Below are 72,089 nucleotides of genomic sequence, written 5' to 3'. Positions count from 1 at the left end.
TGTCAATGCTGGTTTTTAAATCTTATTATTTCTGATATTATCACTTTAAATATTTTTTCTTCACATTATATTTTAATTATTTAGTCTCAATGTATGTATTTATAAACACATTTTTAGTGATATTTAGAATTTTTTAAGTGTTTAATTTTCTTTAAATTATAATCGAATGTTTGTAATGTTCCACTTAATGTAATACTAGCAGCCCGTCCCGACGTTGTCCGGGTATGAATTGCTGCCGGCCAGTAGTATATTGTTTCGTAGGATTTCATTTTGATAGCATTTCTTATCTGTGACAGGCCTGTGAAACACTCTGATTCACAGTGCACTGCTGATGCACTTAAGAGTGCATGTTCAGTAGTGTGTGAACTCGAGTTTCCCTACTTTATTTTACATGCAATATTATATAGCGCGAACTCGACAACATAGCATGAGCACAATTTACATTACAGAAGAACACATTCATTTGTGGAAGGCACGGGGAGACAAAGTGATTTGCCTGGAATCACAGGATGTTGAGCTGATGCCGAGATTCGAGTAGCTCCCCATCTCTAAAGATCGCAATTCTAGAACTTGTGGTGGGAGGTGTGTCTAAAAGTGTATGTCGGTGCTGGGCATCAATGAGAGAGACCTGTGCATTTTTCCAATCGGTGGTGAAAAAATATGAGTATGTTGCTGGAGATGTGGGCCGCCGTGCCACCAATGTACTTACGGGGGAGGGTAAACACCCATTATTCCGCAACTTTCTTTCCGCATACCATCACTCCGCATACTTTTATTACGAAAGTACCATGACTCCGCAATGCCATTATAACGCATGACATTACATTTTATATGCTTTTACCACGCATACATTTACAACGAAATTCGTTGTAAATGCTGAATGGTAAAAGTATGTTTTTTTTAAATGTTTGGATAAGGCAAGTATGGGTATAGGGGTATATGTTTTGGGGTACTGAGGGATATGTTTTGGGGTGTTTGGGTATTTTAATGGTTCAGATATAGTTTTGGGTTATGGGTACAGGGGTATTTTTAGGGTTCAGGGCTAGGTTTGAGTTTTGGGGTATAGGGGTATTTTTAGGGTTCAGGGGTAGGTTTGGGTTTTAGGGTACAGGGGTATTTTAAGGGTTCAGGGCTAGGTTTGGGTTTTGGGGTACAGTGGTATTTTTAGGGTTTAGAGCTAGGTTTGGGTTTTGGGATACAGGGGTATTTTCGGGTTCTGGGCTAGGTTTGGGTTTTTGGGTACAGGGGTATTTTTAGGGTTCAGGGGTAGGTTTGGGTTTTGGGGTAAGGGGGTATTTTAAGGGTTATGGGCTAGGTTTGGGTGTTGGGGTACAGGGGTATTTTAGGGTTCAGGGGTAGGTTTGGGTTTTGGGGTACAGGGGTATTTTTAGGGTTCAGGGGTAGGTTTGGGGTTTGAGGTACAGGGGTATTTATAGGGTTCAGGGCTAGGTTTTGGTTTTGGGGCACAGGGGTATTTTTAGGGTTTAGGGATAGGTTTGTGTTTTGGGGTACAGGGTATATTTATAGGGTTAAGATGGGTTAGTGGTTAAGGGTGTTGGGGTATTTTATAGAGTAAGGTTGGGTTATGATTATGGGGTGCAGGTGTATTTAAAGTAGGGGTGCACGGAATTGGCGCGAACTTAGTACAATAAATCCGCAATATTTCATTCCGTCAGATTTCCAATTATTAAAACAAAAACCTCATATATTCAAGGTAAAATAACAAGTATTTCTACATGCTAAAATGCATATAGTCATTTCACAAAAGTGAAATTAGCTTCCAGCAAGCAGTGAGAGAGGTGATGATTTTGAGATCAAGCCTCTGTAAAGCATTATGGGACGAGATTAGCAGTGGGAAGTGAATATTATAGTATCCAAATAATTCTACAAACAGCGGCAGTTCACCTCATCGACCCCAGTTGTCCCCGATGAGGCAGATGCAATAGCATTTAAAATATTATACATCAAACTGCAGTTCCCCTCGTGGTCCCTAGATGTCCCTGATGAGGCAAATGCAACAGCATTTAAAATATTACACATCAACCTGCAGTTCACCTCGTCGTCCCTAGATGTCCCTGATGAGGCAAATGCAATAGCATTTAAAATATTATACATCAAGCTGCAGTTCACCTCGCCGTCCCTAGATGTCCCTGATGAGGCAAATGCAATAGCATTTAAAATATTATACATCAAGCTGCAGTTCACCTCGTCGTCCCAAGATGTCCCTGATGAGTAAAATTCAAAAACATTGAAACACTTTCATGAATGCTAAACATGATGCTAATCTTATCCCATAATGCTTTGCAGGGCCTTTTAGTTGTATTTTTGCCCATAACTGTGCTTGGGGTGGTTCTAAGAGAATGGGACCTCCACTGAATTACTATTTAAAGGGAGCAGGAATGTATAGAACCTGGGAAGAAAAAACAACACTTGTGACGGAATGCCCTCAGCGATTGTCACGCCCCCATCACACAGCCACAGCACAATGCAGACACGCCCACAAGGGACTACTTTGCTGGCACGGTTCTTTTACCTTTTAAATGTATATGGTGGGTGTCTGCATAGCCTATGTCCTTCTGCTGCAACTGCCCTTTCCAACGCTGTATAGGGTGTTGTGATTGGTGCTGTGGTTCCCGAGTTTACCTGGCCAAAAGCTGCAAGTTCTCTCTTTATAATAGTAGTATAGATTAAGCAATAAACGTTAACCTTATGCAAAACAATTATTTCACTGTTCTTGCACTTATTACTGTTGCAACACTACATTTTCCCTCTACATCAAATAACACTTTTTATAATGTTTACACTGCTTGGCATTGGAAAACTTAATTTCACCCATCCACAATCCTACTTTCCCACTAGCATACTATTGTCTGTATGGTTTATCCTACAATTTACATGTTTCAGTTTTCAAATTTTGCTCTCAATAATATTGTATTTATCCCGATTATACCATGTAAAATTAAAAATGTTTATACTATATAATCGAAATCCTTTTAGGTATATGATTATGTTTCTTATTACAGACAACTTGCAAATATAGACGTTTTTAAATATTTTTTTTGTAAAAAAAATGTCTTAGCATGTTTTGTAGGATTTAATAAAAAAAATTAATAACAAAAATCACATCTTTCATTTTTATAATTTTTAGAATATTGGAGATGTATGTGGGACAGTCGAAGCATATCAATGGATACCATTTACCCCATTGTATTTACCTTAATAACTATATTTCTGCTTTGCTTTCTCTAACTAAATAACAAAATATATGTATATAAATATATATATATAGACATACATGTATATCTATATATATATATATATATATATATATATATATATATATATATTCATATACCTATATAGGTACATTTATATGAAGCCAAATTTGCTTTATTCGAGGTAAAAACTCATAAAAGCATAATACATTTAAAAACCATTTTGGTCCATAATAAAATGGATTCACAGAAAAAAGAAAAAGTCATTTACACAAAAAAGTTTTAAAAGAATAAAGCGTCATGGCTTCACAAATATTAAAATCAGTAATAAAAACATACAGAGTTATAATTATAAAACCAGTAAATACCCAGAGTAGGTAGTCAAAGCATTCCACTTGGCTAGGGGGGACGATGCCCAGCTTGATCTCAACAGACCTACATTTACAATAAGAATTTCTTTCTGATGGACCATGACCACCCCAAGAATTTGGCAACCGCCACAGAAATAACAGGCAAAATGCTGGTGCAGATTATTCTTAAAGCCACCTTGCTCTCTCTCGTACCAAGCTGTTTGCACATCGCCCTTAGACAAACGCATCAAGGGATTGAATAGGCCCCACAAACAAAAAGAAGATGGGCAATAGACTCGATTTCACTATTACAAGCTGAGCAAACATTGGAATTAGCTTCTGCCCATCCCATCAGCGATCTAATTGGGAGCGACCCCACTCTAAGCTGGAAATAAAGTTTCCTGTCCTCAGGCTTAGTTATTATGTCCCAATAGGGCTGCAGGGACGGGGAAACTTTTACTTCCAAGAAACGGCCTTCCATGGAGGAGGGGTCGCATCATTCCGGTGGGCTACCATTTTCCAGTACTTTGCTTTTAGAATGTCTTTTGACGGGAACTGGGCTAGCTCTGGGTTCTCCCACAACCCCTTCATGTCCATTTTCTCCAGTGTTCTGCACAATTCCTTTAGCCAGCCTATCATATTGAATTTATCAGTTTTAACTACATCCAAAAAACTCCGCGCATAATGAGCAAGTTCAGGAGTGACCCAAATACAACGCCAATATAAAATGGGTCGTAGTCTAGCCAGGTCTGATATGGCTTTCCTACCTAGTTCATAGCGCAATGGCTTCATGGGTGTGCTTTTAGGGAGGCCAGTAAGATTACGCAGGAATTTGTTTTCAGCAAGTGTTAACGGGGCTAAATTGTCATAACCCCAAAGCTCGGCACCGTATAGTGACGATCTGAGTGCTTTACCCTCGTACACTTGAAGTGCTGGCAGAATCGGTTTAGTCAAAGATTTTTTATGCTCAGCACTTATAGCACCTGCATTTTGAAGGAGTTTGAGGACCGCCATTTCTGTGTGCTTCCCCCACTTACCCCCTTTGCTATGTGGATACCCAGGTAGACGAAGTCTGAGACCGTTTCCACCTTTTGGCCATCCATATAAAAATTCCCTTTGGAGCTGGCATGTGGGTTAAATACCAAAAGCTTTGTTTTGGTTACGTTGACTTCTAGCCCACGATCAACACAAAAGCCCTTAAAAATCCTCAGGGCATGCTGTAGTCCACTAGGGGTTTTGGACATAATGAGCGTGTCGTCTGCAAATAATAGAATTGGCGTTTTCGCTCCATCCAAAGTGGGAGCATCTACGGCTCCAGACAACATACGCTCCACTACACCGTTAATATATAATGAGAAGAGCGTGGGGGCCATGGCACAGCCTTGGCGTACCACCCGCTGTACCGGAAACTCAGTGGTGACTTGCCCATGCCTCCCCCACTGAATTTTTGCATAGTTTGACTCATGCAGTCTCATCGCTAATGACAGAATTTCCAGCGGCATACCCATCTCGGCTAACACTTTCCACAGCTGTGATCGAGGAACTATGTCGAAGGCTGCTCGAAGGTCGGTAAAAGCAGCATAGAGGCTACTCTGTCCTAGCTGCACTGTCTTCCAGTGGAGTAGCGTGAACCTGAATATTTGTTATATGGTGCTAGTAAGCTTACGAAAGCTTGCTTGGTAGGATGACAAAACATTGTTTTCTTCTGCCCAAACCATAATTTTTGCTAGGGTCATTTTACCTATCACCTTTTGCACCGTATCTATTAGGCTAATGGGCCTGTAATTCCCAGGGAGTGTTTTGTCTCCTTTCTTATACACAGGGATTATTACAGCCCCTTGCCAAGACTTTGGTACTGGTGCCCCAAGCACCACCGCATTGGCCAGCTCCAATATGTACCTGCCCCATCGCAAACATCAGCAGGAAGCCCATCAGGTCCGGGAGCCTTCCCCCTTGGGACTGAATCCAGAGCTACTGCTACATCCGTGTCATTGAAAGGAGGGACTAAAAATATAGCAGTGTCTACAATTTCCCTAGTCTTAACCTCAGGGCGGCATGAATATTGGGGTCCAAAGTATTCTAACCAACTGCTCTGCGAAACATGATTAGTCGGTGGTTCGGGGAGACCTCCTTTCCCCCATTTAACGATACTCCAAAATAATCTGGAGTCCTTGGCAATGCTGGCAGCTTTGAGGTCTTGCCAGCGCTGGCCGTCCCATTGCTTCTTGGCCATATGTATGCTGGCCTTGTACTTCTGTCTTGCTTCCCTAATGACCATTGGGTCTCTATTTTTAATTGCTGTTCCCAGAGAAGATCTTGCCATCCTACAAGCCTCGTTATACCACCCCGTTATTTTTGGGCGATTATTCTTGCCTTAAGAATGGGGGACTACTTATAAAAATGTCCCTTTATAGATTCAAAAAAAGTCACAGTGCAGATCAATATTTTTTTCAAGTTCATTTCCACTCTCAGTTCCTATCCTCAATATGGTTTCCATAGCAGAAGTAGTTTTATCCAGGTCTTCACTAATGCTCTCTAGCACCTCGCTCTTCGTCATAATTTGGGGCCACTTAACCCGCCTCATGTCATTCGTTGGAACGATCTCTGCTAGAACCTCTTTGACGATTCCTTGTCCCTCCAGGTAACCCCCCCATATGAGGTGAGTAATACACAAGGGGTTGTGATCACTCTCCTGTCTACTAACCACCTTCATGTCGCTCATCAGGTACCAAATTGCCAGGTTGCAGATATCATAATCAATCCTGCTTTGCGAGCGGCCGTTGTCGAAGGTGTTCTTACCCTGGCCGTCACTCGATGTTCTTCCATTCAGTGCTCTGGGCCCCCCTATCGCTACATAAAGCGTTCATTTATTATGCTTTATGTCCATCTGCCTACCGGTTTTAAATCCAGTTTGGGGATCCCCCACTCAGAATCCACATCTTCCCCAGAGTACCTGTCACCTACTGAGAGGGGTTCAAAGGTCATATTCAAGTCCCCTGCAATTAGTATGTTGCTCTCACTTGGTTGAGAGCCAACCAGATGGTCTAGGGCTGCCAAAACCTGGTATTTCCCACCACCCGACCCTCTTACGTACAAATTGTAGATGTTTAATGTATACCCCAAAGCCATGTTTAGCCTGATCAACTGGATGTCATTATTGCCAGTAGGGAGCTCTATTACTCTATCAAAGAGTGCCTGTCGGGCCCAGATGGTTAAACCCCTTTCGGCCAGCCCTTGGGGCCCTTTAGCGCTGGCACGAAAAAGTAAAAATAAATGAAAACAAAAGGAGCAAGGGTTCGCAGGCCCACGTTTCTTGAAGAATGCAAACATCGAAACCATTTATAAAAGATACCCATTCGGGTGAATGCATTCTAGAGCCCAATCCCGCTATATTCCAGGATACTATTTTGCCCCCAGCCCTACTAGATTCGCACCACAGCGCTGGGGGGGCTAGAGTCTGGACACTTGGGCCATGTACACTTAGGGAATTCTGACCTCCGGCTGCCCCTGGGTTAGAGAAACCATGTCCCATCCCTCCAACATCACTGGGTACTTCAACCTTTGCTGCAGTAGATCCTGAAAAACCCACATAATCAGTCTCTTTTACTATAACGCAATTTGCTTGGTGCTCCCTATCTCTGTGCCCCTGGTGTTCTTTGGTCATTTCGTCCATCCCCCTTTTGGGTAGTCAATGAATGGAATTGAGCTTAGATCTATTAGACCCATGCCTATTATCCTTGACTAAGGGAGGCGAGAATGGAAAAGGGAGCATCTTTCTCAGCTGTATACTCGAATGTATAGGGGGGGCTTGATCTGAATTCTAGCATGCACAGATTCCCAGCTAGGTTATCGGAAGAAAAAGTTAGTTCAACAACATCATGAGTGGCCCCAGGATGGCTGAATCTCCTAGTTTTGACTATGTCGTCCCTAATAACCGATCGACACCCTGACATTCCGCAGCCAGTGAATGGCCTTGTTAGTCAGGGAGTCTACCCCTTCCCTTGGGCAATCAGGTCTCTCTTTGCACTTGGGCATATTTGTCATGAATATTGTATTTGTGGCATAATTACCCTTTACATGTGTTTGGACCCTAGTGGGCTCTGAGCTGTAATTTGGCGGCCCTTTGTTTACATTTATTGGGAAACCATGACGCTGTGGTCTGCCCTATTGTTGGTAGGAATAGGGGTATTACATATACTTGTCACTTCCCCCTCTGCATAATCAGCCCTATGCATTTTGCTACTTGTGGGAACGCTTTTCCCTACTAATGGGAGGTAACCTTGAGAAAGTTTAGTTGGATAGGTAGTAGCTGTCTTATGAGAAACCCTGGTTGAAACTTAGGGGCACCTAGATTGTTTTTTGTAGTTACAGCTAAATTAATTATTAATTTTTTCATGCCCTCAATCTCGTCCCTAAGTAGTGAGACTAGATTAACTAAATCACTAATAGTTCCTAGGCTGTCTCTTGGGGTTATGTGGCCACAAGCATAATTTATGACTACTATAGGGGAGGTGTTCTTTCCACTACTAGGGCTATCTTTTTCTATCTCCTGTTGAATCTCTGCCAGTACCGTGAACCTGTTTGAGCATTGAGTTGGAATAATATTGATCACAGGTAAAACCTGGAAATTTTCCTCGCTTTCACCAGTAGGGAGAACCTTTACCCTTTCCCCCTTTGTGTAACCTTTTTACCCTTGTTGTTTCAGAGCAGTCATACTCGATTTAGCACTGGCTCTGAACATTTCAGGGATAGTAATAGTAGGGCCTTCAACCTCTGATGGATTAGGCTTTGGACACCATGAATCCTTAGCCGGCTCTACGACCTCTAGGAATCCTAAATCAGAAGATAGGATTTCCTGGCAATCATCAAGAATATTGTTAATATTGTCCATAATGCAGTTCATAGCAGCATGCTTAGGTGTTCCCATTACTTTCTTCTTTTTGCTTCGTTTCTGACGTTTGGCTGCCTCAATAGCCCCCCTTCCATGGATTTCCGCTTAGCCATCCTCAGTCACAGTGGAGTATAAAGCCCACACACCTGGACAGATATAGGTTACAGTACGCTCTATACCTTTTGCGTACCTATGACTTGCCCAGTTACCTTGAGGAAGAGGGATCGTAGAGGGCGTTAGAGGTGTGGCCCGGCCCGTCCTCCGTCGTCCCCGGATGGCCACAGACGGCCCGCCCTTTGTCCGGGCTTCGTTCCGCGCTGCGGAAAACGGATACTGATGTAAATGACGGTGGGCAGGTGGGCGTGCCTCCGCACAGGTGGGATCACGCACGGGCTCCTGGACAATGGAGTCCCGTGCGGCGTGCAGGATGAGCCCTTCTCAGCAGTTTGGCAGGCACTGGAAGCAGAGCCCCTCCGGGGGCGGCGGCAGTTTAAGTGCTGGTGATACTTTCCACACGAAGCTACTAGATATTTAGAAGGATTTGTCTGTGTGTTTTAATTTTTGGAAGAAATGATAATTTTTTGAAATCTGAAAAAAACATTTTGCAATTGGCTGTGTTACTACAATTGTGTTATCATTTGACTTATTTAAATTTTACTGTTGATAATTTTCATTTTACAAAATTTTTGAATAAATACTTTTGGTAAAAACATAAAATTTGACTTCAAACATTCCTTAATGTATATCACTAGTATATCATTATTAAGTTTAACATATTCTTTCTTAATATTGCAAGATGACGATTTTTTGCTGTTTAACATTTCTTATGTAAACTCTACCTTACCAAGCTGTCTCACTGACACCCAAAAGTAGTCAATGTGGAAATGTGTGCCATGGATCCATAAGGTCAAAGTGTACTCTTTGATCCCCATTAGGATGCCGGGCGGCTTTGCCCGCCCAACACCCTTACGGAAGACGGGACAGCCCGCCTTAAGGGTGGGTGTCCCGTAGTCTGCATTAGGATGCGCCCACCACAGTGGCGGGCGCATCCCCCATTTTTAACATTGTGGTGGGCAGTGCTCACTTCCTTGCCCGCCACAATGTTAAAAATGAGTGCACGCATTTGCATAAACAAAGTGGCATGCACCGCGCGGTGCCTGTTGCTTTGTTTAGGCAAATGCGTTTGCACACCCCACCCCTCCCTCACTCACTCTGGGGGCCTGCAGGGGCCCCCCCCCCCGAGTGAACACCACATGCCTTTCCGTGCCGGCAACGCCGCCACGGAAAGGCATCGATTTTTGCTCATTGTAATATGGCAAGGCGACCGGGGCAGAAAAGCGGCGGACGGTTTTTCCGTCCGCCGCAGTCCCCCCCCCGCCATACTAATATGGCGTGGGTGGATTTGGGAATGGCTGTTGAAAGGATTACCTCCACCAGACCGGCGGCGGCTACCGCCAGCTTGGCGGAGGCAATACACCCGACATCGTAATGGGCCCCCAAGTTTTTCGTATGCGATCCATACAGATCTGCAGATACATTTTACAACTCATCCATTCAGATTTTGTATTCTAACATCCTTACTTACTTGGTATGTCCACCACCTAAAAATGTTTTTTGACACTTCATGGGCTCTGGTAAGTCCACTCTACATGTTGTCATTTTGTCAAAAGTGAGATTTACCCACTATATGCATTTGTGTTGTTGTTGCAAACACAGGCTTCCATCATACTGAATGGCATTCCTCCTGAACATTTTTTGGAAGCATAGTATTCAGGCAGATTCAACTGTCGAACTCTAGTTTGTAAAATACCAAATAAAAAATGTTTTGGGCCGCAATATTGCTGGCTGATATTTTAATGATCTCATTGTTGTTTAGGCTAATAGGTCTTTCGAAAAAAAAAATTAAAATACATTTTGATTTAAAGATGTCAAAATACTTTGGGTGGCGGGCGGACAAAGTCTGCCCGCCATCTTAATGAGGCCCTATCGGTACGCTGGACTGCCCGCCGTAAGGGCGGGTGTTCCGTTAGGGGAATTAGGATATGCCCGCCACAGTTGCGGGCACATCCTTCATTGTTAGCATTGTGGCGGGCGGTGCACTCTGCACCGCCCGCCACAATGCTAAAAATGCTTTCTCGATTTTTTATATAGAAAGCGGCAGGCACCGCGCGGTGCCTGCTGCTTTGTACATGCATATAAAGGGGGGTACCTAGGCACCCCACTTCGGCCTTCACCAGGGGGGCCTGCAGGGGCCCCCCAAAGCAAAGACCGCCTGCCTTTCCGTGGCGGCATCGCCGCCGCGGAAAGGCACCTATTCACACAAATCCAAATATGGCTGGCGGTGTCTGATAGAATGCCACCATATGAACACTTTTCCGCCCCGGACGCAAGGCGACTGGGGCGGAAAAGTGGCAGGCGGTGTTTGCCTCCGCTGTGGTCCCCCCCCACCATCGTAACGTGTCGGGGGGAAAAGGGTGGCGGGCGGGCATTTATGTCGGGCTGATCGCCACCGCCACCATGGCGTTGGCGATCCGCCCGACATCGTAATGGACCCCTTAGTGTCCATTTTGTAAAATTTCTTTTATTATTTATGGAACATAGATATAAATAATACATTTTTGATATTCTAATTTAGACATTGCAAACAACTTAAATTGAACAATTAGTGTTTTTTTCAAATGTTTAAAAAAACATGTTTTAAAAAAACTCGCTTTCCATCAGGCTTACCATGTCAGAAAGACTGTGGGAAACCAAGCATCCTAATCCTAAAGGTGGAAACACCTTCCTATGGGACTACAGGCCGGACTCTGAATGGCTTATGGGCTCCTGGAGCCAGTCGCAATCCAGCTGTAATGACAGGACAGTTCAATTCTGACCGGCTGTATGGTAATCAGCTGGTCAGAAATGAAATGGGCTACCTCGGTTGTAAAGCCTCTGACCTAAGGTCGGAGGGTTAACAATAGAGATTGTCATAGGCCCCTTGGTCTCTAAATACATTTTATTTTAGCATTACATTTCAATAATGTTTAATAGCACTTCTAGATTCACCTTTAGTGACAGGATATAGGGGTAATGGGCGGGGTATTTGTGAGAAGGTGGCCTGATATGCAGTGCTCACTATTCTAGTGAACACTATGTATCAGTCCAGCAACCCTTATTGATGATTGGTTGTATGTCAACCTTATAGACCAGCTATCCTAGTAGCGTGGATACGAGCAGTCTAAGGCTAAAGACTCGAGAGGGCGTGTTAAGCCAGCTGTTTACCACACATATACCCCTTGAACACCGAGTGAAAGGACACCACACAAGTGTTATGAAAATAAACAGTTATTTATTAAGTATCACAACAGCCCTGTACTCTTTATGAGGACAGGGTACTAAGCACAAACCAAAACTCTTACAAAAATACTTAAGTTAGCACAGTATACACAAATGCCCGAGGGGCACGGAAAACCATATACTCTGAAAGTGGAATGCGAAATTACTAGCAGGTAAGTACAGTACTAATAGCTTTTGGAATCGCTAGGACTTGACTAGGGAATCGTTAGATTACTTCTAGGAGGCCTAGGGGACTCGGGTGCAGTGTGTGCACTCTCACGCGAGATGCGGACAAAAGTCTATGATAGCTAGAAATTGTAAAGTTAGTGTTCTCGGGCGAACCCGACCTGGTAGGGAGAAAACGAAAGTGGATCCTGACCCTTGGATAGTGAGGCTATGCTGGGGCACCGAAATGCCGAAGTTACCTAGCCCAGGGGCTGCAGCTGCATAGGTCTGAAAAGACGTCGGGAATCCTCGTAGACGGACCAGGAGCCGGAAGAAAAGATGCTGGCCGGTGACCAGTGAAGAAAGTTCAGTTGGATCCAAGCCTGGATCTTGAAGATAGATGACACCTGAAAGCAGAGGGGACCAAGTTCGAGACTACTAGCCAGTAGTCAGTGGGCACCAGGAGGGCACCGGATGGTAGCCACCTCGACTAGGTGAGTGGGTGACGCTGTACTCGAAGATCTCACGGACCAGGAGGCGTTGTCGGCGACCAGGATGGAGGATCGAGCTGTCCCACGAAGATAGAAGCTGTCGGCGTCGCTGGACCCAGGATTGGGCAACAAAGCCTTGGCAAATTCAAGCCCACGCGGTGGACCTAAAATGGCGTCTGGAGTGGACCAGGAGGGTCCGGGGTGCCTCTCTTTAAGAAGGAAGCAAGGGCCAGCCTGGAGCAACCAGACCAGCAGCAGTGATGTCGTCGGGCGTCGTTCAGAAGGCCACAAGCCAGCCGGCTAGTAGCCAAACAACGCGGTGCACAGAAAACAGCAGAAGGGCCCCACGCAGATCGCGGAGATGCCGGGAGGCTGACCTTGGGTGCTGGAGCTGCGCAGGGTCGGGGCTTCTCGCACCCCAAAGCACTCACCAGTGGTGGACACGGTGGGCTTGCAGTAAAGATGTCGTGCAGTCTTGGCGATCGTCGGTCCCTCGAGGTCTCGTCGCACTCACGGTTCTCAGCTGTGCTGTAGAGGTGAGTAGAGGTCAGAGGTGCCAGGGAAGCCGGGTCTCGTCGAGCTGGGTCGTCGGATTCGTGAAGAAGGACTTGCAGCAGACCGCAGTGTTCTTTAGGATGGTGCCCGCTTGATGCAGGGTGACTACTCCTTAGCCACAAGGGAGAATCTTGAAGAAGAAATCTTGATGTCCTTTCGAAGAAAGTCGTGTCTTGATTCCAAAGATGATCTAATTTGAACAGGGGGCCCGCTCCCATCTTTATACTAAAAAAGGGGGCTGACCCGGTGACTAGGTCCTGCCTATGGGTGGGACTAGGAGGGGGGTGGTTACACCCCTCTGCCATGCCGGACTTCCCCAGGCCAGGGGCTGGTGTGCCCCTGGAACTGGTTCAGACCGGCCTATGCGTAGTGAGCACCGGGGTGCCACTCAGCAGTCACCTTCCTGTAAAGCCCTGCCTACCCAGGATACACAAAACCATGTCTGGGACGGTGCTAGCACCGCCCCTGACAGGAAACCCTTTGTCCAGGCTCCCCTCGCTGGAAGGACTCCCAGCTGCAGGGGGTCAGACTCATGTCTGTGGTGGCAGCATCCATTTTGTGGAGCTGAGGCTTCAGTTAACTTTAACCGGGGTTCACAGTTACATACATGTCGTGTCCCTCTAGAAGGGTGGAATGCTAACCCCGTCGCCAGAATTGGCGAGGGGTTAGTATTCCAATTCGTATGACACCTTACTCGACATGTTTTGATAAAGCAATACCAAAGTTAGCATTTAACCGCGAGGATTATAATGCACTTAGGAGTATATGGTATGCAATATCATGGAACAGCTATTAGGACTTGGTTCCGCAAGCTGCAGACAGGCTCAGCTCATGCCAGAGCACCATCTCACACGATTCCAAGCACTCTGCCTTCAGGATTGTCAAGGCCTGCCATAGGAGTGACTGATAGGAATCTGTGTGTCCATTTTTAGGGTTAGGTATAGGTATACTACACCTACAGCAAAGGGTGATTACACGACTTTGCCCCAGCTGTCATGCAGCCAGTTGTGTCAAATTTAGGAGGCCAGCCAGGGGTGGCATAATACATGCTGCAGCCCCTGGCAGCCCTGGGTACACCTATGCCCTGAGTTACAGGGTCTGATAAGGTGGCCCAGTACCAATTGGTAGATGCACCTAGGGTACATGTTGTAATTTAGAAAGAGAACAGCCAGGCTGTGGGTCTGATTGGCAGGCCCACAGCCAGAGAAAGTCGTAAACCAGTGAAACAAAAGCAAAAAATCTGGGTGATCATAGGATTGCAGATCCTACTCTCCTACATGACCCCCCCCCAACTTTGGGACAATAAGCTAACCTTGACCAGGTGAGTCTTCTTGTTCTAAGTGGAAATATCTGGAGAGCCCATCGGCATTGCCATGATCAGTACCAGGTCTATGTTCCACTGTAAAGTCCATCCCCTGTAGGGAAATGGACCACCTAAGCAGTTTGGGGTTTTCACCCTTCATCTGATTTAGCCACAAGAGGGGTTTATGGTCGGTCTGAATCTTGAAGTGAGTACCAAACAAGTATGGCCTCAGCTTCTTCAGGGCCCAAACCACAGCAAAGGCCTCCCTCTCAATAGCTGACCAATTCTTCTCTCTGGGGGTCAGCCTTCTGCTTATAAAAGCAATGGGCTGGTCTTGACCATCAAAATTCAGTTGAGAAAGAACAGCTCCCACACCCAACTCAGAAGCATCTGTTTGCACAATGAATGGTTTGGAGTAGTCTGGACTCTTAAGGATAGGTGCTGTGCACATGGCCTGCTTTAGGTCATCGAATGCTTTTTGACAGCCTGCTGTCCACTGAACCTTTTTTGGCATTTTCTTACTTGTCAGTTCATTTAATGGTGTCACAATGGAACCATAGTTCCTGACAAACTTTCTGTAGTATCCAGTCAGGCCCAAGAAAGCTCGAACCTGAGTCTGGGTGGTTGGAGGAGCCCAGTCCCTGATTGACTGTATTTTGCTCTCCAGTGGCTGAACCTGGCCTCCACCTACAAGGTTGCCCAGGTATACAACCTGTGTCTGCCCTATCTGGCACTTGGTGGCCTTGATAGTGAGGCCTGCTGCTTGCAGAGCCTCTAACACTTTCCTCAGGTGGACCAGGTGATCCTCCCAGGTGGAGCTAAAGACAGCAATATCATCTAGATATGCTGCACAGAAGTCATCCAGCCCAGTAAGGACTTGATTCACCAACCTTTGGAAGGTGGCAGGTGCATTTTTCAGACCAAAGGGCATTACCACAAATTGATAATGCCCACTAGGGGTTGAAAATGCTGTCTTGGGCTTGGCATCCTCAGCTAACCTGATTTGCCAATACCCAGCTGTTAAGTCAAATGTTCTTAAGTAGTTGGCAGAAGCCAATCTATCTATAAGTTCATCTGCCCTTGGTATTGGGTGGGCATCAGTCTTAGTGACTGCATTGAGACCCCTGTAGTCTACGCAAAACCTCATCTCTCTCTTACCATCTTGGGTGTGAGGCTTTGGCACTAGAACTACTGGACTAGCCCAAGGGCTATCTGAGGGTTCAATGACTCCCAACTCCAACATTTTCTGCACTTCAGTTTTTATGCAGTCTCTAACATGATCAGGCTGCCTGTAGATTTTACTCTTTACTGGCAGGCTGTCACCAGTGTCAACCTCATGGGTGCACCAATTGGTCTGACTGGGTGTCAGAGAGAACATATGTCTGAAAGACTGAAGAACCTGTTTACAGTCTTTCTGTTGATGCTCAGAGAGGCTGCCACAAAAGACAACACCATCTACTGACCCATCATCAGGATTCTGAGTGAGCAGGTCTGGGAGAGGGTCACTCTCTTCCTCCTGTCCCTCATCTATGGCCATGAGCAAGCTCATGTCCTTCCTGTCGACATAGGCTTTGAGCCTGTTGACATGGAGTACCCTGTGGGGACTCCTGGGAGTTCCAAGGTCCACCAGGTAGGTGACCTCTCCCTTCTGCTCAAGAATTGTGTGGGGCCCAGACCATTTGTCTTTGAGTGCTGCTGGGGCCACTGGCTCCAACACCCACACCTTCTGTCCAGGCTGATAAACAGTCAGGACAGCCTTTTGGTCATGCCAAGCTTTTTGAAGTTCTTGACTGGCCTTAAGGTTTTCAGATGCCTTCTCCATATACTCAGCCATCCTGGAGCGGAGACCAAGTACATAGTCCACTATGTTGGTTGCAGGCTTTTTGAGAGGTCTCTCCCATCCTTCCTTCACCAAACACAGGGGGCCTCTCACAGGATGCCCATACAAAAGTTCAAAAGGCCTGTAGCCAACCCCCTTTTGTGGGACCTCTCTGTAAGCAAACAGAAGGCAGGGAATCAGGACATCCCATCTACGCCTGAGCTTTTCAGGTAGTCCATGAATCATCCCTTTTAGGGTCCTGTTGAACCTTTCAACAAGCCCATTGCATTGTGGATGATAGGGTGTAGTGAATTTGTAATTGACACCACATTCCTTCCACATAGCAGTTAAGTAGCTTGACATGAAGTTTGCACCTCTGTCAGAGACAACCTCCTTAGGGAAGCCCACTCTGGAGAACACTCCAACTAGGGCCCTTCCCACCACAGGTGCTGTGGTGGTCCTAAGTGGAATAGCTTCAGGATACCTGGTGGCATGATCCACTACCACCAGTATAAACTTGTGCCCTGATGCTGTCTGGGGTTCCATTGGACCAACAATGTCAATCCCCACTCTTTCAAAGGGCACCCCCACCACAGGCATTGGTATAAGGGGGGCCTTTGTTGTGCCACCTGACTTACCACTGGCTTGGCAAGTGACACAGGAGCGACAAAACTCCTTGGTATCCTCATTCATGTGAGGCCAGTGAAAGTGTGAGACAAGCCTGTCCCAAGTCTTTGTCTGGCCTAAGTGACCTGCTAAGGGAATCTCATGGGCCAAGGTAAGTAGGAAACCTCTCTGAGACAAGGGTACAACCAGCCTCCTGGTCATGCCAGGCTTGGGGTCTCTTGACTCAGTGTACAGGAGTCCATCTTCCCAGTATACCTTGTGGGTACCTGTGGCGTTCCCAGCAGCCTCAGCAGCAGCCTGCTGTCTGAGGGGTTCAAGAGAAGGGCAGTCTAACTGGTCCTTCCCCAGGTCCTCCCTTGAGGGTCCCCCTGAACCCAAGAATTCAACTTGATCAAGTTCAAACTCTCTAGGCTCAGTTTCCCTCAATTCCTGTAGGTCAGCCTCCTCTGAGACTTGATCCACAACCTGGGGCAAGGGGGAAGGCACAGCCTTAACCCTACTGCTCTTTTTCTTGGAAGGTGTCTGGTCCATTGTTCCAGGATCCAGCACCTGTTCAGTGGGGCATTTCCTGACCTGTGACCTGGTCACAGCAAACACATGTGCTGGCAAGCCTAACATTTCCATGTGAGTCCTCTGCTCCACTTCTGACCATTGTGATGACTCCAAATCATTGCCCAACAAACAATCCACTGGGAGGTCTGAACTAACTACAACCTTCTTTTGGCCAGTTACCCCTCCCCAGGAGAAAGCTACAATTGCCATACTGTGATTGGTAGTGACATTGCTTGCATTGGTCACCAGGAATTCTGTACCTGGCATGATCTGTCCAGGGTCCACAAAGTTAGGTGTCACCATTGTGACACTGGCACAAGTGTCCCTATAGGCCTGAGCCATTTTTCCATTAATGAAAGGTGTCTGTCTGTATTTGCCCAAAGTATTGGGACTTATGTCAGGGGACATATCCATATCCCCTGTACTGACAAGGACAGCCTGAGTGAGTGTACCAACTAAGTTGTCACACCCCTCAGAACCCAGGGTTAACCCTACTAAACCCTTGGGAGGTGCACTACCACTGCTGACTGTACTAGGGGGCACAGGTGCCTTAGGGGCTGCAGTGGCAGGAGTCTGCCCTCCTCCTTTCTTGGTGCACTCACTAAACCAGTGAGTTTTACTTTTGCAGTATTGGCACCACCTTTTAGATTGGCCTTCTTTCTTCTTTTGGGGAGCCTGACCCCCACCCTCTTTGGGTTGTTGGGGACCTGTCGAAGACTTCTGGTCATTTTGTTCCCCCTTAGAATCTTTACCCTTCTGGTCTGCTTTCTTCTGACCACCTTGATTCTGGCCCTGGTTCTGTTTAACTCTTGTTCTAACCCATCTGTCTGCCTTCTTTCCCAATTCTTGGGGAGAGGTCAGATCTGAGTCAACAAGATGCTGATGCAACAACTGGTTCTGACAATTGTTTAAAATTTGTTCTCTCATCATCAAATTGTACAATCCTTTATAATCAGTAACCTTACTGCCCAGCAACCAGCCCTCAAAAGCCTTAGTGGCACAATCTACAAAGTCAGACCAGTCTTGAGACTGAGTTTTCTGGGTATCCCTGAACAGCACCCTGTACTGCTCAGTGGTTAGGCCAAACCCATCAACCAGTGTATTTTTCAAGATTTGGTAATTATTAGCATCCTCTACCCTTGTGGTGAGGAGCTTGTCTCTACCTTTACCTTCAAAGGAGAGCCACAAGATAGCTGCCCACTGACTCTGGGGAACACCTTGCACAGTGCAGGCCCTCTCCAAAGCAGTAATCCATTTGTGGATGTCATCCCCTTGTTTAAAGGGGGGCACTATCTTACCAAGGTGTTTTGTATCAAAACTCCTTTCCCTATTGCTAGGTACAATGCTGCCACCAGTGGGGACTGCCCCACTCAATTGTTGCTCTCTAGCAAAGGCAAGCCTTTCTTTGGCCAGGGCAAGTTCTTCCCTTTCAATCCTCAGATTGGCTGCCCTTTCTTTAGCTTCATACACTCTCCTCTGAGGGGAAGTCATCCCTCTTTGAGAAGAGTTGTGAGAGCCATTGGTTTGAAGGGATCTGCCAGAGTCTCTTGACAGAGATCTGGCTCGTCCATTCCCAATGTTAAGCTGACCTGATAGTGGCCCTAGGGGTCCCCCATTACCACTGTCATGTTTGCTTAAGTTGGACCTGGTCAGTCTATTGACTTCTACCTGTCCCTTGTCTGCCTCATCCCCAGTGGGATCCTCATCCTCATCCTCCTCTACATCTTCATTCTCAGTTGAGAGGTGGATTAGGTCAGGGTCTCCTCTGGTTCCCTCAAGGGGAGGCATGCCTCCTTCTGGATTAGAAGGGCTAAGAAGTCTCTCAGCCTTTCTGGCATCATAAGTCTCCAGGAGACCAATCAGAAAGGAGGTGGTGGGGTTAGCCCCTTGCTTAATCTTCCTAGAGGTACATACTTGTCGTAACTCATGGAAGCTAAGCACAGTATATCTTGAAGGGATGACCTGTGGAGGGTCAACTGACACAAGGGGAGACTCAGTGTTTCCCCCATTGTCCGACATACTGTTTCTAGTGTGGTGTAAGTGATGCACCTACCTACACTATGTGTTCACCTACTGATCCCTTGCTAAGAGTTGCAGCCAAGGTGTGCTAAGCCTTGAGGAGCTGCAACAGCTGGTTCAGTAGAACTAAGAGTATTCTAAGCTTAGTTATATGTACTAACAGTACTTATGTGATCTTTCAACAAGATATTCTTAGGATACGTGTGGTAAAACAACAGCAAGCTCAAATCCCAACCGCTGCTCACCAATGTGAGAAAGTGGCCTGATATGCAGTGCTCACTATTCTAGTTAACACTATGTATCAGTCCAGCAACCCTTATTGATGATTGGTTGTAAGTCAACCTTATAGACCAGCTATCCTAGTAGCGTGGATACGAGCAGTCTAAGGCTAAAGACTCGAGAGGGCGTGTTAAGCCAGCTGTTTACCACACATATACCCCTTGAACACCGAGTGAAAGGACACCACACAAGTGTTATGAAAATAAACAGTTATTTATTAAGTATCACAACAGCCCTGTACTCTTTATGAGGACAGGGTACTAAGCACAAACCAAAACTCTTACAAAAATACTTAAGTTAGCACAGTATACACAAATGCCCGAGGGGCACGGAAAACCATATACTCTGAAAGTGGAATGCGAAATTACTAGCAGGTAAGTACAGTACTAATAGCTTTTGGAATCGCTAGGACTTGACTAGGGAATCGTTAGATTACTTCTAGGAGGCCTAGGGGACTCGGGTGCAGTGTGTGCACTCTCAAGCGAGATGCGGACAAAAGTCTATGATAGCTAGAAATTGTAAAGTTAGTGTTCTCGGGCGAACCCGACCTGGTAGGGAGAAAACGAAAGTGGATCCTGACCCTTGGATAGTGAGGCTATGCTGGGGCACCGAAATGCCGAAGTTACCTAGCCCAGGGGCTGCAGCTGCATAGGTCTGAAAAGACGTCGGGAATCCTCGTAGACGGACCAGGAGCCGGAAGAAAAGATGCTGGCCGGTGACCAGTGAAGAAAGTTCAGTTGGATCCAAGCCTGGATCTTGAAGATAGATGACACCTGAAAGCAGAGGGGACCAAGTTCGAGACTACTAGCCAGTAGTCAGTGGGCACCAGGAGGGCACCGGATGGTAGCCACCTCGACTAGGTGAGTGGGTGACGCTGTACTCGAAGATCTCACGGACCAGGAGGCGTTGTCGGCGACCAGGATGGAGGATCGAGCTGTCCCACGAAGATAGAAGCTGTCGGCGTCGCTGGACCCAGGATTGGGCAACAAAGCCTTGGCAAATTCAAGCCCACGCGGTGGACCTAAAATGGCGTCTGGAGTGGACCAGGAGGGTCCGGGGTGCCTCTCTTTAAGAAGGAAGCAAGGGCCAGCCTGGAGCAACCAGACCAGCAGCAGTGATGTCGTCGGGCGTTGTTCAGAAGGCCACAAGCCAGCCGGCTAGTAGCCAAACAACGCGGTGCACAGAAAACAGCAGAAGGGCCCCACGCAGATCATGGAGATGCAGGGAGGCTGACCTTGGGTGCTGGAGCTGCGCAGGGTCGGGGCTTCTCGGACCCCAAAGCACTCACCAGTGGTGGACACGGTGGGCTTGCAGTAAAGATGTCGTGCAGTCTTGGCGATCGTCGGTCCCTCGAGGTCTCGTCGCACTCACGGTTCTCAGCTGTGCTGTAGAGGTGAGTAGAGGTCAGAGGTGCCAGGGAAGCCGGGTCTCGTCGAGCTGGGTCGTCGGATTCGTGAAGAAGGACTTGCAGCAGACCGCAGTGTTCTTTAGGATGGTGCCCGCTTGATGTAGGGTGACTACTCCTTAGCCACAAGGGAGAATCTTGAAGAAGAAATCTTGATGCCCTTTCGAAGAAAGTCGTGTCTTGATTCCAAAGATGATCTAATTTGAACAGGGGGCCCGCTCCCATCTTTATACTAAAAAAGGGGGCTGACCCGGTGACTAGGTCCTGCCTATGGGTGGGACTAGGAGGGGGGTGGTTACACCCCTCTGCCATGCCGGACTTCCCCAGGCCAGGGGCTGGTGTGCCCCTGGAACTGGTTCAGACCGGCCTATGCGTAGTGAGCACCGGGGTGCCACTCAGCAGTCACCTTCCTGTAAAGCCCTGCCTACCCAGGATACACAAAACCATGTCTGGGACGGTGCTAGCACCGCCCCTGACAGGAAACCCTTTGTCCAGGCTCCCCTCACTGGAAGGACTCCCAGCTGCAGGGGGTCAGACTCGTGTCTGTGGTGGCAGCATCCATTTTGTGGAGCTGAGGCTTCAGTTAACTTTAACCGGGGTTCACAGTTACATACATGTCGTGTCCCTCTAGAAGGGTGGAATGCTAACCCCGTCGCCAGAATTGGCGAGGGGTTAGTATTCCAATTCGTATGACACCTTACTCGACATGTTTTGATAAAGCAATACCAAAGTTAGCATTTAACCGCGAGGATTATAATGCACTTAAGAGTATATGGTATGCGATATCATGGAACAGCTATTAGGACTTGGTTCCGCAAGCTGCAGACAGGCTCAGCTCATGCCAGAGCACCATCTCACACGATTCCAAGCACTCTGCCTTCAGGATTGTCAAGGCCTGCCATAGGAGTGACTGATAGGAATCTGTGTGTCCATTTTTAGGGTTAGGTATAGGTATACTACACCTACAGCAAAGGGTGATTACACGACTTTGCCCCAGCTGTCATGCAGCCAGTTGTGTCAAATTTAGGAGGCCAGCCAGGGGTGGCATACTACATGCTGCAGCCCCTGGCAGCCCTGGGTACACCTATGCCCTGAGTTACAGGGTCTGATAAGGTGGCCCAGTACCAATTGGTAGATGCACCTAGGGTACATGTTGTAATTTAGAAAGAGAACAGCCAGGCTGTGGGTCTGATTGGCAGGCCCACAGCCAGAGAAAGTCGTAAACCAGTGAAACAAAAGCAAAAAATCTGGGTGATCATAGGATTGCAGACCCTACTCTCCTACAGTATTATATTAATACCCAGTTAATACTTAATTTTTACCTACTAACTGAAATGTATTTTAGAGGGAAAAATGAATACAAGAGTGAGATTTCAAGAGACATTTAATTTTTAAAACCACAATAATGATGAATAAATAATAATTACAGCGATACACTTTATTTTAGAGTGAGTAACAGGAAACAAAAAAAACACTTTTTAATTTTTTTATTTGCAATTACTTGATAAATTGGCAGTTTGCTAAAATAGATATTTGTACAAGCCTTTATTACAATAAATATATATATATTTTTTAAATGGTAGTAGTTTCCCATGCGTTTAAATGGTGATAATGGTCCTTTTTTCAGTTGGTACGCAAAATCAGACTCTCGCTCAGTGACGACTGGGAAACTGACCTTGTTGTTGCATATACAGATTGATACACCCAAGACAGTATAACGGAAAACCACAAATCACTTTTCAAATGTTTACTGTAAACTTTCCACTTATGGAAACAAAGGGGGCTACAATTGGTAGATAAATATGAAATAAAACTTTTACTTATGAAACCAGAACAATGAGCAACGCAGATATTTATATTATTGTAAACACATTAAGATTCTACCTCCTACATATCACGATTTTCGTATTCGGTACTCTGAGAGCATAATGGGGTTATACCTCTGCATTTAATACTCAAAAGATTATCAATAACTACATTGGAACCCTTACAGCTTTAGTAAGGTTGCCTCTTCTGTTTGACAGCATTGTCAATGTATCCATCTGAAGAATTAAACACATAGTACCTATTGGAAAAAGAAACACATCAAACAAAAAATTAATAAGTTAGTCAGTTTGCATATTATTCAGACCAAAACTTTTAACTTTGCTAACTTAAGGGTATAATTACGAGTATGGAGGTGGGACTGGAGGGGTGAGGAGGTTCCACTGTACTGCAGATTACAACTAACAAAGTTTTATCTGTGCCAGTGGAACACCAGCTGCACAAGGGAACAGTGGTACGCTGTCAGTGGTGCAGGAGCGCCACAACACAATATACTGAGCAGGGACTGGCAAAGTCCCGAGCAGCATACTTGGAGTTCTTCCACCACCAGCAATTTAATGGCAGAGCCCCACCATGAATAAGCTGGCGCTGCAAGAACTACAGGGCCCCATGCCCTGGGAATACATTTAAGGTGGCACAACATGTCCCCCCCATGAATATATTTCCCCCAGTTAAAGCACAGCATGGAAGTCACAGTCCATGCCATGCTGGAACTTTTTGCCAGTTCCCACTGCAGTGCACCACCATGGGAACGGCCAAAGAACTGCCAACCATATTACAAGCTGCACATTTCCAACTCGTAACACAGTCGGCTGCATTGTGCCGTTGTTGCAGCGCTAAAGTCGTAATCGGGCCCTTAGTCATGTTTAGGAGGTTTTTATAAAGTGCCTGTATGAAAGTGCCCCTTTTGTACATAGTTAGCCCCATGATTTGCCTGATAGCTGATGCAACTTTGAAGGGCACTGGGTTCCTGCTAACCAGGTTGCCAGTGCCAGTATTATTTCACAAAAATTATGTAAATGCCTAATTGTTCCACAATTGGCAAGGCCCTTTGCACCGCTGTAAGTCCCTAGTAAGGGGTACCTTTTGGTATGCAGGGCATGGGTCCTGAGGAGGCCCCCTTAGAGATGCAGCATGTACTGTCCTGCTATAAGGTTACTAGGTCTCTGAATGTACGCATTAAATTACTTGCTAAACTCACGCATGTGCACAGCACAGCAGTCAGCATTCCAGTCCACTGTACAGAACGGCTCTCCATAGCGGCTGCTGGTACTGCGTACTGAATTACATGCCTAGATGCGCTTGTGTACCGGATAGTAGTTAGCATTCTAGTCACCGGCTGATTTCTAGGGTTTCTGGACTAGACTGTCAATACAAACCACTTCCAGGTTACTTGACCAGCACGTCACACTCGAACTAAAGAGAAACTCTGGTGGGAACTTATGCCCGACTGAGTTTCTCATCAAGTACGCTTTTACTCCCTTCTCCGCCCCTGTCCCCGCAAAGCCCAGACATGTATTGCATGGATACCTTTTTTTCAACATTTTTATTGCCATTTATTTTAATATACATCCATAATAATATAGTTCAGCAATTAGTGATATATCACAATACAGCGCTTCTTTGGCATATAGAAAATTGTCCTGTACTAACTTTAGTTACAATTCGAAGAAGCCATAGAGAAGGTTATCCATAAAGGTACTTACACATAAAATCAGTCTCATACGTTCAAGTCTTATTTCACCTGTAAGTTTTAGGAAAAGGTTATTTTGGTAAATGTGTACAGTCACATATTATTTGTAAGTCTGTAAATATCCGACATTTAATAAAAGAAAGCAATACAACTGGTGAATCATACTATGTAATTATCTAACTGCAGTGGAGCTAAGGGTTTTGAATTTGCTAATACGTTAAGCAGGCTGTGTGGGGTGTGTGTATGAGATACGTGGGGCCGGGTGGGCGCTAGACCACCGGTGGGTCATTATACACACATCTGGCCGTAGGTTCGCAGTGTCCCCAAGTTTTATGTGTGACCTGGGCAGTTTGTGCATTCCCTATCTGGCCACTGTCATGTGGTATATCAGGGTCTGTTTGCAGTAGCGTTTTTATGAAGGTCAACTCAGTGTTTTTATTTAGGTGTCATATCTTTTGTCATCTTCGCCGCTTGTTTTTGTTCCCCCTTCGCTCGCCCCCTCGGTCGCTCCTGTCTCGGTCTGTGTTTTCACATGCCTCCAGCATATGTTACTGGAGGTCAGCAAGGGTGCATTGCCTCAATCCAAGCGCCTCTTCCCTCGTCAGTACTCTGACTTCTGCACCCTATGCCCAATGGGTTGCATTCCGTTTCCCGGCTTCCATTGCTGGTCCGTGTACGAATTTCCAGGCCAGTGCTATTCTTCTCCAGGCTAAGACCAGGGCTACATCTAGGAATCTGTTTACTAATTTCCTTTTAGAAGAACAGGGAAAGAGCCCAAACAGGCACGCTCCCATTGTTGGTTCTAGTATGCACCCCACAGCTGCACACATGAGTTGTATCGTTTCCTCCCAGAACTTACGTAGTTGGGCACAATCCCAAGTTATGTGTATGAACTCTGAGTCTACACGGTCGCATATTTGGCCTTTGTATCCAGTGTCTCCAAAGTCAAGCTGAAGTTCATGAGGTGTCATGTGCATGTAATTAAACTGTGTGTACTTCAATCTAGTATTGCGTGAGACTTTTAGGGTATGCCAACATTTTGGCCCATTCTGGGTCTGTGATGGGTCTACCCAGAGCACTCTTAACAGGTGCGCAGTTTTGTTTGGGCTTGTGCAGACCATCTCCAGTTGCGATGTATAGAACCATTTTAGCTGGTGTCTTGCAGTGCCTAATGTAAGGACAGAGTGTAAAATAGAGTGTGAATTAGGATCCTGTTGTCTCACCCACCCCAATAGCCCTCCAAAGGTGCGCAGTATTATCTGATAGGTTAAGAATTGGCCTTGTTGTATGTCGTAGCTCTCAAGTAGGTCTTCAAATTGAGCCAGGGTTGCTTGCTGGTAGCAATCCTCAACATTTTCCAGTCTGGCCTCGGTCCAGGTCTTCAAGAATGTTGGGGTTAATATCTTCCTGGGGTTCCCGGGGGGGAGGCCCACCAGGGGCAGGGCCGGGGAATATGGGAGAGATTTCCCTTCTTTAAAGAGACAGCATTTCCAACAGTGTAGAGCAGTAGTCTGCAGCAGGGATAGAGGAGATGGCAATGTTCTAGCATCTTTGCCAGCATCAGATCGGTACGGATCCCTGGGTCAGTGCCTATTGGGCCACTATCTGCCAACCACTGCACCAGCCACTGGTATAGCTCGAAGTTAGGCACTACAAGTCCTCCTTCCGCGGATGGGCGTTGTTGGATCAGCAGGGCTACTTGCCTCCTCCCTTTTTACCATATCTAATCTCGCAGTAGAGCATCTAGTTGTCAAAACCAGAAGCGGGAATGGCGCGACCAGCAGGGCCCCCTTCATCCTGAGGCCTCCAGTTGGGGGCAGAGAGGGTATCTAAGGGACCACCCTGTAAAATGTTGCTCTGTGTCACAGGCACAATGGGGTGTCAGCTACAGAGTGCAGAGATTTTCACACACCTCCATTTTCCCCAAATGAGCCTGTGTTGTCAGGCGGAACACCGGCTCCCCTAGGAGTCAATGGAAATCCGACCGAACAGGGTCCCGATTCCGAGATGGTCCCACCAGACATCGGATTGAGGCCTTGGTGCACTCCGTGAACACACCCTGGCTTTTCATCAACTTACACCCCTCAAATTAATATCACACCTCCGGATTCATCCACTTTCAACGGAAGAGATAACAAGACACCAGCTCACTCGCTGCATGGTTCTCGAGTAAGTTCAGTGCAATTATATTTTTTTGAAATATAAGTTCTAACCAACCTATGATGTTTTGATTCACTGGGACCAAAAAACAAAGAAATACAAATTATAGTGGCGGATTAGGATGGTGGGCAGGCATTATCCTTCAACAGGACCTCCCAAAAGGCTGTCAGTGGTGCCAACAGGCATTTTGATGTGACTGTTGTAAATATTTAATTTACCATCTTAATTTCTATGCAGGTAAGTACTTATTCAATAATAACTCAATCGGAAAAAAAAGAATCAGAGTCCGTGGTGTTAGAGTTCTTGGGGTTTTTATTCCTCAAAAAGGAATTGTTCCGGAACAGGATATCATGTTCCTGCAACCACAGGGGTTCAGGAAGGGATAGAGCCATAATTTATTAACAATACATAGCTTATATACTTATTTTACATCATAGAAAGCAGTATAGTAGGCGTAACAGCTGAGAGAAGACAAGATAACAACATCCACGTGTTACTAGTGCGTAATCAGAAGGCGTGGACTAGGCGTAACTGGAGGTGTGTTCTAGAAACGTCACAAGTAGGTGTCACATGTGGGTGGCACTAAACTGGAATGTTGCAATGTCAGCAGAAATTGGAGACTTGGATGCGCGCGCAGCTACATGACGTATGATTGGCGTGAAACTGAAGGGTGCGGGGGACTTGACATTTCAACTAGCGGACAGAGACAGAAGTCTGGCAGGTCAGATCAACTCGTACTTCTATCATATCTGATATCTGATGTTTAGGAACTGGACTATCTGGACGGAAAGGTCTCTGGGGCAGCATCCATTTTGTGGAGCTGAGGCTTCAGTTAACTTTAACCGGGGTTCACAGTTACATACATGTCGTGTCCCTCTAGAAGGGTGGAATGCTAACCCCGTCGCCAGAATTGGCGAGGGGTTAGTATTCCAATTCGTATGACACCTTACTCGACATGTTTTGATAAAGCAATACCAAAGTTAGCATTTAACCGCGAGGATTATAATGCACTTAAGAGTATATGGTATGCGATATCATGGAACAGCTATTAGGACTTGGTTCCGCAAGCTGCAGACAGGCTCAGCTCATGCCAGAGCACCATCTCACACGATTCCAAGCACTCTGCCTTCAGGATTGTCAAGGCCTGCCATAGGAGTGACTGATAGGAATCTGTGTGTCCATTTTTAGGGTTAGGTATAGGTATACTACACCTACAGCAAAGGGTGATTACACGACTTTGCCCCAGCTGTCATGCAGCCAGTTGTGTCAAATTTAGGAGGCCAGCCAGGGGTGGCATAATACATGCTGCAGCCCCTGGCAGCCCTGGGTACACCTATGCCCTGAGTTACAGGGTCTGATAAGGTGGCCCAGTACCAATTGGTAGATGCACCTAGGGTACATGTTGTAATTTAGAAAGAGAACAGCCAGGGTGTGGGTCTGATTGGCAGGCCCACAGCCAGAGAAAGTCGTAAACCAGTGAAACAAAAGCAAAAAATCTGGGTGATCATAGGATTGCAGACCCTACTCTCCTACAGTATTATATTAATACCCAGTTAATACTTAATTTTTACCTACTAACTGAAATGTATTTTAGAGGGAAAAATGAATACAAGAGTGAGATTTCAAGAGACATTTAATTTTTAAAATCACAATAATTATGAATAAATAATAATTACAGCGATACACTTTATTTTAGAGTGAGTAACAGGAAACAAAAAAAACACTTTTTAATTTTTTTATTTGCAATTACTTGATAAATTGGCAGTTTGCTAAAATAGATATTTGTACAAGCCTTTATTACAATAAATATATATATATTTTTTAAATGGTAGTAGTTTCCCATGCGTTTAAATGGTGATAATGGTCCTTTTTTCAGTTGGTACGCAAAATCAGACTCTCGCTCAGTGACGACTGGGAAACTGACCTTGTTGTTGCATATACAGATTGATACACCCAAGACAGTATAACGGAAAACCACAAATCACTTTTCAAATGTTTACTGTAAACTTTCCACTTATGGAAACAAAGGGGGCTACAATTGGTAGATAAATATGAAATAAAACTTTTACTTATGAAACCAGAACAATGAGCAACGCAGATATTTATATTATTGTAAACACATTAAGATTCTACCTCCTACATATCACGATTTTCGTATTCGGTACTCTGAGAGCATAATGGGGTTATACCTCTGCATTTAATACTCAAAAGATTATCAATAACTACATTGGAACCCTTACAGCTTTAGTAAGGTTGCCTCTTCTGTTTGACAGCATTGTCAATGTATCCATCTGAAGAATTAAACACATAGTACCTATTGGAAAAAGAAACACATCAAACAAAAAATTAATAAGTTAGTCAGTTTGCATATTATTCAGACCAAAACTTTTAACTTTGCTAACTTAAGGGTATAATTACGAGTATGGAGGTGGGACTGGAGGGGTGAGGAGGTTCCACTGTACTGCAGATTACAACTAACAAAGTTTTATCTGTGCCAGTGGAACACCAGCTGCACAAGGGAACAGTGGTACGCTGTCAGTGGTGCAGGAGCGCCACAACACAATATACTGAGCAGGGACTGGCAAAGTCCCGAGCAGCATACTTGGAGTTCTTCCACCACCAGCAATTTAATGGCAGAGCCCCACCATGAATAAGCTGGCGCTGCAAGAACTACAGGGCCCCATGCCCTGGGAATACATTTAAGGTGGCACAACATGTCCCCCCCATGAATATATTTCCCCCAGTTAAAGCACAGCATGGAAGTCACAGTCCATGCCATGCTGGAACTTTTTGCCAGTTCCCACTGCAGTGCACCACCATGGGAACGGCCAAAGAACTGCCAACCATATTACAAGCTGCACATTTCCAACTCGTAACACAGTCGGCTGCATTGTGCCGTTGTTGCAGCGCTAAAGTCGTAATCGGGCCCTTAGTCATGTTTAGGAGGTTTTTATAAAGTGCCTGTATGAAAGTGCCCCTTTTGTACATAGTTAGCCCCATGATTTGCCTGATAGCTGATGCAACTTTGAAGGGCACTGGGTTCCTGCTAACCAGGTTGCCAGTGCCAGTATTATTTCACAAAAATTATGTAAATGCCTAATTGTTCCACAATTGGCAAGGCCCTTTGCACCGCTGTAAGTCCCTAGTAAGGGGTACCTTTTGGTATGCAGGGCATGGGTCCTGAGGAGGCCCCCTTAGAGATGCAGCATGTACTGTCCTGCTATAAGGTTACTAGGTCTCTGAATGTACGCATTAAATTACTTGCTAAACTCACGCATGTGCACAGCACAGCAGTCAGCATTCCAGTCCACTGTACAGAACGGCTCTCCATAGCGGCTGCTGGTACTGCGTACTGAATTACATGCCTAGATGCGCTTGTGTACCGGATAGTAGTTAGCATTCTAGTCACCGGCTGATTTCTAGGGTTTCTGGACTAGACTGTCAATACAAACCACTTCCAGGTTACTTGACCAGCACGTCACACTCGAACTAAAGAGAAACTCTGGTGGGAACTTATGCCCGACTGAGTTTCTCATCAAGTACGCTTTTACTCCCTTCTCCGCCCCTGTCCCCGCAAAGCCCAGACATGTATTGCATGGATACCTTTTTTTCAACATTTTTATTGCCATTTATTTTAATATACATCCATAATAATATAGTTCAGCAATTAGTGATATATCACAATACAGCGCTTCTTTGGCATATAGAAAATTGTCCTGTACTAACTTTAGTTACAATTCGAAGAAGCCATAGAGAAGGTTATCCATAAAGGTACTTACACATAAAATCAGTCTCATACGTTCAAGTCTTATTTCACCTGTAAGTTTTAGGAAAAGGTTATTTTGGTAAATGTGTACAGTCACATATTATTTGTAAGTCTGTAAATATCCGACATTTAATAAAAGAAAGCAATACAACTGGTGAATCATACTATGTAATTATCTAACTGCAGTGGAGCTAAGGGTTTTGAATTTGCTAATACGTTAAGCAGGCTGTGTGGGGTGTGTGTATGAGATACGTGGGGCCGGGTGGGCGCTAGACCACCGGTGGGTCATTATACACACATCTGGCCGTAGGTTCGCAGTGTCCCCAAGTTTTATGTGTGACCTGGGCAGTTTGTGCATTCCCTATCTGGCCACTGTCATGTGGTATATCAGGGTCTGTTTGCAGTAGCGTTTTTATGAAGGTCAACTCAGTGTTTTTATTTAGGTGTCATATCTTTTGTCATCTTCGCCGCTTGTTTTTGTTCCCCCTTCGCTCGCCCCCTCGGTCGCTCCTGTCTCGGTCTGTGTTTTCACATGCCTCCAGCATATGTTACTGGAGGTCAGCAAGGGTGCATTGCCTCAATCCAAGCGCCTCTTCCCTCGTCAGTACTCTGACTTCTGCACCCTATGCCCAATGGGTTGCATTCCGTTTCCCGGCTTCCATTGCTGGTCCGTGTACGAATTTCCAGGCCAGTGCTATTCTTCTCCAGGCTAAGACCAGGGCTACATCTAGGAATCTGTTTACTAATTTCCTTTTAGAAGAACAGGGAAAGAGCCCAAACAGGCACGCTCCCATTGTTGGTTCTAGTATGCACCCCACAGCTGCACACATGAGTTGTATCGTTTCCTCCCAGAACTTACGTAGTTGGGCACAATCCCAAGTTATGTGTATGAACTCTGAGTCTACACGGTCGCATATTTGGCCTTTGTATCCAGTGTCTCCAAAGTCAAGCTGAAGTTCATGAGGTGTCATGTGCATGTAATTAAACTGTGTGTACTTCAATCTAGTATTGCGTGAGACTTTTAGGGTATGCCAACATTTTGGCCCATTCTGGGTCTGTGATGGGTCTACCCAGAGCACTCTTAACAGGTGCGCAGTTTTGTTTGGGCTTGTGCAGACCATCTCCAGTTGCGATGTATAGAACCATTTTAGCTGGTGTCTTGCAGTGCCTAATGTAAGGACAGAGTGTAAAATAGAGTGTGAATTAGGATCCTGTTGTCTCACCCACCCCAATAGCCCTCCAAAGGTGCGCAGTATTATCTGATAGGTTAAGAATTGGCCTTGTTGTATGTCGTAGCTCTCAAGTAGGTCTTCAAATTGAGCCAGGGTTGCTTGCTGGTAGCAATCCTCAACATTTTCCAGTCTGGCCTCGGTCCAGGTCTTCAAGAATGTTGGGGTTAATATCTTCCTGGGGTTCCCGGGGGGGAGGCCCACCAGGGGCAGGGCCGGGGAATATGGGAGAGATTTCCCTTCTTTAAAGAGACAGCATTTCCAACAGTGTAGAGCAGTAGTCTGCAGCAGGGATAGAGGAGATGGCAATGTTCTAGCATCTTTGCCAGCATCAGATCGGTACGGATCCCTGGGTCAGTGCCTATTGGGCCACTATCTGCCAACCACTGCACCAGCCACTGGTATAGCTCGAAGTTAGGCACTACAAGTCCTCCTTCCGCGGATGGGCGTTGTTGGATCAGCAGGGCTACTTGCCTCCTCCCTTTTTACCATATCTAATCTCGCAGTAGAGCATCTAGTTGTCAAAACCAGAAGCGGGAATGGCGCGACCAGCAGGGCCCCCTTCATCCTGAGGCCTCCAGTTGGGGGCAGAGAGGGTATCTAAGGGACCACCCTGTAAAATGTTGCTCTGTGTCACAGGCACAATGGGGTGTCAGCTACAGAGTGCAGAGATTTTCACACACCTCCATTTTCCCCAAATGAGCCTGTGTTGTCAGGCGGAACACCGGCTCCCCTAGGAGTCAATGGAAATCCGACCGAACAGGGTCCCGATTCCGAGATGGTCCCACCAGACATCGGATTGAGGCCTTGGTGCACTCCGTGAACACACCCTGGCTTTTCATCAACTTACACCCCTCAAATTAATATCACACCTCCGGATTCATCCACTTTCAACGGAAGAGATAACAAGACACCAGCTCACTCGCTGCATGGTTCTCGAGTAAGTTCAGTGCAATTATATTTTTTTGAAATATAAGTTCTAACCAACCTATGATGTTTTGATTCACTGGGACCAAAAAACAAAGAAATACAAATTATAGTGGCGGATTAGGATGGTGGGCAGGCATTATCCTTCAACAGGACCTCCCAAAAGGCTGTCAGTGGTGCCAACAGGCATTTTGATGTGACTGTTGTAAATATTTAATTTACCATCTTAATTTCTATGCAGGTAAGTACTTATTCAATAATAACTCAATCGGAAAAAAAAGAATCAGAGTCCGTGGTGTTAGAGTTCTTGGGGTTTTTATTCCTCAAAAAGGAATTGTTCCGGAACAGGATATCATGTTCCTGCAACCACAGGGGTTCAGGAAGGGATAGAGCCATAATTTATTAACAATACATAGCTTATATACTTATTTTACATCATAGAAAGCAGTATAGTAGGCGTAACAGCTGAGAGAAGACAAGATAACAACATCCACGTGTTACTAGTGCGTAATCAGAAGGCGTGGACTAGGCGTAACTGGAGGTGTGTTCTAGAAACGTCACAAGTAGGTGTCACATGTGGGTGGCACTAAACTGGAATGTTGCAATGTCAGCAGAAATTGGAGACTTGGATGCGCGCGCAGCTACATGACGTATGATTGGCGTGAAACTGAAGGGTGCGGGGGACTTGACATTTCAACTAGCGGACAGAGACAGAAGTCTGGCAGGTCAGATCAACTCGTACTTCTATCATATCTGATATCTGATGTTTAGGAACTGGACTATCTGGACGGAAAGGTCTCTGGGGCAGCATCCATTTTGTGGAGCTGAGGCTTCAGTTAACTTTAACCGGGGTTCACAGTTACATACATGTCGTGTCCCTCTAGAAGGGTGGAATGCTAACCCCGTCGCCAGAATTGGCGAGGGGTTAGTATTCCAATTCGTATGACACCTTACTCGACATGTTTTGATAAAGCAATACCAAAGTTAGCATTTAACCGCGAGGATTATAATGCACTTAAGAGTATATGGTATGCGATATCATGGAACAGCTATTAGGACTTGGTTCCGCAAGCTGCAGACAGGCTCAGCTCATGCCAGAGCACCATCTCACACGATTCCAAGCACTCTGCCTTCAGGATTGTCAAGGCCTGCCATAGGAGTGACTGATAGGAATCTGTGTGTCCATTTTTAGGGTTAGGTATAGGTATACTACACCTACAGCAAAGGGTGATTACACGACTTTGCCCCAGCTGTCATGCAGCCAGTTGTGTCAAATTTAGGAGGCCAGCCAGGGGTGGCATAATACATGCTGCAGCCCCTGGCAGCCCTGGGTACACCTATGCCCTGAGTTACAGGGTCTGATAAGGTGGCCCAGTACCAATTGGTAGATGCACCTAGGGTACATGTTGTAATTTAGAAAGAGAACAGCCAGGGTGTGGGTCTGATTGGCAGGCCCACAGCCAGAGAAAGTCGTAAACCAGTGAAACAAAAGCAAAAAATCTGGGTGATCATAGGATTGCAGACCCTACTCTCCTACAGTATTATATTAATACCCAGTTAATACTTAATTTTTACCTACTAACTGAAATGTATTTTAGAGGGAAAAATGAATACAAGAGTGAGATTTCAAGAGACATTTAATTTTTAAAATCACAATAATTATGAATAAATAATAATTACAGCGATACACTTTATTTTAGAGTGAGTAACAGGAAACAAAAAAAACACTTTTTAATTTTTTTATTTGCAATTACTTGATAAATTGGCAGTTTGCTAAAATAGATATTTGTACAAGCCTTTATTACAATAAATATATATATATTTTTTAAATGGTAGTAGTTTCCCATGCGTTTAAATGGTGATAATGGTCCTTTTTTCAGTTGGTACGCAAAATCAGACTCTCGCTCAGTGACGACTGGGAAACTGACCTTGTTGTTGCATATACAGATTGATACACCCAAGACAGTATAACGGAAAACCACAAATCACTTTTCAAATGTTTACTGTAAACTTTCCACTTATGGAAACAAAGGGGGCTACAATTGGTAGATAAATATGAAATAAAACTTTTACTTATGAAACCAGAACAATGAGCAACGCAGATATTTATATTATTGTAAACACATTAAGATTCTACCTCCTACATATCACGATTTTCGTATTCGGTACTCTGAGAGCATAATGGGGTTATACCTCTGCATTTAATACTCAAAAGATTATCAATAACTACATTGGAACCCTTACAGCTTTAGTAAGGTTGCCTCTTCTGTTTGACAGCATTGTCAATGTATCCATCTGAAGAATTAAACACATAGTACCTATTGGAAAAAGAAACACATCAAACAAAAAATTAATAAGTTAGTCAGTTTGCATATTATTCAGACCAAAACTTTTAACTTTGCTAACTTAAGGGTATAATTACGAGTATGGAGGTGGGACTGGAGGGGTGAGGAGGTTCCACTGTACTGCAGATTACAACTAACAAAGTTTTTATCTGTGCCAGTGGAACACCAGCTGCACAAGGGAACAGTGGTACGCTGTCAGTGGTGCAGGAGCGCCACAACACAATATACTGAGCAGGGACTGGCAAAGTCCCGAGCAGCATACTTGGAGTACTTCCACCACCAGCAATTTAATGGCAGAGCCCCACCATGAATAAGCTGGCGCTGCAAGAACTACAGGGCCCCATGCCCTGGGAATACATTTAAGGTGGCACAACATGTCCCCCCCATGAATATATTTCCCCCAGTTAAAGCACAGCATGGAAGTCACAGTCCATGCCATGCTGGAACTTTTTGCCAGTTCCCACTGCAGTGCACCACCATGGGAACGGCCAAAGAACTGCCAACCATATTACAAGCTGCACATTTCCAACTCGTAACACAGTCGGCTGCATTGTGCCGTTGTTGCAGCGCTAAAGTCGTAATCGGGCCCTTAGTCATGTTTAGGAGGTTTTTATAAAGTGCCTGTATGAAAGTGCCCCTTTTGTACATAGTTAGCCCCATGATTTGCCTGATAGCTGATGCAACTTTGAAGGGCACTGGGTTCCTGCTAACCATGTTGCCAGTGCCAGTATTATTTCACAAAAATTATGTAAATGCCTAATTGTTCCACAATTGGCAAGGCCCTTTGCACCGCTGTAAGTCCCTAGTAAGGGGTACCTTTTGGTATGCATGGCATGGGTCCTGAGGAGGCCCCCTTAGAGATGCAGCATGTACTGTCCTGCTATAAGGTTACTAGGTCTCTGAATGTACGCATTAAATTACTTGCTAAACTCACGCATGTGCACAGCACAGCAGTCAGCATTCCAGTCCACTGTACAGAACGGCTCTCCATAGCGGCTGCTGGTACTGCGTACTGAATTACATGCCTAGATGCGCTTGTGTACCGGATAGTAGTTAGCATTCTAGTCACCGGCTGATTTCCAGGGTTTCTGGACTAGACTGTCAATACAAACCACTTCCAGGTTACTTGACCAGCACGTCACACTCGAACTAAAGAGAAACTCTGGTGGGAACTTATGCCCGACTGAGTTTCTCATCAAGTACGCTTTTACTCCCTTCTCCGCCCCTGTCCCCGCAAAGCCCAGACATGTATTGCATGGATACCTTTTTTTCAACATTTTTATTGCCATTTATTTTAATATACATCCATAATAATATAGTTCAGCAATTAGTGATATATCACAATACAGCGCTTCTTTGGCATATAGAAAATTGTCCTGTACTAACTTTAGTTACAATTCGAAGAAGCCATAGAGAAGGTTATCCATAAAGGTACTTACACATAAAATCAGTCTCATACGTTCAAGTCTTATTTCACCTGTAAGTTTTAGGAAAAGGTTATTTTGGTAAATGTGTACAGTCACATATTATTTGTAAGTCTGTAAATATCCGACATTTAATAAAAGAAAGCAATACAACTGGTGAATCATACTATGTAATTATCTAACTGCAGTGGAGCTAAGGGTTTTGAATTTGCTAATACGTTAAGCAGGCTGTGTGGGGTGTGTGTATGAGATACGTGGGGCCGGGTGGGCGCTAGACCACCGGTGGGTCATTATACACACATCTGGCCGTAGGTTCGCAGTGTCCCCAAGTTTTATGTGTGACCTGGGCAGTTTGTGCATTCCCTATCTGGCCACTGTCATGTGGTATATCAGGGTCTGTTTGCAGTAGCGTTTTTATGAAGGTCAACTCAGTGTTTTTATTTAGGTGTCATATCTTTTGTCATCTTCGCCGCTTGTTTTTGTTCCCCCTTCGCTCGCCCCCTCGGTCGCTCCTGTCTCGGTCTGTGTTTTCACATGCCTCCAGCATATGTTACTGGAGGTCAGCAAGGGTGCATTGCCTCAATCCAAGCGCCTCTTCCCTCGTCAGTACTCTGACTTCTGCACCCTATGCCCAATGGGTTGCATTCCGTTTCCCGGCTTCCATTGCTGGTCCGTGTACGAATTTCCAGGCCAGTGCTATTCTTCTCCAGGCTAAGACCAGGGCTACATCTAGGAATCTGTTTACTAATTTCCTTTTAGAAGAACAGGGAAAGAGCCCAAACAGCCACGCTCCCATTGTTGGTTCTAGTATGCACCCCACAGCTGCACACATGAGTTGTATCGTTTCCTCCCAGAACTTACGTAGTTGGGCACAATCCCAAGTTATGTGTATGAACTCTGAGTCTACACGGTCGCATATTTGGCCTTTGTATCCAGTGTCTCCAAAGTCAAGCTGAAGTTCATGAGGTGTCATGTGCATGTAATTAAACTGTGTGTACTTCAATCTAGTATTGCGTGAGACTTTTAGGGTATGCCAACATTTTGGCCCATTCTGGGTCTGTGATGGGTCTACCCAGAGCACTCTTAACAGGTGCGCAGTTTTGTTCGGGCTTGTGCAGACCATCTCCAGTTGCGATGTATAGAACCATTTTAGCTGGTGTCTTGCAGTGCCTAATGTAAGGACAGAGTGTAAAATAGAGTGTGAATTAGGATCCTGTTGTCTCACCCACCCCAATAGCCCTCCAAAGGTGCGCAGTATTATCTGATAGGTTAAGAATTGGCCTTGTTGTATGTCGTAGCTCTCAAGTAGGTCTTCAAATTGAGCCAGGGTTGCTTGCTGGTAGCAATCCTCAACATTTTCCAGTCTGGCCTCGGTCCAGGTCTTCAAGAATGTTGGGGTTAATATCTTCCTGGGGTTCCCGGGGGGGAGGCCCACCAGGGGCAGGGCCGGGGAATATGGGAGAGATTTCCCTTCTTTAAAGAGACAGCATTTTAGTGTAGAGCAGTAGTCTGCAGCAGGGATAGAGGAGATGGCAATGTTCTAGCATCTTTGCCAGCATCAGATCGGTACGGATCCCTGGGTCAGTGCCTATTGGGCCACTATCTGCCAACCACTGCACCAGCCACTGGTATAGCTCGAAGTTAGGCACTACAAGTCCTCCTTCCGCGGATGGGCGTTGTAGGATCAGCAGGGCTACTTGCCTCCTCCCTTTTTACCATATCTAATCTCGCAGTAGAGCATCTAGTTGTCAAAACCAGAAGCGGGAATGGCGCGACCAGCAGGGCCCCCCCAGGATATCATGTTCCTGCAACCACAGGGGTTCAGGAAGGGATAGAGCCATAATTTATTGACAATACATAGCTTATATACTTATTTTACATCATAGAAAGCAGTATAGTAGGCGTAACAGCTGAGAGAAGACAAGATAACAACATCCACGTGTTACTAGTGCGTAATCAGAAGGCGTGGACTAGGCGTAACTGGAGGTGTGTTCTAGAAACGTCACAAGTAGGTGTCACATGTGGGTGGCACTAAACTGGAATGTTGCAATGTCAGCAGAAATTGGAGACTTGGATGCGCGCGCAGCTACATGACGTATGATTGGCGTGAAACTGAAGGGTGCGGGGGACTTGACATTTCAACTAGCGGACAGAGACAGAAGTCTGGCAGGTCAGATCAACTCGTACTTCTATCATATCTGATATCTGATGTTTAGGAACTGGACTATCTGGACGGAAAGGTCTCTGGGGCAGGAGCTATTCTATACTGACTGTGAGTGCGTGTATAAGCGCCTGAGTGTCTGCATGAGAAGCGTGGGGGCATGGGCCTTCCATGGTAGCATGGTAACAGAGGCTATGAATTACTTGCACGGAGACAGGACGGCTGGGCCCTTTTGCTCTACAGCTGGGGGAATGTTTACTGAAACTAGTAGGCAGGAATGCGTCTTCGGAAAGGGAAACAGATAACTCGAAGGTTGAATTCAGCCTTGGCAGGCAGCAGGCTGAGCTGAGCACGGAGGGCCGCGCTGGAAGTAAGGCAGAGTTCACGGGTACGGAGGCAGCCTGGGCTGAGGCTTTCAGAGTCAGAAGCCAGAGAAAAGGCTCGATGGCAGAAATTCAGGGCCTACTTTGCCAGAGCTGAAAAACGTGTAAAGTACACCACAAAAAGACGTTGGCAAGGCATACTTAGGAACGGACTATTCAACCCATTCATGGCGGGTCTGAAAGAGGACATGTTAACGTTGGACGCAAATGTATTTGCGTCTTCATAGCTGGCACAGGAGGGAAGTTACATGCACTTTAACCTCGTACATGGAGACGGTGGGGTACACGCTAGGGAACATAACCTGACCAAAAATTTATATTTCCTCATTCCCTCCTTGTTCCCTACGGACCCTTCATGATATCTCGATCATCATAAATCGATCAGTCTGTTCTTGTAACATAATTTGCTCGTCTCTCTTCCGTTGTCGGTTTGAGAGAAAACTGGAATGTTCAATGCATGATGTGGCGCACAGTCCACATATCGCCGGACCACACTGTAGGCACAGGCAGCAACTGAATACTATGACAAGGCCAATGCCTAGGAAGGATAGGATCTTCCATCCCCAAGCGGATAACGTTGTCCAGAACCAACCGGACCAAGTCCAGGTACCTGGATTCTGATGTATCAAACTTGCAATTTTATGAAGACGTGTAATAGCTTTGTATACAGATGGTGCGTTTCCTGGAATGAAAACACAGCAACTTGACCCGATGACCTTACAGGCTCCACCTCTATCTGCCAAGATGACGTCAATAACAAGACGATTCTGAAGGACAACAATCCGTATAGCAGACTGTTCCTCTGTTAAGTTACCTAGAGCGGAGGCAGTTTCATGTACTACTGCTTCAAGTGTTCTGGTTAATCTACGTATTAGTTTACTGTTTTGGACGGGGCCTATGAAGAAAAAGAATCCTTTATTGAAATCTGTGTATTGCTCCCCTGCCGTTTCAGTATAGTCGACAATCGGGAGATTTCTTCTGAGTCTACTCTTTACTAGATTTGTGTTTCTGTGATAGTCAGGAGGCGCTAGAAAAACAGGTGGCAGAAGGAATGCAATATAACAGGTACCATCCCAATCTGGAGGTAAACGTATGTATGCGGTATGACCACAAACAAAATAAGAATGACGGGTAGCTTTAAAGGACGATTTACCATGATCACTGAATTCGACCACAGTAGTACATTTACTATGACCAAAGTGTACTGAACCTTTCTTCCTAACACATAATTCACCAGTGACTGGTAATACTGACATAGCGGGCAGAACTGGTGCCGCTTCGGATTCAACAGTAAGAATCATAAAGTTAATTGTATAACTACTTAATCCATATACTTCATTTTCTAGATCAGTTCCTATTCTAATGGGGAGTCCCTCCTTATCAGGGTAACAGACGTCGAGCAGGACTAAGTTCAGGTTTCCCCAAACCCAGCTCCCATCGAAAACAGCAATATCAGGATCTAAGGAATTAATTATTTTAAACCATGCACCACAGGAGCCGTTGTGAGTGAACGGGTACGGAAAAAGGGGCAGAGCTCCCTTGTAATTCTGGTAGGGAGGGAGTCGGCCACATATCCAGCAGTTTGTAGCGTTGTTAGTCTGATGGGAATGATGTAGCATACTAATGAATGTGTTGTTGCGCAGCGCAAGTCTGTAAGAAAGTTCATGTGGAGGTAACTCACTAAAAGAATGTTCAGCAGAAACATTGTAAGCAGATTGTTCACGCTTGAAAATAGGCCAATAAATAGGAAGTAGTATACTTGCGACAATAATCAGAATACTTAGAAAAAACATTATTAACAATGTCACTATACAGTGACTACGCAGTGATTTGCAGTATGTATGTTTCTTGAATTGTCTCTCTCTCTCTCTATCTCGATCTAGGGGGTACATGTCAGAAACTATTTAACCGATTCACCTAGGGGAGGACTTAAACAATTAAACTGTCTGACTTGCTAGATCGGAGCTTCAATCGGTACTCCTCTTGGGGAGTTTTTTCTCGTTTGCAAACTTTAAAGTCACTAGGTTTAATACAGTCTTTGGTGGGGGTGGACGAGTCTGGGTCTGGTTTCAGTTCGTTGCATAGTTTAATATGACTCGTATGAACCCACCCCTTTCTGCCCTCCAACTTCACAGTGGTCCTTGTAGTAAGAAGGACGATCTTCGGTGCTTTCCAGCGGGGCTCCAACGGGCTTTTCCTGTCGAAGTTCCTCACTAGTACCAGGTCCCCCGGACGGACATCATGCGGCTTTACATCAGTGTTGTCAGGAAAGGCTGCAGCAACCTGTGAACGACATGATTGGAGTGCAGACATCAAGGAGGCAAGGTAATCTGTCAACATGTTACAATCAACATCGGTAATTTTCTTAGGAATGGGCGTCCCCCACATATTCGGTGGTCTGCCAAAGACCACTTCGTACGGGGATAGTCCTGATCTCGAATGGGCAACCATTCTCATATAGAACAGTGCAACTGGCAGGGCGACTATCCAGTCGACCCCTTTCTCCTGGCATATTTTGGCAAGACGGGTCTTTAATGTCTGGTTATGCCTTTCTACAAGGCCTGCGGCTTCGGGGTGTCGGACACAATGGAACCTCCACTGATATCCTAGCAGCAAAGAAACTTGTTTCATTAACTCGGATGAGAATGGCTGTCCGTTATCTGAGTACACGACACGAGGCAAGCCGTACCGTGGAAAGAATTCTCGAACCAGCTGCTTGGCAGTGGTCGGGGCAGTGAAATCTGAGACTGGGTAAGCTTCTGTCCAACGGGAAAGTGCACAAACAACTACGAGGACATATTTGAATCCTCGACAACGGTCCATCTGGATATAATCCATCTGGAGAACTTCAAAAGGGTGATCGGGAGGATGAAATCCACCTTGCTCTACAGGAACGCTTTTACCTGGATTGAACTGACAACAGATCATGCAAGTACGCACTTTCTGTTTTGCTGCTGCTCGTAAGTGTTTGTTGTACCAGAGATTCTGCAAACTGTCTATCATAGCTTTCTCTCCTAGATGTGCAGGACTATGTGCTGTATTTATCATGCTTTGGACCATTGAGTCGGGGAGGAACCATGTAGATTTTCCCTTTGTGACCCATCCTTGATCTGTCTGGATCCCTCCTAATTCAGTCCATTTCTTTATTTCATCTGGAGTAGCATGTGTCTGAATATCAATTACGTCTAGGGTGGGATCCCTGACTGTCATACACTGAGTTGGTACTATTGTCTTTGTCACATCAGTAGTCTGGGTGTGAGTCAATGCTGTATGTTTTGCTGTCTGGTCTGCCAGGTCGTTACCCTGGGAAACAGAATCTGTAACCTTAGTATGTGCTTTACACTTCATGACTGATATGCCCGAGGGCAAATGTATTGCTTCTAACAGTGCTTGAATGAGGGGACCGTGCTGGATTTTGGCCCCATGAGAGGTCAAGAAACCTCTTTCTTGCCATAACATGCCGAAGTCGTGTACGACTCCGAACGCATAACGGGAATCTGTGTATATGTTAACATTTCTGTTCTTGGCTAGAATGCAAGCTCGGGTCAGAGCGATGAGCTCCGCCGCTTGAGCAGACAGTGTGTCAATACGGTGTGCTTCTTTAACTTCAGTTTCAGTGGTCACTGCATACGCGGCCACTAATTCTCCTGTACTTGTTCTCATGCATGAACCGTCCACATAAAGTGTCAGGTCTGGATTTGTCAGTGGGACATCTGTTAAGTCTCGTCGAGGTTTTGTTACTGCATTAATGATCTCTATGCAATCATGCGGGGTTGGATCTGTCATAATTGTAGGTAACAATGTTGCGGGGTTCAGAATGCTACAGCGTCTGATTTCTATGTGTGGCTGGAATAGTGTTAATTCATAACCTGTCAGTCGTGCTATAGTTAAGTGTTGAGTCTGGGTTCTGTTTAAAAGAACCTCTACAGAATGTGGAACTTGAACTGTTAATGGATGTCCTAAAACAATTGAGTCGCTTTGTCTGATTGCTAGTGCTTTTGCTGCTACTGACTTCAAGCACGCAGGGAGTGCCTGAGCTACTGAATCCAATGTACTAGAAAAATAAGCGCAAGGCTTATGTGAACCTGCTTGATCTTGGGTGAGGACAGACAATGCTGTACCATCACGTTCTGTAACAAAAAGTGTAAAAGGTTTGCTGTAACATGGTGTCGCTAGAACTGGTGCTTGGCATAAAGCTTTCTTTAATTCTTCAAAAGCCTGTGTATGTTCCTGAGTCCAAGGGAGGACAGTCGAAGTTGCTGCCTCCTGCGTTGTTAACTGAATGAGTGGTTTAGCTAGAAATGCATACTGGGGAATCCATTGTCTGCAGTACGAGGTGAGGCCTATAAAGGCCCGCACTTCCTTTTGTGTCTGTGGTTGCGGCATATTTACAATTAACTGAATGCGATCGGGAGTGAGCTGTCTCCCCACTTTGGACAGCAAGTGACCCAAGTACACAACTTGCTGAACACAGAATTGTAGCTTCGAAGGAGACACCTTGTGTCCCTTGTCGGCCAGAAAATGTAAAACTGTCAGTGATGCTTGTTCACATTCGGGCTCACTTCGTGCGGTGATCAGCAGATCATCGACGTATTGCAGTAAAGCGGTGTTAACTGGCATTGTGATACAATCAAGTTGTCTTTTCAGTGCTTGGCTATAGATGCTGGGGCTTTCTGTGAATCCTTGAGGTGCGCGGGAAAATTTGAAACTTCGTCCATTTAAACTGAATCCGAAGAGGTATTGGCTCTCTGGATCAATAGGTACACTGAAGAAGGCGTTCTTGAGGTCAATTACAGTAAAGAACGTTGCTTCTAAATCAATAGCAGTCAATAGGGATGAGATGTCGGGAACCACAGGGTACTGTGGAATAATGCATTTATTCAGTTCTCTTAAATCAATCACCAGCCGATATACTGGCGGTGCATTGGGATCAGTACGTTTAAGAATCGGAATGATAGGTGAATTGCAGATATTGGAGTCGGTCTCTACGACCACTCCTTGGGCTATGAGCTCTTCAATGATTTTCAGTAAAGCCACTACAGCATCGGGTGGTAACTTATATTGTCTGATTCTGGGTAAAACTACACCTGCTTTGAGTGTAACACGGTATGGTGTAATGTGCATACAACCTACATCAGTTGGGCCTTTTGCCCACAAGTGATCTGGTACATTTTTCAATCTGACATCAAACTCACGTAACATATAATGACCCTTGAAATCCCGCAGAAAGAGTCTGACTCCCTCCGGGGAACAGCAAATCACGGCTCCTAGAGCCTTCAGTGTCTTTATTCCTAATAGATTTTCTGGACAAGACTTCGTGAGTAACAGGTCTGTAACACGTGATAACGGACCCACAGCCAGGGGAACTGGTTTCGATACCTCATTTACAATAGGCTGTCCTGAAAAACCAAGGGAAACATTCTGTGAGCCTGAGAGGGGTGCCCCTGGAACTTCATCATGGCTGATTGTTGTGCGACTTGCCCCTGTGTCAATTAAAAACTTTCTGTCTTTTCCCAATACTTGACTATGTACATAAGGACCTTCTTGATCTACAGGAATCTCAATAAGAGGCAAGCCACCTTCCCTCTCTAGGCTGTTTCATGTATATCGTGAATAATCAGGGTAAGCGGACTGGGCATACTGATACATCTGTTGTGAAACTTGCTGAGTTGCGGCAATGGGCTGCGGCTGTGATACCGCTACTGTCTGTGCTGTATGTGCTGAAGCATGCGTAGGCTGTGTATTCTGCATGGGCTGTGGATTCTGTGAAGACTGATGCTGGTTATGGTCTTGTCTAGGTGGATGCGGTCTTTCTTTAGTTTTACCTGTCGCTATGTTATGTTTCAGAACTGGGCATTCATGTACGTAGTGACCTGGCTGCTTGCAATAATTGCATGTCCCTTTAACGGGAGCTGCGGCGTGACCTGTCTGGGTCGTACCCTTTCTGTGACCGTCTGTTGGGACCGACTGGGCTACTAGCATTTTCATTTTCGTGTCTTTCATACGTTTCTGTTCCTGATCCTGCTCTTCTCTAATTCTGTTCTGATGGTATTGTAACATTTGTAACATCTGTGATGGCGTATTGGCTTGCCATGTACTCTCGACCTTGTATACACGGTTTTTAACTGCTAATAGGGAATTCTCGACTAACTTTGATACAAAAAGATGCGAGTACGACTCGCTACTTGGTTTAAGACCACTATTAATAATGAAACATTTCTCGAATCTTGAATAGAAGTCACTAGTATCTTCATCGGGTTTCTGTTTACATGCTGAGATTGCATCCCAGTCTTCCTTTCTAGTTGTCAATAATCTTGGCAGAACCTGTACTATCAAACCTGGTAATGCTTTAGTTTTCTCCCCAAGGCCTACCCCTGGGACACGTTTGTTCTCTTCGTCTTCTATTTCTGTCCATACAATCTTTTTCTCTCCCACCTCCGATTCTTTTTCCTTGAGTTTCTCGTAGATGCCCGTGGGCAGCAGTACCTTTAACATTTTCGTGATATCTTCGTACGTATAATCCCCCATCAGTAACATGTCTTTAAGCTCTCTATGAAAACCTGCAGGGTCTTTATCATGGCACGGGACTAGTTTCTTCATTTCTAACAGTTCTAACTTTGTCAGAGGAGTGTGTACATACACACGTTTCAAGTTACGATCCTCACCCATAACTGGATGCACTTCCCGTAAGGGGTTCTGACTTTCAATGCCATGCGGACGTTCCATATGGTACATTTTTCTTTCTGGGGGCGGGGCGGGAACATATTCGGGACTTCTGAAAGTGTCATATCTGTGGCGTTGTTCTAGAATTATTTGAATTAATTTGGTGCTTAAACCTCTCCATCTATCCATGAGTAGTGCTTCTAATATATCGTATAAGGGACCTGGATCAGAATGTTGATTTCTGTATTTAGTGAGGAGGTGCTGAATCATGTATACCCCTGCTAATTTCTGCTCGTCTGGGGAGAGGTTCAGGAATGTCTGTGCTACGGTATCATCATTGTATATATCAGGATTGTCGGTCCATAATATGGCTGACCGGGCTAGTTCTTGTTCATCCATAGAATTGAGTACATGGTACCCCATTCGTTCTCGAAGCCTTTTATCAGTCTCCTGGAACTGATGTTCAGGAGAATTCGGGTTCGTTAAGGCAGAGAGAAAAACTCTCTTGCTTTCCGGACGAATGCCCTTCCTAAGGTAAGTTCCCTTACCTACGTATGCTATAGTGCCTGTAGTCTTTTCTGGTTCTTCAGATTCTTCTTCCCCCTCGGAGGAAGCTTTTTCTTTCTCTTTTTCGTGTATCTCTATTACGGTTTTTCTTATTCTCTTGTACATACTGGCTATGCAAGTCCCCTTGTCGTGTTTTCCTTCGGATATATTCTGACTCCACCTGTTGAGTGCATCTAATTCACCCTGATCTGTCTCAGGCCTGTCTCGTTCTCTTATTAAGCAATTTATGAAAAAACGTAGTATCTGTCCTTGAACGTCAACTTTCTGATGCTCCATGGCATCCTTAATGCTGTCAGGGTCTTTCCCAGTCTGTATAAACTGATATATTCTATCTAGGTGCTCTTTCATTCCTGAAAACAACAGCAGGAAATCAGTAGCAGATCGTAACCGTAGTGATGCCATCATCATTCTATCGTCTTTTCCAGGTACTGGATCATATCTGCAAACTGTAAGTTGTCCTTTGAGTATGTCGAGACGGGGTGACTTGAACGTGAGAGGACTCTGCATATCCCTGAGGTTTAATCTGTGTGTTAATGGCGGAGTCTGATGACCCCCCGTCGCACCTCCTGAGGCGGAAGCACGGGCATTATCTCTCTGTGGAGTCTGTATCTGAACTTGAGTTTGTCTTATAGTAGGGTCAGGTAGAAGTGGTTTCGGTATATTAACTTTAGGTGTGGGAAGCGGCGGAGGTGGTGGAACAGGAGGAATCTGTTGTGGTACTGGCGGAATATGATCTTGGGGCGTGTTACCGCCCCCGTCCCTGTCGTTAGGCAGGGCGCGGACAGGCAGATTGGTGTAAGCGGGAGCTACATCCTCTAGATAGGAATTCAGGAATATGTCTTTAGTGGCCCTGTGAGTTACTTTAGTTGGAACCAATGGTGGCGGCAGATTTTTCGGTATTTCTGAAATGGCGTCAGGTGAACCCTCGGCCATAAGATACATGCCGTTTACTTGGCTATTTCGGATGCGATCTACTTGTTCTGTTCTTACTCGGATTCCTTCATTAACTAATTCGTTTTCTTGAGCTTTATCTGATTCTTTAAGTCTGTCTTCTCTACGGAGTGCTTTTTCAGTACGTTTATGTGATTCCTTACGCCAAAATTCTATGGCGTCTTTCTGAGATTGTCTGGCTTTCTTTTTCCATAATGCTTCTTCTACCTTCATGATGCACTCGGCATCCCATGTTCCAGTAACTGGCCATCTGTGTCTCTCGTCTAGATGTTTAGTATATTCGGCCCATAATTCTAGATACAATATGGCATCTATGCCATGCTTATGATACATGAAGTTTCCTGGAGTGTCCCTAGGGGGGATAGGAATTTCTTCCTCTAGCATCCCTTTCCTAGTTCCTATCTGCTTTAACTTGTTGAAAAACGGCATTTTGCTTTACTTAGTACTGAACGCTCAATCCTTACTGCTTAAATCTAGACACAACTAGTTACACAAGAACACAATAATGCACATAAAAACAGTCACTCATACAACTACATTAATCACATGAAAACATTTGAGAACACATATGTCTACCCCCTATGCTGTATGTACTGCTAAACAGCACAGATACACTGCTGAGAACAGTGCAGGAACTGGAATCATCGGATATACTGCTAAACAGTACAGATACACTGTCTAAAACAGTGCAGAAACTTGAATACCTGATGTACTGCTAAACAGTACAGATACACTGTCTAAAAACAGTGCAGACCGGACTTGTGTACCCAAACCCGTCTAGATACGTCCCAGCAATGGTACTCACCGGGAAGCACGGAAAACAGAAGGCCTCGGAAAACTCGACTGGACTGGACTGGACTGGACTCGACTCGACACGTGGATACTTCGGAAAACTGGTGGGCCTCTTGACACCTCGGACCTTGCTTCTTTCGGCTAGGCTCTGGTCGGGATCCTCCGCACTCCTTACCGCCTCGTCTGGGTACTGATCGCAATCTTCGTCACCTCCGTGGGCCAGAGGGAGATACAGGAAATCCTGCCGGTACGCGTAGTTTCCGTCTAGCTGATGGCAGGGGACAGAGCGTGCAACGCACCAACCGGCGCGTAAGGTGGGGGAGGGGTCCCTATTCGGGCGCCAAAATGTTGTAAATATTTAATTTACCATCTTAATTTCTATGCAGGTAAGTACTTAATCAATAATAACTCAATCGGAAAAAAAAGAATCAGAGTCCGTGGTGTTAGAGTTCTTGGGGTTTTTATTCCTCAAAAAGGAATTGTTCCGGAATAGGATATCATGTTCCTGCAACCACAGGGGTTCAGGAAGGGATAGAGCCATAATTTATTGACAATACATAGCTTATATACTTATTTTACATCATAGAAAGCAGTATAGTAGGCGTAACAGCTGAGAGAAGACAAGATAACAACATCCACGTGTTACTAGTGCGTAATCAGAAGGCGTGGACTAGGCGTAACTGGAGGTGTGTTCTAGAAACGTCACAAGTAGGTGTCACATGTGGGTGGCACTAAACTGGAATGTTGCAATGTCAGCAGAAATTGGAGACTTGGATGCGCGCGCAGCTACATGACGTATGATTGGCGTGAAACTGAAGGGTGCGGGGGACTTGACATTTCAACTAGCGGACAGAGACAGAAGTCTGGCAGGTCAGATCAACTCGTACTTCTATCATATCTGATATCTGATGTTTAGGAACTGGACTATCTGGACGGAAAGGTCTCTGGGGCAGGAGCTATTCTATACTGACTGTGAGTGCGTGTATAAGCGCCTGAGTGTCTGCATGAGAAGCGTGGGGGCATGGGCCTTCCATGGTAGCATGGTAACAGAGGCTATGAATTACTTGCACGGAGACAGGACAGCCAGGCCCTTTTGCTCTACAGCTGGGGGAATGTTTACTGAAACTAGTAGGCAGGAATGCGTCTTCGGAAAGGGAAACAGATAACTCGAAGGTTGAATTCAGCCTTGGCAGGCAGCAGGCTGAGCTGAGCACGGAGGGCCGCGCTGGAAGTAAGGCAGAGTTCACGGGTACGGAGGCAGCCTGGGCTGAGGCTTTCAGAGTCAGAAGCCAGAGAAAAGGCTCGATGGCAGAAATTCAGGGCCTACTTTGCCAGAGCTGAAAAACGTGTAAAGTACACCACAAAAAGACGTTGGCAAGGCATACTTAGGAACGGACTATTCAACTCATTCATGGCGGGTCTGAAAGAGGACATGTTAACGTTGGACGCAAATGTATTTGCGTCTTCATAGCTGGCACAGGAGGGAAGTTACATGCACTTTAACCTCGTACATGGAGACGGTGGGGTACACGCTAGGGAACATAACCTGACCAAAAATTTATATTTCCTCATGACTTCAACCACGGCGGACCTACAGCCCCTTAAAGTCGCTTTCTGCCTACCTTTTCATGGCGGGTTACCCACCATGAAAATGTGGACAGTGAGGCACATTGCAATCCCTATGGAGGTGCCTGGTAAGCACCACCACCACCAGGGTAGGGAATACAACCCCATCCGCTGCATAGGGGAGGTATCGAATTTACTATTCCCACTCCAGTCTGCAACATTAGAGTCGTTCAGTTCCAGTACAAATATTTGAACTACATTAAATCAATAAAAATTTAAAATATATGATTGACATTAAAAAAATGACATTAAAATGTTTAATTTTTACGGAAACAAAAATTCGAATCCCACGCTATATTTTCAAAATTTATTCGAATCCCACGCTATATTTTCAAAATTTTAACAAACACGTTAATTTCAAATTAATAAAAACATAACAACAAGAATAATTTTTTTAACAAAAGCTATTTTTACATTACTTAAATAAGTACCTAGCCAATAACTCTAAGTAAACAAACACCTAAAATATATCTTTAAACTTTACAAATATTCAATTCAAATATAGTTAAGCGATAAAAATGTAAATTAAACAATGAACAACAATTACCTAATAATAAATAAATTATACTAAATGAACTTCCCACTCTTTACCCCTAAAAACACAACCTGCATCACATAGATGACTTTACAAATTTGCTAATTTCACAATCACAAATAATCAATTAAATAATTCATAACAATTAACATCACAATTAAATTCCTTGGCAAGCTTTAGCCCCACAAAAAACACAAACCACATCAAAAATAATAAAAAAAATAACTGATAAAATGTGCATAAATAAATCATTTAAATAACTCGAAATAATTAAAACTCTGTAAATACTTATAATAAAAATACTTCCAACCATATTCCCCTACCAACACCACAACCTGCACCTATGGTGCACCCCTGTTAATCCCTCCACCATGTGAAGCACCCTGAGGTGCCGGTAATGCATTGCAGTGATTATTGGGGGGCACCATTGCTGCCCCTTCTACCCCTAGCCGTAGGCCGCGAAGGCAAGGGGGGCCCTTCTAGGGGCCCCTAAACTCACTTTCTGGCAGACTTCCATGACAGAAAGCCCTGAGTGGAAATTCGGTCGGAAACAGAGCAAAGTTATCCCTATGGGAGAGACGCCGTCCATAGGGATTACGGGCTGGTCGACAAATGGCCGGCCTCCTTAAGCCCGCCTGAATCAAGCTGGAATGACCGGCCAGTTTCAATTCAGACAGTCTTTATTGTAATTCGGAGGCTGGAATTGAAATCGCGATCAGGGTCAGAAAATCTCTGACTTGCAGACAGAGGCTTTCCAGGCCTCATCGTAATAAGGCCCCAAGTGTGCTGCAATTGTTACCCAAATATGAATAAAAAACAGAACTGTGAACATCAAATATTTCTCTTTATGATAATAGCTCCTAAATATCATTACAATATTCACTATGGCAAGAGCATAATTTTGTTATCCCTCTGCCTTTTGTGCCTGTTTAGCAAGATCCCCATACCTTTGCACAGCTGACCATGATTTCTTCAACTACGGAAGCTTCTGTAAGTGCCCTTGTTCTCGGATTTAAAATATGCACACTTTTTTTGTGTAAAGTTATGCTTGGATTCCTTCAGGAGATTGTTTTCAGGCCTGCAGAGGTAGGTAGGTCATCCACTGGATCATTGTGTGTGCAATGATAGATTCGGGACAAAGGACTATGGGCAAACCACTTGCTGAGAATATGATTTTCAAATAGTTTACCATCTCCATCGTGTGTGTCCAAAGATCCGAGTGGATCTCCCCCCATTTTGGGTTCCAAGACCATAAACACCCTGAATTCTTCGTCATACTCTGTCCAGGCGTAATCCCCATATATGAGGTGTGCTTTCATAAGACATCTGTGAGAAAGTGGATCTTTTGACATAGTTTGCCTCCCACGTTTTGCAAGGAAAATGCTGTGTCAGGGTCCCGGTCTACCTGGTCCCCTATGCCAGTGCTTCTTCTTCTCTAAAACGTTTCCACAATTGGCCCTTCAAGTCCCTAGTAACTGGTACAAGGGGACCATGGGCATTAGGACTGAAGAAGGTCCCCTAGTGACCCCTCACCTGGACCATGCAGATTGCCACTGTAGCATTCATGGCCTGGTGTAGACAAAAATGACAGTCGACATGGCACACTGCCTGTGTGCCATGCCAACCAGCACTGTCCAAGGTATAGGTAAGTCACCTCTCTCGCAAGCCTTGAAGCCCTAAAGCAGGGTGCATTATTTCATTGGTTTGGACATATTTGCATGAGCATATAATCCCCTATAATATAAAAGTCTATTCTTAGATAGTGTAAGTGCCAGGGACGCCAAAGAGAGTACATGGGCTGGGAACTATGCAACTCCAGTTCCCCAGCACATAATGGCTTCTCTGAACGCAGGAGTGTTTGGTACCAAATTACTCCTTAATAAACACACACTGAGGCCAATGTGTCATTTATTAAAACATCTACTCAGAGGGCACCTCAGAGGTGCCCACTGAAATTCCACTAAAGCTGGTGTGGTCGCAAATTGGCTTTAGTCAATTCAATTCAACTCAATTTCAAAGCTTTATTCGATTATTTATAAACAATCATAAAAGCATACAATGTTAAAAATACAGGATAAAATACACAACAAGAGACATAGATCACAATAAATGGAGCAGCTCAATTGGGAACAAGTATTAGACCACACAATTAAACTTTTACAAATAAATCAGACTTAAAAAAACAGACTTTTCCTATGGGACACAGCTTTTAGAATAAAAGTAGCGGTAAAAAAACAGATATCCAAAGTGTCAAGTGCAAATAGTAAATTCATGGCATGGGCAGTAGTGGACACAGAGTATTTCTTAAAAACAGGTTTAAGGTAACATAGACGAATGTGCAAGTATAATGGACAGATTAGCATAAAGTGCAGTGTGCTTTGCTTGGTGGCGCCATCACACGGGCATGGACTTGAACTTTATATTTTCATCCGTGGGAATGCCACCAAGTTATGGACAATACCTAATCTCAGCCTAGTGAGAACAAACTGATGAGATTGTTTGGTGATTGCTTTTAAATACATAGGCATGCCCTGGCCAACCTCCTTGTTAGAATGGTAAAAAACATGGGTTGTAAAGTGGCTACATAGGACTCTACGCATATTGGATTTAGTCCCCAAATAAACATTTTTAACCTCCTGTTTGGGTATATTAACGGCACTTAAAGGGTCATCAAAAATGTCCAGATTGAAGATTTCTTTATAGGACGTTAAAACGTATTTTAACCATGGGATCTTGCGGGCATTGTCCAGCCGGAGACAGTCTAAGATAATTTGCCTGGTGAATCCTGTCTCGTCCTTTGCCCAGATTGACCTCCAAACCATAAGGGGTCTCATGCCCGTTAAATCTGTCAGATAGTCCAGCCCAGCCTCTTTATGAGTCAGTTTGGTGGATGCCGAAGAGGGAAGGCACAGGAGTCTTTTGAGGAACTGATTCTCTGTTACTTGCAGATCCCCATGGTTGCAGTATCCCCATACACCTAAGCCGTATAGGGCAATGGATGCGCATCTATACCTGTAGATGTTTAACATATCTGGGATGCGGCTACTGCACAGTTTTGATGCAAAACAAAATACTCCCGAGGAGCTTTTACCCATCTTCGCCTTCACATTTAAAATCTCGGATGCCCATGACCCATTACTATTAAAAGTTATGCCAAGATAACAAAATGTATCCATAACCTCTAATCTGTGTTCCTTAAAGGGGATGGTTTAAGTTTTCATCTTTTTCCCACAGGCCACAATAAAAGTCTTAGTATTATTAATTTTTAGTTTTCTCCCCTGGATAAAATCATAGAAGTAGTTCATAAGGTTTTGGAGACCATTTGGGGTTCTCGAGAGAAGGACCGTGTCATCTGCATATAGCAGAACCGGGACAGGGTGGCCGTCAATCTGCGGGGAATCAGCTTGAACCCTCTTTAATTCGGAATCCATAGAATTTATAAAAAGGGAGAAAAGTAACAGGGCCAGCACACAGCCTTGACTTATACCAGATTTTACCCTGATCTTCTTGGTGCATTCCCCTGCCTGACCAAAGCGAATCTGGGCAGAAAGCTTATTATATAGTCTGGCCAGGAAGTATATTATTGCTGTCGGAGCTCCCATTTCAAGTAAAGTGGACCATAACAAAGTATGGTCCACCAGATCAAAGGCACTTGAGAGGTCAGCAAAACAGAGGAATTGTGAGCCCTGTTTCGCTTTGGTATATTTCCCTATAATAAGGTCAAGATTGATGCACTGCTCGATTGTCCCAAGGCCCTTGCGGAAGCCGAATTGAGAATCCGCAAGAATTTTATTGTCCTCTGCCCATTCCTCCAATCGCGCTAGTAGGACCCTGCTCATGATTTTAAGTGAGGAATCCAGGAGGGAGATAGGGCGGTAGTTCTTAGCCTCTCCTCTATCTCCCTTCTTGTAGATCGGCAGGATTATGGATTCACTCCAGGTAGATGGTGTACTATCACTAACAGATGCATTGAACACCTGGATTTGCTCTTACTGATGGCAGTTTCTACTTCTTGGAGGGTAATCCCCAGGGGTAGCATAGGTTTAATAGGGGTGGCAGAAGAGCTATCATGAGCCTCCCTAGCCGGATCAAAGATTTCTGCGAAATATTGTACCCAGCTTTCCTCGCTAACTTGGGCTATTAGTATAGGGAAATCTTCCTTTTGGAGGAAGGGACTATTGACCGTGCTCCAGAAGAGCTTACTGTCACGCAGCACTGCTGATTTTGTCAGGTTATCCCAGGCTTGCTCCCGTTACTCTTGTTTTCTACAGATAAGTTGCTTTTTATAGGTCGACCTGAGGTGTGTGATAACCTCCCTGTCTCTGGGTTGTTTAGACAGAGCCCGCTTAAGTTCTTGAAGAGATTTAGTGCAAGCACTGTCAAACCAGCCCACCGCTGCCCTCTTGGAAATGCCCTTGGTAATGGTAAGGGACCTTTTTATTATGGTGCCCAGTTCCTCAAAATCAGCAATAATGCACCGGGGGGTAGCATCATAATCCAGACATTTAAATATCACTTCCGACCCGGCTCCCACAATTTTACGCAACAGCTTCTCCGAGTTATCCCCACACCATTTGATACGGATACCATTCTGCCTGCAGGGGATTATATCTTCTACAATCATGCGCTGATCACTGAGCGGAGACCCCCAGATAGAGGTCAACATAGTGATGGCATTATGGTCGCTGTTACAAAAGTCTACAACAATCGGGACTGAACAAAATGGGGCAATATGTACTGATAGCAGTAAATGGTCAATAACGGACACTGTATTCCTTCCTATAAAAGTTGGTATAATATTACCCTCATTATCTGTAGCCGGGTATTGGATCAATAAATCAAGGTGTAGCATAAGGGAGTTAAGAGAGTCGCCGTAGGGTGTATGGGTAAAATGTGCCCGATATTCCCCGTTATCCCCGTCAAACCCACATACATTAGTAAAGGAGTGGGGGCCAGTACGGATGTTGAAGTCCCCACCCCAGATGATATCGTAGGTCTTATGGGTATCTTTACAAATTTTCCTCACTGCTGAGGTATGTGTAACATCAAACATGTTATTATAATAGTTGATCAGCAAAGTTTCATGACCCCTTTTGTATTCCAGTCTTAGAATTTGTGAATGAAAGCCCACAGTCAAATGCGATTTCACACGTACAGGAAAATTCACAGTGAGTAAAATTACAAGCCCACCTTTAGCCCTGCCCATGTTAGACCTTTGTGCAGGGTTATTATATGACACAAAACCATTGAAAAAGATATCAGTCGTTACCCAAGTCTCCTGTAAGCATAAGACGTCAAACTGGGAAAGGGATTCACTCCAACCCAGGGACAACGTTTGCCGACTCCAACCAGCGATATTCCAGCTGGCAAGTTGGAAGCCAGGGATACACGTTATAGGATCAATAGACTCAGAGACACTAATTGGCCCTATGGACGGTGTGGTTTCATCAGGGGTGACCATAGATACTGGTAGGTGGTAAGTCGCATAGGGGTCTATGTCCCGGGGTACAAAATGTGTAGGGGTGGAGGGCATTATAGGGGCTGAGTCCATTGGTAAACTATTACCCTTGGCCTCTCGTAAACTATTACCAGTACTAGAACGGGGGGGCTTGAAACATGAGTCATAGGTAGTCAGTCGACTCCATCTAAACCATCTAGACAGCTGAACCGGTTAAAATCACAGAAGGGGGTGTCCGGGGGCATCAAAACCGGTCTTGCATCAAATATTCTATATCTACCCCTCCGCTCAACCCTGGTCTAGTCGTCTCTACCTCGGTCATGGTACAGGTGGTTGGGGGGAAAGAAAAAAGACACTGGTAGCGTCTGAATAGTGGAATCAAAGGATCTATTAAAACCTGCACAAATATGTGAGACTGTTCTAGGGTCTCTAAAACTGACCGTTATACAGTCCCCATTTATAGACTTCCTAGTTTTGCCCAGCCAGGGCACCCTTCTAACCATAATGATTTCCTTATGAAGGTGGGCCGGTAGGGGTCTGTTCCAGTTCAGCCATCTAACAACTTTACTTTCGAGGGATTTAAAATTCTCGGCTTCCCCGGCTTCCAGCGGTGGGGCTTCAGCCAAAACTACCATGAAGCGATTAGCTTCTGGCGGCAGGCCTGGCCGGCGCGGTCTAGGGGCTATCTGTTCAGGTGCTGAGGAAACTATATGGCCGTCGGCCGTGACCCCATTCGTATTAGCCATGGATTGGACTGGCCCTAGAGGTAGCAAGGAGAGAATTTTATTATTGCTATGATGGAAAGGGGCTAAAGGGCCTACTGGGGGACAGGGCGGGTTGGGAGCGTCTTTCGCTAAAGGGGGACCGGGGATAATGGGAGTGATTTGAGGGTTACACAGAGTGTTGGGCTTGGTGGATTTAGCCAGAATGGCAGCTGTGGTTTTCTCGATGTTAGTAAGATTGAGTTCTATCTGTTCCAATTTGGACTCCAGAGGGAATAGAAGTGATTTAAAAAGAACTCCCAGGTTTGTAATGTTAATTCCATACTAGGCAGGGGTTTGGTTAGACCTAATGTGGGGTTGGGGATATCATGTTTATGCTTGGCTGATTTAGACCTTCCACCCGCTTTCGTGTTATAAGACCTCTTGCGTTTGGTTGCGGTCCCTTCTTTGACTCCATTTAACATATTGTTACAGATCACTTCGAGCTCAGAAGAGGTGGACACATTATTGTCAAGAACTATATCAATTTCAGGGAGAATTTCATTAACCGAAAAGTCCAAGTCAAGAGCCCCCGGGTTATCCTCCTTGAGTGTTGAGGTTTGGCCAACCGCATCATCTATACTACTATTATTAAGAGAGAACTTGCAACTTTTGGCCAGGTAAACTCGGGAACCACAGCACCAATCACAACACCCAATACAGCGTTGGAAAGGGCAGTTGCAGCAGAAGGACATAGGCTATGCAGACGCCCACCATATACATTTAAAATGCAAAGGAACCGTGCCAGCAAAGTAGTCCCTTGTGGGCGTGTCTGCATTGTGCTGTGGGTGTGTGCTGGGGACGTGACAATCACTGGGGGAATTCCGTCCCGAGTGTTGTTTTTTCTTCCCAGGTTCTATACATTCCTGCTCCCTTTAAATAGTAATTCAGTGGTGGTCCCATTCTCTTAGAACCACCCCAAGCACAGTTATGGGCAAAAATACAACTAAAAGGCCCTGCAATGCATTATGGGATAAGCTTAGCATAGTTTTTAGCATTCATGAAAGGGTTTCAATGTTTTTGAATTTTACTCATCAGGGACATCTTGGGACGACGAGGTGAACTGCAGCTTGATGTATAATATTTTAAATGCGATTGCATTTGCCTCATCAGGGACATCTAGGGACGGCGAGGTGAACTGCAGCTTGATATATAATATTTTAAATGCTATTGCATTTGCATCATCAGGGAAATGCTCTTTCATTTGCCTCATCAGGGACATCTAGGGACCATGAGGTGAACTGCCGCTTGATGTATAATATTTTAAATGCTATTGCATTTGCCTCTTGGTGACAACTGGGGAGAACGAGGTGAACTGCAGCTCTTTGTAGAATTATTTGGATACTATAATATTCACTTCCCACTGCCAATCTCGTCCCATAATAGTTTGCAGGTGCTTGATCTCAAAATCATCACCTCTCTCACTGCTTGCTGGAAGCTAATTTCACTTTTGTGAAATGACTATATGCATTTTAGCATGTAGAAATACTTGTTATTTTACCTTGAATATATGAGGTTTCTGTTTTAATAATTGGAAATCTGACGGAACGAAATATTGCGGATTTATTGTACCAAGTTCGCGCCAATTCCACCCACCCCTGTTTTAAATACCCCTGTACCCCATAATCATAACCCACCCTTACTCTATAAAATACCCCAACACCCTTAAACACTAACCCATCTTAACCCTATAAATATACCCTGTACCCCCAAACCCAAACCTAGCCCAGAACCTTAAAATACCCCTGTATCCCAAAACCCAAACCTAGCCCTGAACACTATAAATACCCCTGTACCTCAAAACCCAAACATACCCCTGAACTCTAAAAATACCCCTGTACCCCAAAACCCAAACCTACCCCTGAACTCTAAAATACCCCTGTGCCCCAAAACCCAAACCTAGCCCATAACCCTTAAAATACCCCTGTACCCCCAAACCCAAAACTATATCTGAACCATTAAAATACCCAAACACCCCAAAACATATACCTCAGTACCCCAAAACATATACCCCTATACCCATACTTGACTTATCCCCAAAAAATTTTAAAACATACTTTTACCATTCATGCATTTACAACGAATTTCGTTGTAAATGTATGCGTTGTAAAAGCATATAAAATGTAATGCCATGCGGTATAATGGCATTGCGGGGTCATGGTACTTTCGTAATGAAAGTATGCAGAGTGATGGTATGCGGAAAGAAATTTGCGGAATGATGGGTGTTTACTCTCCCCCGTAAGTACATTGGTGGCACGGCGGCCCACATCTCCAGCAACATACTCATATTTTTTCACCACCAATTGGAAAAGTGCACAGGTCTCTCTCATTGATGCCCAGCACCGACATACACTTTTAGACACACCTCCCACCACAAGTTCTAGAATTGCGAACTTTAGAGATGGGGAGCTACGTTAGAATCTCGGCATCAGCTCAACATCCTGTGATTCCAGGCAAATCGCTTTGTCTCCCCGTGCCTACCACAAATCAATGTGTTCTTCTGTAATGTAATTTGTGCTCATGCCATGTTGTCGAGTTCGCGCTATATAATATTGCAAGGAAAATAAAGTAGGGAAACTCAAGTTAACACACTACTGAACGTGCACTCTTAATTGCATCAGCAGTGCACTGTGAATCGGAGCGTTTCACAAGCCTGTCACAGATAAGAAATGCTATCAAAATGAAATCCTACAAAACAATATACTACTGGCCGGCAGCAATTCATACCCGGACAACGTCGGGACGGGCTGCTAGTTATTAATAGACTCGGTGGGCCGTTCGGGTGTTTTGGCGTTAGCTAATGTTCCAAGGGAAGATCTCTTTATAGCCGATAGTTCCTTAGATAAGCGTTTTTCAAGGCCATTTATTTTGGTGTCAATTAGGGTATTGGCTCTGATCAAAAAATGTTCCATACCTCCAGCTATGGCGCCTCCAGCTAGGCAGGACATCTCCCCACACTAGAGTTGCCAAGGGTGACGACAGATGTAAGAGGGGGGGCCCGGTCCGGTCCAGCCCGGTCACAAACGGGCACAAACGGACCCACCCTTGGCCCGGGCTTCGTCCGGCGCACGCCCGCGTGCGTCCCGCGATCGCGCACCAGGGCGTGGTCAAATAGGAGGAGTAGGGGGCGGTAAGAGACACCAGGTGCGCTGCATTGACTGTGCACGGTGGACCCTGGTTCTAGCAGTCCCGGCCCCTGTCAGCGTGCTCCGATGCGTCAAATGGAAGGGTCTTCCTTGTGGTTTGAAGGCTCCGTGGGGCACAGATACAGCCCAGAATCCTTTGCCCAGATTCCTTCGCCCCAGAAAACGGCTGCCACCACCAGAAATCTTGCTGGACCCCTGGATTGAGAGCTCCCCTCTCTGGGACCAGACACAAAGCACGTCCTGTGCAGAGGTTTCACACCTACTCCCCCAGGATGGGCACAGTGCGAGAGATGGAAGCTTCAAAGGTCTTCCCCCATTGTAATGACACCCCTAACCTCTGATGGCAACCCGTTTACACCTCTACTTTCGGCCGGAAAACCTGCAGCAAAAAATAGGAACAATAGGTTGTGCCCCACCTCTGCCAACTCCTCCCCTAAGGTGAAGGAAGCGAGGTGAAGAATATCTTTCAGTCTCTGCCATAGGGAAGATGAGGGTGGGGGAGGGGTTCCTCCAGGCTACGACTATGCCTCGGTGGCATAATGGAGGGTGTAGACAGTCCAGGTAAAGTGCCCATTGGTCCCACCTGTTAATCCCTTAAGACAACCCTAAAACACAAGTTACTTACCTTTGGTAACAATATATCTGTAAGAAACATTAGTACCGATAGATTCCGTACCTTAGAATTACCCCATCCGTCGTCATGCCGCTCCGCGTGAGTCATTGGCATCGTTGTCGCCGGGTTGACATTGCTGGAGTTACTTGGACGAACCCACACACTCTGACATTTCTGTACTTCACTTCCCACGCCAGGAAAGTAGAGCCATGCAAGAAACTGGCAACTGGTGCTTTGAAACTAGGGCCCTGAAAAGGAATAACCTTAACCATAGGAATCAGTTAGCAAAACGAGGAGGATGGGTAGGGCTGTAAGGAATCTATCACTACTACTGTTTCTTACAGATATATAGTTACTGAAGGTAAGTAACAGTGCGTCTGAAAAAAACATGTAGGGGCAGATTCCTTACCTTAGAATAGATACCCGAGCAATACCAACCCCGGTGGTGGGTCTGCAAACCAAAAGTCCGGTAGAACAGAACAGCAAAGAAGCCATCTCTCCAGACTTGGCTGTCCAGGTAGAAATACTTGGTAAATGTGTGCAGTGAGGTCCACATAGCTGCCTGGCAGATGTCATGCAAGGGAACTCTCCGTCCCAAAGCAGTAGAGGCTGCAGTCGCCCTTATCAAATGGGCACGTAGCCCCACTGGAGGCTTCCTTTTTAGCCAAAGTATAACAAGCCTTTATGCACAGAACGACCCAGCGAGAGATGTTCTGCTTCTGCACGGCCCGACCTTTATTGGCGCCCACGTAGCCAACAAAAAGCTGGCAATCCACCCAGAACTGTTGTGTGCGTATCAGGTAGAAGGAGAGTGCTCTTTTGTGTCCAGGCGGTGGAGCCTCTCTTCCTCTTTTGAGGGAGGCGGAAAGAAGACAAAGTGATGGTCTGCCCTATGTGAAAGGCAGTGACAACCTTTGGCAGAAAAGAAGGACAAGTCCTTAGTACAACTTTGTCAGGATGGACAGAGAGAAAAGGAGGTTTCGAAGAAAGGGCCTGGAGCTCACTCACTCTTCTGTTAGAGGTGATTCGCCATAGGGAAAGCGGTCTTTAAAGTAAGAAGACGAAGAGGACAGTTGTGAAGTGGCTCAAAGGGAGCACACATCAGATATGCGAGAACCAGATTCAAGTCCCACTGAGGCATTATGAAAGCAACGCGAGGGAAAAGATGAGTAATGCCTTTTAGGAATCTATTTACAACAGGGGACTTGAAAAGGGAAGGCTGATGTGGAAGCTGTAAAAAGGTTGTAATAGCCGAGAGAAAGTCCTTGATAGTGCACAGAGCAGAGCCCTGCTGGGCCAAAAAAAGGAGAAAGAGAAGGTCCTCTGAAATCGGGGCAGAGAGGGGATCCACAACCTTTGCTGTGCACCATGCCACAAATGTATTCCACCTGCAGGCGTATACAGTTTTAGTGGAGGGCCGTCTGGCCGCCAGCATTACATCACATACTTCTGGAGGCAGGTCAAAAGACGTCAACTGCAGCACCTCAATCTCCACGCAAGGAGGCGGACAGGTTCTGGTGGAAGACCGTCCCTTGCTGCTGCGACAGAAGATCCTCCCGAAGATTCAGTCGGATCAGGGGATTGATAGCCATGCTGAGTAGCTCAGGACACCATACTCTTCAAGCCTTGTCTGGAGCCACAAGAATGACTGCGGCCTGGTCACGCTTGATCTTCTTCAGCACTCTGAGTAGAAGTGGTATAGGCAGAAAGGTGTATAGTAGACGCAACTCCAGTCACAATGAAAAGAGTCACCTAGCGAGTGCCACCTTGGAAATTCTAATGCGCAGAACTGAAGACATTACGCGTTCTCTACGGTGGCGAGTAGATCTAACCAAGGCTTTTCCCACTGCTGAAAGAGACCTTGCGCCACATCCGGGTTCAGACGCCATTTGTGATCCATCACGCACCTGGGGCCGAGTTTGTACGCCCTTGCGTTCAAAGAATCTGCCAGGTGTTGAACCACCAGGGAAATGCCCCAATGTTCCAGCCATGTCCAGAGGCGCAGAGCCTCCTGACATAGGGTCCACAACCCCACCCCGCCTTGTTTGTTGCAGTACCACACGGGAGTGGTGTGGTCTGTGAACACCTGCACTACTCTCCTCATGTTAGAGGGAAGGAATGCCTTCTCTGCAAGTCAGATTGCCAGAAGCTTACGAAGAATGATATGGAGCCGGGACTCTACCGGAGACCAGAGTCCTCTGATCTCCGCCTCTCCCAAGTGGCTGGCCCATCCCAGAAGGGAAGCGTCCCTCAAAACTGAGTGTTCCGGTTGGGGAAGGGAGAGGGATCTGCCATTGACCCAATCGCAATTTGTGTGCCACCACCGCAATTGTTGCGCAGTGCCCTCCAAGATCTGGACGTGGTCGGACAGGTTGCCCTGATGTTGCGCCCACTGGAACTTCAACTCCCACTGCAGAGTCCGCATATGCCATCTGGCATGATTCACCAACAGGATGCAGGAGGCCATCAGACCCAGTAGACGGAGGGTCATTCTCACCGAAACCAGGGATAGAGGCTGAAAGATCAGAATCATAGCCTGAATATCCCAGACTTGCTGCTCGGTAAGATAAACCCGAAACTGCGCTGAGTCAAGAACCGATCCGATTAAGATTAGCGCCTGAGAGGGAATCAGGTGTGACTTTGGCACGTTGATGGAGAATGCAATTGAGGAGGTTGGCCGTAGTCTGGAGGTGGAAGATGACTGCCTGGGGTGAGCCCGCCTTCAGCAACAAGTTGTCGAGATAGGGGAAGACTGGAACCCCTGATCTGCGCAGATGAGCTGCGACTACCGCCATCACCTTCATGAACACCTTAGGGGTGCTGGTAAGGCCGATGGGGAGCACAGTAAACTGAAAGTACTCGTGGCCTACCGTGAATCGCAGGTAACGCCGGTAGGCCAGCAGGACGGGGATGTGGAAATATGCGTGCTGCAAGTACAACGCTACCCTTTAGTCGCCAAGGTCGAGGGCAGACTACACCAGAGCTAGTATCAACATCTTGAACTTCTCCTTCCGGAGGAGGCGGTTGACGTTCATGAGGTCCAAGATAGGACGCAGGCCCTTGTCCTTGTTGGGGACCATAAAGTAGTGGGAACCACAACGTACTTCTGGGACAGGAACGCGCTTGATGACCCCCTTGGCCAAGAGGGCCGCGACATACTGCTGAAGAAGCGCAAGATGGTCCCCCGACATCCATTGGTACTGAGGTGGTATGGCTGGAGGGGTAGTCTCGAAGGGGAGGGAGTAGCCGCTTCGCACAATTTGCAGCACCCACTTGCCCGATGAGATGTTGTGCCAGTGGGGGAGTTGAAGGCAAATTCTGCCTCCCACTGGCGTTCGATGGGCCTTAAAGTTCGGACTAGGAAGGCTTTGTAGTGGATGTTGCTTGGTGGAGGTGGACTAACCCACCCGCTGGCCCCCAGAACAGCCTCGGCGGTTCCCCCGTCCGCAGCCAAGCTGAGGATGTTGCCGTGCAGGCCTGTGGCTCTGGAACAAACATGTTGGGGCACCCCTTCCGTGTCCATGAAAGGAGCAAAAAGCAGAAGGCGGAGGAGGGCGAGTGACCGACAGGCCCAAGGACTTTGCGTAGTCCGCGAGTTATTAAAGCGCTCCAATGCACCATCTGCCTTATAGCCAAAAAGACGAATGCCTTCCACGGGCATGTCCATCAGAGTGTTCTGGAAATCCCCTGAAAAGCAAGTTGTCCTCAGCCAGGTGTGGTGCAGAAGCGCCACCGTCGTGGAAATCGCCCTGCCCAGCGAGTTGGCGGTATCAAGCACACAACGGATGGTGAACTTAGCTGAGTCTTGCCCAGCTGCTATAGCTTGAGAGAGTACTGTCCGTGCCTCCTCCGGACAGTTGGTCAGCACTTGCGCAACGGTATCCCACACAGAGTGGGAATACTGGCCCAAGAGGCATAATTTGTTTACCGACCGCAGCCCTAAGGTGGCAGATGAAAAACGCTTCTTGCCAAGCTGCTCCAGCTTCTTGCATTTCCTATCCGGAGGTGCGGAAGGGAACGCGCTCTGGGAAGCAGAGGCCTGGACAACCAAGCTTTCGGGAGTGGGGTGTTGGGAGAGAAAGAGGGGGAGGGGGGGGGGGTGTTCAACCGGAGCCGAACTATGGCGTCGGGCCACAATCCTGTCCACAGGAACCCCTGTGTAGGGCCTGGACCAAGTGCCCAAAAGCACGTAATTGAAAGGCAGCAAGGGCTACAAATTGGTTGCTGCCGGCTGAAGCACTTCTATCAGGAGGTTAGTCCTGACGTCCACTATAGCGAGTTCGAGGTGGAGGGCCTCGGCCGCCTTACGCAACACCACTGCGTAACTGGCGCCCTCCTCCCTAGGCACGGTAGGAGACAGCATGCCGAGGTGAGGTGTCTAGAACATTGGCATCCACCAAATCCTCTGCCCAGTCCGTATCATAATCACTGTTGTGTGAGAGGGTCCTCAGACCCCTTCCAGTCCTCCCCTTCCTCCTAAGTCTGTGAAACAGGAAGAAAAGGAGGACGGACGCACATAAGGGTAAAAAGGCACTGTCGGGATCAGCGTTGAGCGACACCGATCCGGCAGTGTGTCTGGGTCATGGCTTAAACTTGGGACGACGTAGGCGGGGGCACCAGACGACGTCAGAGGTGGTGCTGGAGGAGGAAGGGTCAACACCATTGGAGGTGTTATGAGGTCAACTGGTGTCGCCCTGGATCAGAGCCAGGATCCAGGGGGGTCCTGCAGCGCCGGGACAAAAGCTGCCGGCGATGAAAGAGCAAAACCCCCAGTCGGGCCCACAGGCGCACCGTTGGGGCCAGATGGCCCAAAGAGTCAGGCCATGGCAGCAAGAAAGTCTTGCACCTGAACAGGCGTCGCCGACGGATCCGGAAAGGGCAGGTAGGCAGCCGGCAATGTCGCAGCCCCCACAGGAGCTGTGGGGGTTGCACCACCCACACCCTCACCCTCAGCCAAGATGGGCGAGAGGAAGTCGAAGAGCGACAACGCTTCATAGACTTCTTGGAATGCTTCGACTTACCTGACCCAGAGTGCGAAGACTTAGATAAAGAGGAATGACAATGACAGCTCCACGATCAGTGCCTCGACCTCCCACTGGACCGTGACCTTGAGCAGTGTTGAATCAACTGCCGGACTTCTATCAAATTTCGGGACCGCTCCAGCAAAGTCTTCGGCGCTAAGGCCCGGCAGTCGGGGTACTACTTGGAGGCGTTTTTGTGTCCCAGGAAGTAGAGACCCATGCGGTGTGGCACCGTCATTGACTCATGCGGTGACAGTCCCCACAGTTCTTCAAGCCGGGCATCCCTATGACACCAGGAGTCAATCGGCTCGAAAGATTTGAGACAAAAGGCCTAAAAAAAACTCAAGTCTAAAAGTGACAGATACATTCCACAGAGACAACCCTTATTGGGGTTACGTATCATATTAAAATGACATTGGATGCTAATAAAGCAGTGATACTGGTCTTCTTGGACTTAACAGCAGCCTTCGACACAGTCTCTCATAAGAAACTGATTTTGCAACTGAGAGAGGCAGGGCGGCAGGGACAGGCTCTCAACTGGCTCAGTTTCCTCGACCAGCGCACTCAGACCACTCAACTTGGGTCCTTTCCGTTCCCAAACCTTGAAACTTACTAAGGGGGTGCCCCAGGGCTCTCGTCTAAGCCAGACTTTATTTAATATATATGCGGCACCCCTTACAAAGGTTATCGGGGAGCACGGTTTTTCCCCTTTATCTTACACTGACGATACCCAGCTGCTTCTGACATTTGATAAGAACTCTGAGGATATTGATTTTGCTAAGTGGATGTTAGCTGTGTCTGAATGGATGACAGACCATTGTCTTGAGTTAAATGCGTACAAAACGGAAATTCTGTTGATTGGCATAGATAAGACTGTCTGGTCCCCTAGGTGGTGGCCTGCTACTTTAGGTCCAGCCCCATCTCCAACCGCTGTGGAAAAAAATTTGGGAGTCCGCATAGATGTTCTGCTATCAATGAAGGACCAATTTATGAGTACGACGGAGGCCTGTTACCATACCGTAAGCCTCCTGCAAAGAGTGTTTCGCTGGTTGCCACTCTGTGCGAAGAACCTTGATCCAGGCATTGATTATTGGCCGCTTGTACTACTGCAATGCTCTGGTGGCATCTGCCAACGAGTTCCTTCTCAGAAGACTGCAGATTGTTCAAAACGTGGCCGCTCGCCTGGCACTAAAAAAACCTACTCGCACTTCGGTAGGACCTTTATTAAAACAGCTTCACTGGCTCCCTTTCCGCCAGAGAATTCATTTTAAGCTTTGGTGTCTCACACATATTTATTTATGCGATTTTATATAGCGCCGACTTTACCCGAAGGTGTCAGAGCGCTTCACAATAGGACCAGTAATGATACAAGAGGAAACAATTACAAATTAACAAATTACAAAAGCAAACGTTAAGTTACATGGATCAAAAGTGACAATTTTGAGCAACCAAAATACATGAGGTAGCAATCAGTACATTACAGGAGAAAAAAGTGATATGTGTGCAGGTTACAAAAACCTACAAAGTACCAGTAGAGGTATAATACTGCAATAAATCGCTGACACTCCAGCACAAGAACAAACGTTACGTAGGCAATGGTGGCACTTGTGCAAGTATCTAAAGCAAACAAAATGTGAGGGGTAGCAAACAGTGTGTTACAAGAGAAAAGTGATGTGTGCAAGTTACAAAAGGGTACCATACACAAGTACAAGGATAATACTGGAGAAAAAATGGTAAACATTCAAACTACCAGAACACACTGGGAAGGAACTTCCATAGTCCTGGACAATAGACTTTTCAATAAACGGAGGTCTTCCTTCAGATGATAGCGAGGGTGTGAATTAGATTTGTAGGTGTCTTTGGAGGAGGAGAGCTTTGAGGTCCAATTTGAAGACCTGAGAGGAGGAGGTAGTCCGGAGCTGAGGCGGGAGTGAGTTCCAGATTCTCACTGCGTTGCCTGAAAAGGATTGGGCCATCGATCTTTCCTTCTTGAAAGTGGGGGGGTTCAAGCAGTAGATTTTCCGCATTACGAGATGGTCTAGAGCCTCCAGAGAGTTTCAGTTTATTCGACAGGTAACGAGGAGATGAGGAGTGCAAGGCTTTGTGGGTGATACAGGCAGTCTTGTAGATAGCTCTAGCCTTGATTGGAAGCTAGCGAAGGGTGGATAACAGCGGTGTGATGTGGTCGCTTCTTTTGGCCCCGTAAATGAAACAGGCTGCTGAGTGCAAGACCGATTTCAGGGGGGACAGGTGGGATTTGGGGAGGCCAGTAAGAAGAGAATTGCAGTTGTCCAGTCTGGAGAGGACCAGCGATTGCACCAGTGTTTTAAGGTCGTGCTCAGGGAAAAAGAGACAAATTCCCCAAAGAAGGCGCAGTTGTTAGCGTGTAGACTTTGCAATGGAATTGATGTGGGGGATTAGATTGAGTTTGTTGTCAAGTATGACACCAAGGGATTTTGTGCTGTATACAATGATGGGTTTATTGTTAAGTAGATTCATCGGATCCATCCATGATTGAACCGGGGAGGAGAAAGTGAGGAGGAGAGGAGGAGGAATTCATTTTTTTAGGGATTCAGAATCAGTTGATGAGTTGACATCCGTTTTGAATGGAGTAGAGAGTTGAGCTTAGGATAGCGAGATCGTGAGTGGAGCCAACCTTGAGGTAGATTTGAGTGTCATCTGCGTAGAGATGATAGTGGATCCCAGATTTACTTAGGAGATTTCCCAGTGATTCTAGGTAGAGGTTGAACAATGTAGGTGCAAGTATAGAGCCTTGAGGAACACCTTGACCTACCGCCAAAGGAGATGAAAGACTGTTCGATATTTTGATCATTTGGGATCTATCAGAGAGGAAGGAAGCAAACCATTTAAGCACAGTACCCTCCATGTCCATTCTCTGTTGCAGAGTGTTGAGGAGAGTGTCGTGATTGAAAGTGTCAAAGGCTGCTGAGAGGTCAAGGAGAATGAGAAGACAGGGACCCCCCCCCCCACCAGTGAATGGGAATAGAAGTCGATGGCAATGGCACTGGGGATGGGTTCAAGAGAATGGTTGGAGGGCTTTGTTTCGTGGATGCATTTGAGGAGGGCATCCTCAGAGATGGGGTCAAACTTCTGCCAAATGGCTAAGGATTTGCGCTCCTCTGGAGGGGTAGGATGAGCGACCTGAGCCACAAGGGATTTCACTTTTTCGTCAAAGAATAGAGCAAAATCCGTTGCTTTCTTTGTAGAGTCCTCCAGCTTGGAGGTTGGGGGAGAGCGGTTAGGAATCTTGATGAGATCAAATAGTTTTTTGGGTCTATTTTTGGCAGAGTCAAGTAGGGTTCTGAAGTGCGACGCTTTCCCAAGGAAGATGCTCTTATGGTGCTTGGATCTTGCAGAACGAAGCGTGGCCAAGTTATCGGTGGAGGCCGATTGCCTCCATTGCTTCTCCAGGAATCTTAGCTGCTTCCTTTCTTCATAGAGGGATTTGTTGAACCAGGGTGCTGAGTAAGCATGAGCGGGAAATCCGTCACGCTCGTGGATTTTGCGGATTTTTGGGAAATCTGCAATCCGCGAATTTTGCGGATTTCTCGCAAAATCCGCAAAAAAAATCCGCAAACGTAACGGGTTCAAAAGTTGAACCCCCACTCATGCAACTATTTTACAATGGCGCCAGCAAGCTGCCAGCGCTGTTGTAAAATAGTTACAAAGTTAGCTTGCACAGGAACCACTAGATAAAACGAAGCAGGTGCTGCTTTATTTTATCTAAGTGCTTCCTGTGCAAGCTAACTTTGTAACTATTTTACAACGGCGCTGGCAGCTTGCTGGCGCCATTGTAAAATAGTTACAGGCACAGCCTTACACAGGTCACTCAAGGGACCCCTGCGCCCTTCAGGGCGATTGCATAGTAACACACACATGGTCACTCGAACTAGTTGATGCTCAAATTCAGTGACTCATTCATTAGCCCAAAAACAATCATGAGCGTCTTCGAGGCTGGACAGGTGTGCCTCTTCCCAAATCTACCGTGGAAAATCTGCTGTGATGCTGGGTAGAGGGCGGCCTTTGCATGGTTGCTCGAACTAGTTGATGCTCAAAATCAGTGACTCATTCATTAGCCCAAAAACAATCATGAGCGTCTTCGAGGCGGGACAGGTGTGCCTCTTCCCAAATCTACTGTGGAAAATCAGCTTTGATGCTGGGTAGAGGCCTTTGCATCCTTGACTTTCATGAGCGCAATCCCCGTGCTGTTCCTGTGACCAGGAGCTTCTTTCTCTTCATAAAATTGTGTTTGCACGGGTTGCTGCAAGTTCGCACGCGTTTTGTACAATTTTGCAATTTGCGAAATTGTACAAAACCCTCGCGAACTTGCAGAAACCCGTGCGAACATAAAAAAAAAAAATCCGCAAATTCGCGAGAATTTGTGGATTTTGCGGATTGCGAGTTCACAAATCCGCAAAATTCGCGAACGCGAGATTCGCAAAATTCGCCCATACTTAGTGCTGAGGGAGTGGGCCTGGTCTTTTTGCTTTGGAGAGGAGCAACGTTATTGATTTCGACTGCAAGGACTGTGAGGCATTGGGAGGTGAGTTCGTCAACAACATCAAGGTTCGGGTCTAGCCTTGGAAGTCATAACAAAGCTGATTCACAGAGGGAAACAACGTCAATATTTTTAGCATCACGGAACCAGGAGGTAGCCCTCTTAGGTTGGCCAAGAGTTATAGAGTGTGATAGGTGAAGAGAGAATGGGATGAGGAGGTGGTCAGACCAGTCTACATGAATAGGGGTAGTGATAGAAAGCCTGTCTGCTTTGGAAATAACAAGGTCCAGGATTGAGCCCTTAGAGTGTGTTGACTGTGTGCAGTGTTGGATAAGATCGTTTGCAGAGAGGAAAGTGGCCAACGAGTTCGCAGAAGAGTCTTGCGGTGAGCCCCAGTGGAGATTGAAGTCACCCACAAAGGTCTGATTGTCACTTTCCGAGTATTGGTCCCTGATGAAGTCAGTGAGTTCTTCCATAAACGAAGGGTCGCTACCCGGCAGGCGGTAAATGACATGGAATCTGAGGGGTGAGCGATGGTTCAATTGGAGCTCAAGAGAAAGGCCTTCAAAAGTGTGGAAGGAGCTGAAAGGAAAAGCCTTCAATTGAAGGGAGTTTCTAAAGATGACTGCAACACCTCCCCCAACGCCGTCGGTTCTGTCATTCTTGAGTATAGAATAGCCTATGGGTAATAGGAGATCAAAGATAGAGTGAGAGGCATCGTTGAACCAGGTCTCTGTGAGGAAGAGCATGTCAATATTGTGAAGGGTGATCGTATCGGAGATTTCAAGTTTATGTTTTACTGCTGATCTGCAATTGTGGAGCAGACAGCGCAGCTCTGTCAAGACTGTTTTGGTGATGGGGGCACTTGGGCTCTGCAGGGTGAACGGGATATTGTGCTTATACCGGGGTGCTCGGGAGTGTTTAGGTGGATGCTTGGTTCTGACAGAGGAGATGGTCGGAATAGAGTAGACAGTAGGGTAATCCGGAGGTGCAGGTTGAAGAAGGGTGGCATTCGAAGGCTTGTGTGAGTTAACTAAGTTTGCAGACGATGGGTTGAGCTTAGCTATAGTGGGGTGAGGGGGCAAGGTGTATCTCGTGGGATGGTGAGGGTTATCCAAAGGAATGGAGGTGTATGGAAAGGTGGGAATCTTGGAGCTTAAAAGTGAAATGGCACTTACAAGCTGGGAGATAGAGGTGATCAGGGAGTCTAGCTTGTTTTCCAGGGAGAGTAGCGCAAAGCACCGGTGGTTGGGTGGCTGGAAGGAAACAGGAGGGGGTGGAATTGGTGGAGGAAGGCAGGGAGAGGTGGGGATTTGAGGTGTAGGGTGCAAAAGTGGGGAAAGGTGGAGGTTGAGAGCGGTAGTTGGTGAGTCAGAGGCGAAGGGAGAGTTGTCTTTGTTGGAGTTTCAAGAAGGAAGGGAATTAAGGACAAATTTAGGGGGAGCTTGGCACAGATCAGGGCGGTATGGTAGAAGGAGAGGGGAGGATTGTATGGAGTCATGGGAATGTAGGAGGTTAGAGAGGAAAAGAGGGGTGGTGGTTGAGGAGGTCCTGTTGTCGAGAGGAGGTGGCTGTAGGGAAACGGGCATCTGGCAGAGTGAGGGGGGTTAGGAGAAAGGTAAATTGAAGAAAGGAAGTGGTTCGGCTGTGCCCCAGGGAGGGAAATGGAAGGGTTACCAAGGGGGGAAAGGGGGTAGCACAGCATAGTTGGAGGAGAGGGTGGAAGGAGAGAGATGCAATGGGTTTGAAGAAAAAATCGGGGAGAAAAACAAGGGGAGGAGGGAGCGTAGGGAGGGTTAACCAGGGGAGAGGGTTGGAGGAGAGGTGGACTCAAAAGGGAGGTGGCAGGTAGGAATATGGGTGAGGTGAAGAGATTGGGGAACCGTGATGGTGCAGATTGGACGAGGAGCGTATTAGTTAGAGGTAAGGCTGAAGTGATGAATGGGGGGGCAAACTGTGAAGGGTGAGGAATAGGAGAGGAGGGCACAGGGGAGGGGAAGGGAAGAGGGCCTGCCTCTGCTTCTCGAGGGTGCACCCTAATGGTGTGTAGGGGAGTCATGGGAGGAGAAAGTGTGTAGTGGGTGGAGCTAGGTGAGGAGTTAGGGGATAACCCAGTCGCAGAGGAGGGGAGTAGGGAGGGGAAGAGGTGGTCAAAGAGCGAGAGACAGGAGTCTTTGCCTTGGATCATGACAGTACCGTTATTATAGAGTGAGATAGTGAGGTAGCCATCGAAACGCGCAGAGGGGGACATTTTTAGTTGTTTGCCATGAGGGATAGAGGAGGAGGAGGTGACGTTAAGGGAATTATATAAGCTGGTGGACCAAGAGGGGGTGTCGTGAGTGAAGAAGATGAAATCGCTTTTGAGCCTCCCAAGACGACCATTGTAAAATTGATCAACAAAAAGGGAATCAGGAAAACGTTCAATAGTATTATGTTTCAATCGTTTTACTGAAGCTTTCTTCTGGTTGGGAGGATAAATGATTGTGTAGCAATTAATTCCAGTCTTAACTCGAGTGGTAGCCATGTTGGGAAAATG

The sequence above is a fragment of the Lissotriton vulgaris genome, chromosome 3_1, assembly GCF_964263255.1.
Source record: "Lissotriton vulgaris chromosome 3_1, aLisVul1.2, whole genome shotgun sequence".
In the NCBI taxonomy this organism is placed as follows: Eukaryota; Metazoa; Chordata; class Amphibia; order Caudata; family Salamandridae; genus Lissotriton; species Lissotriton vulgaris.
The sequence above is the reverse complement of the archived record's forward strand: the minus strand, read 5'-3'. Positions refer to the sequence as shown.